The 72089-nt window shown below is 43.6% G+C and overlaps 1 protein-coding gene across 3 annotated transcripts; it reads left to right on the top strand.

The window, feature by feature from the left end:
• Positions 1–19613: 19613 nt before the first annotated feature.
• LYPD6 (LY6/PLAUR domain containing 6) lies at positions 19614–67200 on the top strand. Of its 3 annotated transcripts, none has more exons than XM_040441374.1 (6): positions 19614–19717; positions 47490–47630; positions 50107–50274; positions 54546–54644; positions 65307–65437; positions 66155–67200. In XM_040441374.1, exons 3-6 carry the CDS (start codon positions 50157–50159, stop codon positions 66323–66325), a joined length of 519 nt encoding a protein of 172 aa, XP_040297308.1. In that variant the 5' UTR covers positions 19614–19717; positions 47490–47630; positions 50107–50156; the 3' UTR covers positions 66326–67200. The 3 variants fall into 3 exon arrangements, with proteins under 3 accessions (XP_040297308.1, XP_040297309.1, XP_040297310.1); XM_040441375.1 differs by lacking the exon at positions 19614–19717 and adding an exon at positions 30478–30550; XM_040441376.1 differs by lacking the exon at positions 19614–19717 and adding an exon at positions 30800–30874.
• Positions 67201–72089: the final 4889 nt, after the last annotated feature.

Genomic DNA, 72089 nt, shown 5'->3' with positions numbered 1-72089 from the left:
CCCGATAATCTGCCCGATTGTCTTCCAGTCTAAATCCACCTTAAAGGGGACTACAAAGTGCAGGAATAAGGAGAGGTGATATCTTCAAAGTCTGGTCTGGTGAGGTTTTTTTTCTTAGCAGTCTGGGGTCTGTATTAGCTTAGGGGCTCTGGGGTCTGTATTAGTTTAGGGGCTCTGGGGTCTGTATTAGTTTAGGGGCTCTGGGGTCTGTATTAGTTTAGGGGCTCTGGGGTCTGTATTAGTTTAGGGGCTCTGGGGTCTGTATTTGTTTATTTGTTATTTGTTTATTATTGAATTAAACTAAACTATTTATGTGTGGTCTGTATTTATTTAGGGGTCTGGAATTGTTTATTTGTGCTCTAAATTATTTTAGGCGTCTGGTGGGGGGTCAGTATTAATTTTAGGGTGAATTTTGGGATGTGATGAAGGGGGTCAAATGCAGAACTTGTGATTTAAAGTAGGAGCTTGTCCTAATTAAAGGGCAGAGCACAAGGCTAAACCTTTTTCGCAGCACGCTGATTTGGTACAGTACTGGTTGAACTCTTTAATAAACCAGTGCTGGTTGCACTCTTTAGTAAACCAGTTTTAGTGCAGGTTCCCCCCCTTCCCCCCTTAAAATGGCCAAACCCCCACTCCAATGATAGCAGATAAGAATCCTGAAGTACGGTAAACAAAGTGTTCAATTTTAATCCAAACGCAATGTTTCGGCTGTGATAGCCTTTCTCAAGCATGCCAAAACGTTGCTTTTGGATTAAGGCTAGGTCTACACGACAACATTTGTCACACCAATGTCGCGCGATAATATTTATAATGATAGTCTATGGTGTCGCACTGCGACATGCGACATGCTGCGACTGCAACACGACAGTCGCAAAAAATCCATTCGAAATTGATTTTTCTGCAACTGTCGCATTGCAGTCGCAGCATGTCGCATGTCGCAGTGCGACACCATAGACTATCTTTATAAATATTGTCGCGCGACATTGGTGCGAAATGTTGCGCGACACATGTTGCAGTGTAGTTGTGCCCTATGTCGTCGTGTAGACCTAGCCTAAAACAGAACACATAACAGTTTGCATTCTGTATCGGAGTGTTGCCTTTTTACTTCTGGATACTTATTGGCACACTGAATCCGTCACATTTCAGGATCTTTTTTTAATGTCCTTTCTTGAGTGTTGGCAAACTTGCTAAAGTATAATGTTACAAGGGCCTGACAGCACCTGCTCGACCAGATGTATGTGAAATTCCCACCTGTTTGTCTCAAGGATATGACTTATAAGTGTATTGAACGAGCTTGATCCTTTACAGCCTATGAACATTTTCAGGGATTATAATTTTTTTTTCCTCTGGACCCAAAGAATTTCACCCAAGTCTCTGATTTCTTCCACTGTCCACAGAAACATCCATGGAATATCAGAGATTTCTCACGTTGACAAACCCGTTTTAGGCACTGAGGCCATTCCTAATGGGCGAGAGCATTTTCTCTGCAGGCAAATGATGCGTTAAGTGAAGGACTGCGCAGTCCAGTTTTTTCATGTCCTTAAATCCAGATTTTCCAGATTATGGGGAAAAAAAATCTTTTGTCTTCATTGATGGCTCATTTACCTAATCAACGAGATTAAATTTAGCTCTTTGTTTGGGTCTTTCATGGGAAATCTTCAGTCACAAAAAGTTGATCTCCTTGTGTTAAGTTGTAGTGTAATTGATGGTCATTATTACTGGAACATGAGGAAGACGTCCTTATCAAGGCTGTAAGACTGAGAAGATAAGGTTAGCGCGTTTCTGCAGCCATTAGTGCACACTGTCTCCTCTCACAGCAATGGAGAAGGAAAAAAACATTTACAGGTGAAGAGCAGAGAGGGTCCTAAGGTCTGGGGTCTGTATTTATCAATTGGGCCTGGTCTGGGGTCTATATTAATTTAGGGGATCTGTATTAGGCCACCTGCACATGGGTGAAAGTCTATGCGTTTCTGCACCAAATCCGGACCAAAAAACGCATGTTATTTGCAGTTTTTGGTGCTGATTTCAAGGTTAATTTCCACATAGAAAGAAGAAGCAGATGCAGTATGCCAGAATACGATATTTGCAAACTAGTTTTTTTTGTTATTTAATGTTCTGATGTATTGTATTACCCATCTAGTTGTGCATGGATTAGGCAGGGTTAATAATCCCAACTCTGCCCCTGTAGGAAGCTGGGAGATGGACTTGGGTCTGCCCCTAGTTCTTTCTAGTGATAACTGCATGTGCTCACTCCTCAGAGCGAATAGGCCTGAGACCCAGAGAATCTCAGAGAATATTCTACCTGAGAATATTTGCATCAATAAAGCCATCTCCGCTATACAGTGCTCGAGAAAGAACTTGACGGTCCAAATCTGCCTTGCCGAAAACTGGAGTCAGTCAGTACGATATTCGCTGATTAAAGCTGACAAAGATTTTACTGCAGTGAAAGGGACATTGCTAATATACCCTTCACACTTTGACAGCCGTATCTTCATCTTGTATCCCTCAGCTGGGAATTACAAACAAGCTTTCCGAGAACCTTATTGCCAGCCCTAAATTCTTCAAAAAGAGAGAAAAAGAAAGAGGGAAGGAGTACTCCAACCCCCATCATTGCTTATATCCATACATTGCTATTGGAGAAAATTTGCACTGTGAATTGTTTGGAACTGTGTTTGATACTGTTGACTTATCTATTTGTCTACAACTGACCTGGTTACTGACTCCAGCACCGATCGCCGGCCACAACACCGATATCTCCTGCCTTGCACCCGCACCAAACTCATAACACCCCATCTATCATCAGACAGGAGCCCCAACATCAGGGTGTAGACTAAGGGAAGAAAGAGTGCTTAATCCTCTCAATGCCCAGGCCCTATGGGGCATCATTGTGAGGATTGCCACTGTGATTTATAACTGTTGCAGAAAAAGCCACTATCACTCCCATCCTCCGCTCCAATCCTCCGAGGCCGAGGCAATGCCCAATGTGTACATGAGATTTCTGAAATCTCATACAGTTTTCTGGTAAATTTTCAGCTCTACTTTCGGAAGGTCTGCTGTCTGTATTTGTTTAGGATATTGTATTGTTTAAGGGGGTCTGGTTGGAGGGTATTCTCCTAATTTAGGGGGTGTCTGCATTTATTTTGAGGTCTATATTAGATTAAGGTGCTGGTCTGTGCTTTGTATTTTTTTAGGGGTCTGGACTGCATTTGTTTAGGGGGGAGTCTGCATTTATTTTGAGGTCTGGAGTCTGTATTAGTGGTCTGTATCAGATTAAAGGGTTTTTCAGAGACTTTAAAACAGATGACCCTATCTTCTGGATAGGTCATCAGGCCACGTGACTGATGCATGTGGCATCACATGGCCTAGGGAAAGCTGAGAGAAGGCCGCAGCGATATTGTGTGCACCAGTGCCTTCTAAAACAGCTGATTGGTCGAGGTCCCAGGTGTCGGATCCTCATCATCCAGATATTGATGACCTATCCAGAGGGTAGATCATCAGTATAAAAGTCTTCGAGGGTCCCATCTGTGTTCCGTATTTGTTTAGGGATCTGGCCTGGGTTCTCTACTAGTTTAAGGGTCAGGTCTGGGGTCCATAATAGTTTAGGGGTCTAGTCTATGGTCTGTATAAGATTAAGGGTCTGGTCTGGGGTCTATAATAATTTAAGGGTATAGTCTATGGTCTGTAGATAATTAAGGGTCTGGTGTCTATATTAGTTTAAGGGTCTGGTCTAGGTTTTGTATTTTTTGAGGGGTCTGGTTTAGGGTCTGTATTAGTTTAGTGGGTCTAATCTGGAGTCTTAATTTTGGGATATAATGGAGGGGATCGTACGCCCTATATAAACAGGCAGGGCGTATGTTTAATACCTGGGCATGACGTGCCGCACTCTTCACCTTGAATATGGTTTGAGGTATTCTCCTTTATGTCATTTCTGAAACATAGGCCCGTATGTAAAGGGGCAGCTGCTTGTGCCTCATTAGCCGTGCTATGACACCGCTGTCGCATCTGTCACACTCCGGAGGAGATTCACGGCTAAACCCAAACACATCTGCACATTAGGTCAGGACCTGCTCTCATCTTGTAGGGGCAGCAACAAACTGACACAATGCTGTTCAGATGACAGATTTTCTGTTGTACTTGGCAGATTCCAGCAGTCCTTACGGGGTGTGTCTCCAAATCCCAAGTGCCGGTACAATCCTTACAAGGCTCTCCAGCAATGTGTTATGAATGAAGCTGCAGACAACTAGCAACGACCCAGACATTTCTGGACTATCAAATGCTGCATTAGGCCTCTTTCACACGACCGTATGGCTTTTTCAGTGTTTTGCGGTCCATTTTTTTAACACAGATCCGTTTTTTGTTTCCATTTCTGTTTTTCCGTTCCGTTTTTCCGTATGTATTACAGTATACAGTAATTACATCGAAAAAATTGGACTGGGCATAACATTTTCAATAGATAGTTCTGCAAAAACGGAACGGATAAGGAACGGATTGATGCATTTCCGTATGTGTTCCGTTTTTTTGCGGACCCATTGACTTGAATGGAGCCACGGAACATGATTTGCGGGCAACAATAGGACATGTTCTATCTTTCAACGGAACGGAAAAAATGGAAATAGGGAAACGGAATGCATACGGAGTACATTCTGTTTTTTTTTTGCGGAACCATTGAAATGAGGGTCCATTCACACGTCCGCAATTTCGTTCCACATTTTGCAGAACGGAATTGCGGACCCATTCATTTCTATGGGGCAGCACGATCTGCTGCCCAGATCTGGAATTGCGGACACGCACTTCCGGGTCCGCAATTCCGATCTCGAAAAATATAGAACATGTCCTATTCTTGTCCGCAATTGCGGAAAAGAATAGGCATTTTCTATTAAGTGCCGGCGATGTGCGGTCCGCAAAATGCGGAACGCACATCGCCGATGTCCGTGTTTTGCGGATCCACGGATCCGTGGATCCGCAAAACACACACGGACGTGTGAATGGACCCTAAAAAACGGCCTGCAAACGAGGCCTAAAAGGAAGGTTACTATTTGCATTGATAGAACATAGTTAACATATACAGTATAGCCAAATGTATTTCCCGGACATCTGACTTAAAGGGGAATTCCCATCTCAGACAATGGGGGCATATCGCTAGGATATGACCCCATTATCTGATAGGTGCGGGTCCCAGAAGTGGGACCTGCACCTATCTCGTAACGCAGCCTGGCATAGTGAAGGAAGGCACACCGGGCATGCGCAGCCGCCCTCCATTCATTTCTGGGGCCGACAAAAAAGCTGATCACTTTCTCGGCTATTTCCATAGAAGTGAACAGAAGCGGTGGCCGCGCAAGCGCAGTGCAGGAATTAGTTTCTGTGGAGACTCCGAAAACAGCTGGGTGCGCCGCTCGGTTATTTTTGGTGGGCCAAAAGATGACGATGATGTATAGTCTTGTGTACACGCAGTCTTACCCTTAGGGCCTTGATGCGCTTAGCTGGCTAAGAAGAAGGCATGACACTTTACTATGGGCCACAAAGGCCTAGAGGATAAGGCACCTATTCCAGAGACCAATTTCCTAGCACTTATCAAATGGAGAATCAAGAAAGAGGGAGGGAAGGTCGGGGGATCTCAAGGTTCAATGGGTTCGGACGAGATATAGAGAATGTGAAGAGAACAAAATTAATAAACGTGAGGAAAAGGTATCTTTAAAATAGAAGGGGCATTACCAACCGTGAATTTATAGACTAAGGCCTCATGCACACGACCGTTGTGTGCATCTGCGGCCGTTGTTCCGTTTTCCGTTTTTTTTCGTGGACCCATTGACTTTCAATGGGTCCGTGGAAAAATCGGAAAATGCACCGTTTTGCAGCCGCATCCGTGATCCGTGTTTCCTGTCCGTCCAAAAAATAGGACCTGTCCTATTTTTTGGACGGACAACGGTTCACGGACCCATTCAAGTCAATGGGTCCGTGAAAAAACACAGATCTGATGGTATAAAAGGGACTCCTGACTTTACATTGAAAGTCAATGGGGAACGGATCCGTTTGCAATTGCACCATATTGTGTCAACGTCAAACGGATCCGTCCCCATTGACTTGCATTGTAAGTCAGGACGGATCCGTTTGGCTCCGCACGGCCAGGCGGACACCAAAACGACTTTTTTTTCATATCCGTGGATCCTCCAAAAATCAAGGAAGACCCACGGAAGAAAAAACGGTCACGGAACAACGGAAATCCGTTTTGCGGACCGCAAAAAAAAAAACGGTCGTGTGCATGAGGCCTTAGATTTAGGAAAACCCCCAAAATTATATGAACCAAAGGTAAGTGTTATATAAGAAGATCAAACGCCTGTTTGAAAAGTAAGGTTTTCAGTGCACGCCTGAATAAGAGAAGACTGGGAATCATTTTCAGGGCCAGGGGTAGGTGGTTCCAAAATCTGGCCCCTTGAACCGAAAAGGATCTACCTCCACGTCTGATCTTATTAACTTGCGGGATGTTAAAATTCGCAGAGTTACTAGACCTCAATGTCCTCAATGGGGCGTACCTGGTGAATTTACATCGCAGGTACAAGGGCCCCACACCATGGAATACCCTATGCATGAAGCATCCAATCTTGAACATCACCCGTTGTTGGACGGGGAGCCAGTGCAAGGCATTAGGAGAGGGAGTGATATGCTCTCGGCGGGCAACACCTGTTAATAGCCTTGCTGCGGCATTCTGCACAAGTTGAAGTCTATGCAAGTTCTTCTTAGGGAGTCCCATGTACAAGGCATTACAATAGTCCAACCAACTGCTGATCGCTGATCCGACCAAGGCTTTCCTGAGAGGGGATTCGATGTAGTTTAAGATCCTCCTCAGAAGTTTCAGCTGGTAGTGGCAGGTACTAACCACCCGATTTATCTGAGGAGCCAGGGTTAATCTGGAGTCCAAGACCACTCCCAAGTCCCTAACCTGGATGGCTGTCTCAGGGACAGGTCCAAAAGACAATGGCCATTGGGGTGCTGAGGGTGTAATTTTCTGGTCACTGAATGTAATACATTCAGTTTTGGTGCCATTTAGCTTTACATGATTGGCACTCATCCAGTGATCGATCTCCAAGAGACATCCGGCCAGATCGACTTGATCAACTGTACCTTTGGCAAGCCTAAAGTACAGTTGTGTATCATCCGCATAAACATGAAACTGAAGATTGTGGCTCCTGATGATGTCGGCCAATGCTCTCAGATAGATGTTGAACAAGACTGGAGATAGTGCCGAGCCTTGTGGCACTCCACAGGACAGTGGGAGATCGGCTGAGTAAAATACCCCCAGCTTCACTCGTTGTACCCTGTCCTGGAGAAATGAGACCATCCATGCCAAGGTCTTTCCATCTAGTCCGGCTACCACTTTCAACCGGTTCAGTAACACTTGATGGTCAATAGTGTCAAAAGTGGATAATAGGTCCAGAAGAACTAGGACCATAGAGTCGTTCTGGTCTAATGCCATCAGTAGATCGTCCTGGACATTGACCAGAGCGGTCTCAGTACCCCTTCCTGGTCTGAATCTCGACTGTAAGTCGTCAAGAATGTGATTGGCCTCCGGATATCCCTGTAGTTGTGCAACGACCTCCCTCTTGGCTATCTTTGCAGCGAACGGCAGTCCCGAAATCGGTCTAAGGTTACTCAGATCGGTCACAGGTAGGGCCGGTTTCTTAGGCAGGTGTGTTACCACTGCCTGCTTCAGAATAGCCGGCACCTGACCGCTTGAAAAGGAGCTATTTATAATGTCTCGAATGTATGGTGCCATTGCAACCGCGGCGGACTTCACCACGGCCGCCGGGCATGGGTCTAGAGGCGAGGAGGAGGATCTAAGAGCTCCAATGATTTCAATCGTTCTCTCTTCAGAGATGGGCTGAAATTCTGTGAGGGAATAGGGTAAGGTTGAGAGTGGAGAAGAAAGTGTCTCGTCCGTCCTATAAACCGTTGGGATATTGTCCCTAAGTTTCTGGATTTTTTCAGCAAAGTAGTCAGCCATTTGCTGGCACAGTGCTTGAGAGCGCTCCGTCGTTGCAATCTTACATCTAGGATTGGCTAGTTCTTTAGCCACTTTGAAAAATTCTCTGGAATTGTTAGCCGCATTGCCTATTTTATTTGAGTAGTATGTTCTTTTGATATTTTTAATATTGTCTCTGTACTTTCTCAAACTTATTTTGTATTTAATTTTGGTGTCTTCTATGGGATTTTTTCTCCAGGCCTTTTCAAGGGCTCTGGTAGTCATTATCCTCTCTTAATTCAGCAGTAAACCAAGGCGTTTTTTTTTTAGGGGGACGAGGTTGCTGTTTATGTTTCATAGGTGCTAAGGTGTTTAGTGTGGCCTCTATACAATCATTAAAAGCTGTTAGCTTTGCTTCCGTGGATTCTATGGAGCGGAATGAATCTATATTCAGATTCTCCTTAAAGCTGTTGCCAAATTCCTCCAAATTAAGAATTTTCTAATTTCTTTGTTGGGTGAGAGTCTTATCTCTCACTGGAAAAAGGGGAGCTTTTTTTTAAAGGGGGGATAGTTTGAGTAAAAAGTATATTTTTGTGATCAGTCCACAACAGATCATGTATGGATTGGACATGTATCTCCACCCCGGATGTCAGAATCCAGTCCAGGATGTGGCCGCCCCTATGAGTCGGGGAGGTCACCTCCTGCAAGAAGCCAATGATCTCAAGGGATGTTAATAATTGCTGGGTTTGGATGTTGGACACATCATCGGCCCAGCAATTTATGTCGCCCACAATGATGTTCTTCTGACTATGTAGGAAGGCCGATGTGGCCAATTCCAGCAGTTCATCAAATCCTGTTTTAAAATCTGGGGGGTGGTAGACAATATAGATTGAGAAGGTCTCTTCTGGACTCTTCTGGCCTTTGATAGCTAGATGTTTGAAAGTTTTGAAAATTGGGCCATTTTTAAGGGCTGTCATCATTAGATGCTCACGAAAGACCATTGCAACACCTCCACCTCTAGTGGCCCTGTCTATGTGAAGAATTTTGTACAGGGGGGGGGGGGACCAATTCATCCAACATAGGACCCACCCCCTCCGAAAACCACGTTTCGGTTAGGCACAGATAGTCTAGATTATTAGATAAAATAAAATCGTAAATGTTGGCTGCATTCTTAACCGCAGAACGGCAGTTTAGAAGTGCCCCTTTCAGATACGCTTGATGGTGGCTAGACCCGACACTGCCAGTCACCACTTGCAGGCTTCGTTTTCAGCTCCATTTACGAGATAGGTGCAGGTCCCAGGGGGGGCCGGCAGCTATCTGACAATGGGGGCATATCCTAGTTATATACCCCCATTGTCTGAGATGGGAATACCCCTTTAAATGGAAATACAGTAAAATCTAATAATCCGGCGCTGTATACAGTGACATACGGCTGACACTCATGGTGGATGGTGTGGGCTCAGCTCCTTCCCTGCACTGTATGACAGGGACTATCTGCGGCGGTGACTGGATCCCCAGTATTGTGACTTCTGATATATTGTGCTATTATACATGCAATTAATTCTTGCTACTTATGTTGCCGTTGCTAGGTCAGGGATGGCCAACCTGAGGCTCTCCAGCTGTTGCAAAACTACAACTCCCAGCGTGCCCTGACTGACTATAGCTATCAGCCTACAGCAGGGCATGGTGGGAGTTGTAGTTTTACAACAGCTGGAGGGCCGCAGGTTGAGCATCCCTGCACTAGGTTATGAGGGCCTCATCTTATTTTGCCATGGGGCCCCTATGAATTACAGTTACGCCCCTGCGGGAACGTGAAACAGCTGTAAAGAAATACGAGTGCTACTATCGCAATCGCAAGTTGCGGTAATTACAATGCGTAATATCGCCAATCCAGATAAACAAGCTACAGACGCCAATTATTGTGTTCTCCTTTTTTGGTTGCCTATCTGAAGGCGCTGGACTTTTTATAAGTGACTTTTATATATAGTTTTCTATGACATTCCGATAATCCAGAATATCTGTAAATCCAACACCTCTCAGGTTCCATCAGTGCCGGATTAAAGCTAGTTTTGCAGGTCACATATAAGGTACTGTGGTTCTTTATTCTCATTTGTTTCACATGTTTGCAGCTATAGCTAATAATACCCCAGACATGGAAGGGTGTGACGAGATAACAATGCTATAATGTAAATAAGAGCAATGCTATACAATGCTATAATGTAAATAAGAGCGTTCAAGTGATCCGTGAACGCAGCTCCTGCCTCCCACACGGTGAATGCCGAGAGCCGAGCTACAGGAACGCCTGAATAACCAGTAATTATTATACTAATATAGCAGCTATTTTATCATATACACATTGGCAGCAGTGGATTTTTTTTCAGCCAATGCATCTAAAATAGCAAATGAAGGAATTCTGCTGATTGTCTTGATCAAAAAATCTCCTGCCGTTTTGTGTTAACAGCTCCTAGGCAAACCTCCATGTCTCCATGGTTACAGACTACAAATGAACCCTGTTTGTAGTCGGATCCTACAGTAAAGTGTTACTCCGACCACGGATGATGGTAGGTGTTAAAATACCCAGAGAATGGGGCATTCAAATGTTGGGGGTTCATGAATCTGGTCTCTGAGTGGAGCAAAGATTTTTTATTTTTGGGGGAAGGGGGGGGGGGGGGAATTTATTAAAGAGGACCTGTGCTCTCTCCTGACATGTCTGTTTTAGTACCTACTTGGTTCCTCCTTGTAATAACAATTCTGAAGCATCTTTTCTTATGACTCTGTGTTGTGTCATCCCTCTATTATTCCTATTAGAAGTTTATGAATGGATTGTCAGCATCCTGCAATAAGACACTTACTAATGTACTGTGATTGTCCATATTGCCTCCTTTGCTGGCTTGATTAGTTTTTCGATCGCATTATACACTGCTCGTTTCTAGGGTTTAAGACCACCGCTGCAGCTCAGATATGAAGTGGACGGGACAGGAAATACTGCGCATGCGTGCCAATACACATTCCCACAGTCCCGGCCACCAGAGAGGCCAGAACTTTTTCCTATAGTGTGCAAGCACGACCACCACTGATAGATTTCAGGGTGGTCGTAACCCCTGGAAAAGAGCAGTGTATAAGGTGATGGAAAAATTAATCCAGCCATCAAAAGGAGGCAATATGGACAATCTCAATACATTAGTAAGTGCCTTGTATTAACTTTCTATACATGATGAATGCCATTTGCTGAAACAAGACGACCCCTTTAAGACTGGAGTGACAACTACTCTAAGCATTTTTCGGGGTCAGAAAATAGTCGCTACTTTTGAAAGCCTTTCAGCCTTTGCCATACTAGAACAAACTACGGCCCCTATGGATAAGAATATGGGGTGAACCCGAGAGAAGAGTCTGGACTTGGGCCACATCACTCAGACCCATGCTGAATGTATATTGTATTTCACAACATATAGAAGAAATACTGGATTGTCAGTTCGAAATGTGAGAAATTTCTGTCTGTGGCCACAATTAGTAGGAGATTTATTACCTGGGGTCTGAGCTCAGAAAGTCAACTCCTAACAGAGTCGACTGGGGTGCCTAGGGCCCACCAGTAAAATTCATTCTGGGGGCCCACTGCTCATATGCCTGCAAATATTACCCATTCACACAGTGGCAGACAGCAGCAAGACAGTATAAGGTGGTTGATTATAGGGGTCTCTGCAGTGCCTTCAAGAAGGTAGGTGCCTAGGAAACAAGGATACTGGCTGGCCTGAAGTCACCTCAGCCATCTAATCCATCTATAACAATAAACTGTTAAATAATCTATCCAGTTTTTTATATGGACGTTTAGGCTGGTTGAGATGTTGTTCTCGGCCTATCTATACCTAGTGCAGTCACTCTACTTTGCCATGTGCCAGGTGGGGGACTAGTTGCCCATCTTGCTCAGGATTCACCTGTAACCCTGAGGGCATATTTGTATCTGTGTAGTGGGCCCAGTCTGACATTGGTGAGGACTACAACTCCCAGCATGTTTATTCTGTTATTGTGGGATATCAGAGGACAATTCAGAGAGGGAGTAAAACAGGAGAGCACTACAACTTCCAAGGTTTCTCAGGCTCACCACTTCTCCACTGCTGAGCTCTGGCCCCTCCTGCACTGATCACATGATGGTGACATCATCACAGGTCCTTCCCACTTCTCCCCTCTACTGCTGAGCTCTGGCCCCTCCTGCACTGATCACATGAAGGGGATGTCATCACAGGTCCTTCAGCTTTTACGCTGTAGCAAATTATAGTGCCCGTCCTCCTGTGCGCCCCACTCCCACCCCCTTCCCCCTTGAGAATTCCAGGCATTTTTGCTAATTTATAAATTCCGGCTGTTAAAGAGGCAGTGGATGAAATGTTTTGGGGCATTGACTGGCTCTAATATGGCAGTGTTAAAGGGTTTCTGTCACCTGAAAAATGGGTATTAAGCTGGCTGAAACTATATTAGTGCCATCTCACTGCCTGCTGCCGTTATTGAGAAAATCGAACTTTTATAATATGCTAATTAGCCTCTGGGGGGGGGGGGGCATTGTCCCTGCTCCTAGAGGCTCCGTTCTCCCACCTCTGGCCCTGCTACACTAGATTGACAGGGGTAGGCATGGTTGGTCTCCTAGCTCCGGCCCTGTCTGCAGTGGAATATTCGGCGCAGGCGCAGTGAGTGAAGGGCGCTCGGCGGCTGCCAGCTTCCTCACTGAGCCTGCGCGGAATACTGAACGGCGCGAGATCTCCCCAGCGCACAGGGCCGGCAGGAGGAGGTGAACGCTGCCTGGACCTGTCAATCTAGTGCAGCAGGGCACGGCCAGAGGTGGGAGAACGAAGCCTCTAGGAGCAGGGGCAATGCCCCTTCCCCCCCCCCCCCCCCCCCGCTCCTAGAGGCTAATTAGCATATTATAAAAGTTCGTTTTTCTCAATAACGGCGGCAGGCAGTGAGATGGCACCAATATAGTTATGTTCAGCTGATATTAGTACATCACAAATGTCAGCCAGCCTAATACCCATTTTTCAGGTGACAGAAACCCTTTAATGGCTCTCTCTTACGGTAGCACTGTGATTGCTCTGTTAGATGCTTATAGTGGCTAGCACTTATGGGGGCACTGTGGATGGCATTTGTAGGGGCACCATGGTTGTTCAACGTACCGCCCCCCAGGGCTGATCGTGTCCTAGGGTTATTGGAATGCCGTGTGGTGTGGTGCGGCCTCACTAGTTTTCTGTGTGTGTCACGGTGCTCTACTTGGATACCGTCGCTCTCCAGGGTTAGGTTCCAAAGCAATAAAGGGGAGAGTAATGGTGAAGGTGGAGAAATTGTTGAGTCCAGACTTCTATAAAATTCAACAGCTTTACTTGAATAAACTTGCATCCAGGAAATATTCAGACTTTTTCTTGGTTCCAGCAGGCTTGGGCAAAAACTGGCAGGCAAACTTGAGTATTCTGCTTTATCTCTAATCTCTGCTGTGCTAAACTCGGCTTTAGTCTGGCAGCTGGACTTTAGGACTGTTCTAGTACCTTTGGCTGTTGACCCCCTTTGCAACACTCGGTTAATCTGTAAGGAGTCATGGTGATTCTCCTCTCCTTCAACTTTAGACTAGACTCCAGACTGACTGAAACTTCCTGCAATCCCCTCCCTTGGTCGGAAAAGGGACTAGACCACTTCTGCCCAAAAGGGGGAGAATGGAATGGTAAGTTCCATTCTATCTAAAGATCTGTCTGCCATATCCGCTTCCACCTGCTGGTGAACCAGGCACATTACATGTACAAAACAGCTTCATAGCAATATTATGAATGCACAGTGTATGAGGACCTGGGAAAAATACAAAGATGTCATTATTGGTAGGTTATCAAAGACAGTAGCAGGGTGTAGAAATGGTAATACCACTCTTGGGTATTACTGTTGTCACCTTTGGCATCAGTGTGGATAGCTCCTATGTTAGCAATATTGCTGGGAGTGGTAGGAGCAGTGTGGATTTCACTTATGGAGGTACAGTGGCTGGCAGTTATGGGGGCACATTGGCTAGCAGTTATGGGGGCACTGGGGCTCTCACCCTTGGCATCAATGTGGATAACACCTATGGGGTGTGTATTGCTGGGATTTCTTTGGGAACTATGGCTGCCAGTTACAGAGACAGCAGATGAAACTTATGGGGGCATTGGTTGGCACTTATATGGTGTTGTCGCTCACTATCTCTAATGGGGACACTATGGATAGCACAAGGGGCCCACAATTGTAAGCTCTGTAGGAATAGTGTGGCTGGCACTTACTATGGTTGGCAGTTATGAGGGCAATCCCAGACATTTGACCAAATGTATAAGGGCTCAGTCTGGCACTTATGGTAAAGGGGCACAATGAGGGCACTGGGACTGCGACTTGTGGTGTTATTGCTGCACTGTGATGATACGGACAAAATCTGTTCCAATGTACATGTTAGGCCTCAGTTACCAAGGACTGTCTTTTTTGCTCCTAACGACCAATCAGAGCTCAGCTTTCATTTCTTTAACTGCTCTGGAAAAATGAAAGCTGCTTTTTGATTGGTTGCTATGGGCAATGAAGACAGTCTTTTACTGGTAGGTAGCTTTGATATATGAGAACCCATTCCTCAAGGGGGAGTTGCGCCTATGTTATTATTTATTGTATGTATTCCCTTAATATTACATATATAATACACATTTATATATTTAGGCCAGGCAATGTTCCAATGTAGGTACAAAGTAGGACATGCGGCTAAATTTGCAGCGTTCACCTGAGCAGTCGTTGACCCTCAGGGTCCCCAGCGACTGTTTTCATTCGGTACAATGGTGTTGGGACTCCTAACACTGCTCTGAGTCCTGGCAATGCTCTGCTAACTTGGTTATTTCACAATGAATTTCATTTTAAGGGGTATTTCCATTTGGGGCATTTATGACATATCCATAGGATGTTGCCCCCGTTTCGTGTACAAACAGCAAGTCGCACATGTGCGGCCACCCTTCATTCACTGCTATGGAACTTCAGAAAATAGCTGACCTCTAGTTTGGCTATTTTCAGGAGTCCCATAGTAGTGAATGGAGAGGTGGCCGCGCTTGTGCTGCTTGTTCTCCATTAGGCCGCTATGGAACGTCCGAAAACTGGCGAGCGCATTCACTATTTTCTGAATTCCCATAGCAATAGATGGAGAGGACGCCACACATGTGCAATGTGCTCTCCTTTTACTTCAGACCCCGGTTCTGGACATATGAGCAGGTCCCAAAGGTGGGACTCGCACCTATCGGACATTTATGGCACATCCTATCAATATATACCACATACTGTATGTCCCAGATGGGAGTACCCCTTTAACCTCCTCCCTGAGAAAATCATGCACACACCCCTGGAACCAAAGAACGCAAAAGAAAGACACAGAACACATTAATTGGGGAATTAATGGCCAAATTGTTTATTTAAAATATAAAAAATGGCAAACCCCCGACTCACGGAGAGTCACCCCCCAGCACTCAGGAGAGGAAAACCCCCTGTGGAGGAAACCTCTAGGGAACCATGGCTGGAGGGCTGCCCTTCCCTTGGGCTTAGAGGGTAATACCACTATGTGGCTGCCACATAAATAGTAAGGGGGGGGGGGGGGAGGTGAAACAGCCGGGCTGATCTGGTTGGCTAGGCGGATGTCCCTTTCCTCCCATTGGGCGATGGGCTTCCTGCTAGAACCTACAAATTTTGTCGAGGTGCGGTGGGCAGGAGTAGTCAAGCTCAAGGTCCTCAGGCCATCAAGTATGGCACCAAATATGGCCGCTCGCCTGCTTTTTACAAGGGGTCTTCCCTTATGACACATGTGCTTGTGATGTCACAGGTGTCTATGACTAATGTTGGCGACAGTGTTTTGAAGGGTTAACCCTTTAGTGACTGTCAATGTGCCTTACTGCGGAGGTCCTTAACCCCTTCCTGACAGCACTTTGTCAATATACTCCAGTTTGGATAACCGCCATATATTTATGGTCCCCTCACGATCGCAGGGTTTCCTCCTTCGGGGAAGCATTTTTGTTCTGTTACAGACAGCCACTGGTCCAGGTGCCGACTCTGAGTATCCGGACTATTGGCCCTTATTTAACCCCTTCCAGATTGCACCATGTAAAGGAACAGGCTAACAGCATGGTGTGGTCAGTTTAATATGTGATCCTCGATCCTATCCTGGGACTGCACTTTAGTAATGGCGCAGCCATGAAACAGACGCTTGCATTTTGACTTTACCCAAGCAGGAGGCGCAGTCACCATTGGGCACAAAGCTTGATGGTTGCATTGTTATTATAAGCGTGGCGGTTGCTATGGGCAACTGAACTGTCTATCAGGTAAACAGCTTGATTGTGTCAGTCTTTCACTGAGGTTCACTACACAGATACATGCAAATATTACCCATTCACACAGCGGCAGACACTACAAGGTGATTCATTATATGGCTCCCTGCAGCGACCCCAAGAAGCCAGGTGCCCAAAGGATGCTGCCTCGGTGTCTAGAAGTCATCTCAGCCACCAGATCCATCTATAATAATAAACTGTTAAATAATCTATCAAGTTTTTATATGGACATAGGCTGGTTGAGATGCTGTCTGCTGCCTATCTATATGTAGTGAAGTCACTCTACTGTGCTATGTGCCATATGTGCAGGGGGTGGGGAACTAGGGGCCCAGCTTGCTCGGGGCCCATCGGGGGATTCACCTGTACCCCTGTTGGTCAGTCCGAGCCTGCCTCCTAATATATCACTGTCAGTGACTCCATCATTGTCACCTGGCACTGGAGACACAGGAGGGAACAGGGACTTTTCAGCTGTGATACAGATGTGGTGACTGCAGAAGCCTGAAGACCATAGTGATAGATAGATATGAGAGAGAGAGAGAGAGAGAGAGATAGATAGATAGATAGATAGATAGATAGATAGATAGATAGATAGATATGAGAGAGATATGAGAGAGAGAGAGAGAGAGAGAGATAGATAGATAGATAGATAGATAGATAGATATGAGAGAGAGAGAGAGAGAGAGAGAGAGATAAGAGAGAGAGAGAGAGATAGATAGATAGATAGATAGATATGAGAGAGAGAGAGAGATAGATAGATATGAGAGAGAGAGATATATGAGAGAGAGAGAGAGAGAGATATGAGAGAGAGATAGAGAGATAGATAGATAGAAAGATAGAGAGAGAGATAGATAGATAGATAGATAGATAGATAGATAGATAGATAGATAGATAGAGATAGATAGATATGAGAGAGAGAAAGAAAGAAAGAGAGAGAGAGATAGATAGATAGATAGATAGATATGAGAGAGATAGATAGATAGATAGATAGATAGATAGATAGAGACAGATACTGTAGATCGAAAGATAGATACTGTAGATGGATAGACATTCTGATAGAACATTTAGATTGTGAGCTCCACTGCGCACAGCGAGTCATGATAATGTCTGTAAAGCGCTAAAGAATATGTTAGCGCTAAACAAGTAAGAAAAATAAAATAAGTAAGTATTAAGAATAGATAGACAGATATGAGGTAGATTTATAGATAGTTAGAGAATTGGATAGATAGATACTATTTATCTATTTCATATATATATCTATCTATCTCTAGCTATCTACAGTGGGATGCGAAAGTTTGGGCAACCTTGTTAATCTCCATGATTTTCCTGTATAAATCGTTGGTTGTTACGATAAAAAATGTCAGTTAAATATATCATATAGGAGACACACACAGTGATATTTGAGAAGTGAAATGAAGTTTATTGGATTTACAGAAAGTGTGCTATAATTGTTTAAACAGAATTAGGCAGGTGCATAAATTTGGGCACTGTTGTCATTTTATTGATTCCAAAACCTTTAGAACTAATTATTGGAACTCAAATTGGCTTGGTAAGCTCAGTGACCCCTGACCTACATACACAGGTGAATCGAATTATGAGAAAGAGTATTTAAGGGGGTCAATTGTAAGTTTCCCTCCTCTTTTAATTTTCTCTGAAGAGTAGCTACATGGGGGTCTCAAAACAACTCTCAAATGACCTGAAGACAAAGATTGTTCACCATCATGGTTTAGGGGAAGGATACAGAAAGCTGTCTCAGAGATTTCAGCTGTCTGTTTCCACAGTTAGGAACATATTGAGGAAATGGAAGACCACAGGCTCAGTTCAAGTTAAGGCTCGAAGTGTAAGACCAAGAAAAATCTCGGATAGACAGAAGCGACGAATGGTGAGAACAGTCAGAGTCAACCCACAGACCAACACCAAAGACCTACAACATCATCTTGCTGCAGATGGAGTCACTGTGCATCGTTCAACCATTCGGCGCACTTTACACAAGGAGATGCTGTATGCGAGAGTGATGCAGAGGAAGCCTTTTCTCCGCCCACAGCACAAAAAGTGCCGCTTGAGGTGGGCTAAAGCACATTTGGACAAGCCAGCTTAATTTTGGAATAAGGTGCTGTGGACTGATGAAACTAAAATTGAGTTATTTGGCCATAACAAGGGGCGTTATACATGGAGGAAAAAGAACACAGCATTCCAAGAAAAACACCTGCTACCTACAGTACAATATGGTGGTGGTTCCATCATGCTGTGGGGCTGTGTGGCCAGTGCAGGGACTGGGAATCTTGTCAAAGTTGAGGGACGCATGGATTCCACTCAGTATCAGCAGATTCTGGAGACCAATGTCCAGGAATCAGTGACAAAGCTGAAGCTGCGCCGGGGCTGGATCTTTCAACAAGACAACGACCCTAAACACTGCTCAACATCCACGAAGGCATTTATGCAGAGGAACAAGTACAACGTTCTGGAATGGCCATCTCAGTCCCCAGACCTGAATATAATTGAAAATCTGTGGTGTGACTTAAAGAGAGCTGTCCATGCTCGGAAGCCATCAAACCTGAATGAACTAAAGATGTTTTGTAAAGAGGAATGGTCCAAAGTACCTTCAACCAGAATCAAGACTCTCATTGGAACCTACAGGAAGCGTTTAGAGGCTGTAATTTCTGCAAAAGGAGGATCTACTAAATATTGATTTCATTTCTTTTTTGTGGTGCCCAAATTTATGCACCTGCCTAATTTTGTTTAAACAATTATAGCACACTTTCTGTAAATCCAATAAACTTAATTTCACTTCTCAAATATCACTGTGTGTGTCTCCTATATGATATATTTAACTGACATTTTTTATCGTAACAACCAACGATTTATACAGGAAAATCATGACGATTAACAAGGTTGCCCAAACTTTCGCATCCCACTGTATATACAGTATCTATTTCTCTATCTCATAATGTCTGTAAAGCGCTACAGAAAGTATTAAGAATAGATAGACAGATATGAGGTAGATATAGATATATAGATATAGATATTAGGTAGAGAACATAGATATAAGGAGCGCAGACCAGCCAGGCACACGTGTGTATACAGTATATATATATATATCATACAGATAGTTTTGTGTTTATCTTTGTGTCTTGTAAACTTTCCATGAGCCGTGTCCTGCAGTTGAACATGAAATTGATCGCCCCCTCCTCTCCTCTCTGCCAGATCACACAGGGCAGGGCAGGCTTTGTCACTGAGCCAATGGCGGGTGATCTCATGTGGAGCGCCTCCCAGTGGGCGGTGATGGAGGCTGCTCTGAGCAGGATCCCTTGTTGTGTCTGCTGTAATGTATTCAGTGCTCTCAGATCTGCAGCACCATACACAGTGTGGGGATTCATTCCTGCTGGATACTGTATCAGGACGGAGCAGCCTATGGAGTAATGAGGTGGGTGAGGGATGGCACAGAAGGGGGCTGCTTAGCTGGGTATATCTTCGCCTGCTACTGACGATACATTTGTCTCTCTCTTAAAGTCATTTTTCCTACCTGTCGGTGTCAACACACAACTTTTCCCACCTGTAGCCTGCTATTACCTCTCACTCCCTGTGTGATACCCCATGACTCGGTTGCATACATGCACTGCCTACTGTCTGCACCGTCCAGAGTTGTACCCAACAGGTAGGCCCTAGATGTATTGATGATTCGGGCTGGACTTAGTACTCGTCTTCATTCTCAGGGCGTCAGGGATGACAAAACAATTGCTCGCAACCAATAAAATGTCTTCTTTTGAACTTTTATTGGACACAATGAGACATTTTCCTCCATCAGTGCAGCATTTATTGTAGCATTTAACAAAAGGTGACGTAGTACTTATCATGTAAAAACATTTATAGTATTGATTTGTGCTACAATGTAACGATTTTCCGTCTAGGTTATTGATACATGGGGTAAACAGGTCTATGCCAGCCTTGTGGGTGGAGGGGAGTACGTTGAATTGGGCACCATGGGCCTAAGAGGGTTTATAACCTTGTTTACATGGCTTTCGGAATTTGGCTTCACCTCAATGCCAGTCTGCTGTTTGTAAAGCTATTAGAATCAACATTTTGCCTATAGCAACATTCTGCAAATTGTGTGGCCCTACAGCTGTCAGGACATGCTGGGTGTTACACATTCAAAGGCTAGGGGACCATAAGCTGCAGGTAACTTCTTGCCTATCGAGTAGACAGGGGTGCACCTAGCCTTTCTGCTGCCTGAAAGAGCGCCAAATGCCAATTTCTTAACCTAACCCCTTTGCCACAATGAAAGCGCTCATTGCCCAGGGCCCTTCCTCTGCCCCCCTCCTGCCCCTACCTGGTGCTGCCTGAGGCAATCGCCTCACCTGGCCTCATTGGTGGTGCACCCCTGCCGGTAGGGGTGTTTGATATACAATATGCTTTGTGTTTATTATATTAATTTTCTACTATGTTTATTGTGTTTCGCTATTAATCAGCCTGCATGCTGAGGATTGTAGCCTCTTGTATTCTGTTACGCATGGTTCAATGTATTTTAATATAAGGGCCCTTTGTGATTGATTGTGAAGGGCCCCTAGCACTCTAATGCACAGCTCCCTTTTATTCGTATGTAAGGGCTCCGCGTAGTCTAACAACTAGGGTCCCGATAATCTAATATACGGGTCCTGTTTTATTTTAATGTGTATGTTCTTGTATTCTAATAGACGTGCCACATTGTACAAAATATACAAGCTCCCCCAATTCTTGTGCACAAGGACCCTTAATATTCTATACCAGAGATACTCAACCTGTGGCCCTCCATCTGTTGCAAAACTACAACTCCCAGCATGCTGTAATATGCTGTGTAGGTTGTCCAGGCATACTGGGAGTTGTAGTTTTGCAACAACTGGAGGGCCGCAGGTTGGGCATCTCTGTTCTATACAATACATGAGGCAGCCTCATACTTTAATGTACAAATTCTCTAATATGTTGATTACTGAGCCCATTGCATCCTAGCGTAGAGAGCCCTTTTGGGTTTCGGTTTTCCTGGCCCTGTTATAGTCTCATCTACTGTAAGCTAGCCATGACCATGTTATAATAACACTTAATATAGAAGTACCCCACAGCATGATATATAGGCTCTCCGGCCTGCAGGAACTCTATATAGATGGGTCAGTTGTGACATATTTCATAGTTACATTTTGTTTTTGTATTTAGGTTACTTGTTTATTGTAATTGTTACATTTTTCAGGGAGATTCATTCGAATGAGGCCCCGAATATTATGGTGTAACTCCCGTTAGGATAAATCTGAACAAAATTTAAAAAATGCTACACGTACCTTGACGTATGTGTAATTGATCATATTATATACGATGCTGGAAGTGGATCTCCGTTTTCTGCCGGACACATTTTGACGCAGCACTCCATGTTTGTGAACGTATCAACAAACAGATCGGAGGGGAGAGCAGCAATTTCACGTTGGATGTTTTCCTTCAAATCTTTCACAGTGCTAGGCTTCTTCCGATAGACTTTTCCTTTAAGCATACCCCAAAGGAAGATCCAGCGACTGTGGTAGCCAAAGCCCCTTTGAAATTGCCCTGTTGCCGAAAAAGGATTCCGTTTCTGCCATGGTACTTTCCGAGGTGTGACGCGTTGCTCCATCTTGCTGGAAGTCATGATCATTAAGTTGATTCACGACCAATTCAAAAATGTTCGGGTACACATCGCACCATGAAGATGCTCTGCTCAATAATGTATACCACCTGATGAGAAGTCGAGCGAAGAGTTACTGGCGTATGCACCCGGAAGTTGCAAACGGAGGGTAAATAACGAGACGGCTGTCCGGCGCCTACCTCATTGCTCCAAAGTGCGGGCATCCCAGCTTGTTCAAAGCTTCATATGTCGAGGAGCACATTGCACGTTGCTTCGTTCAGATTGCTTCTTCCTAGCAGGAATTATTACAGAATATGTGGGGCCTCTTTCGAGTGAATCTCCCTGTATAAATATAATACCACAATGTAACAACTTACTTTAATCTAGGTTGCCACACAGTTTAAAGCTGGCCATGCACATTAGATAGAAGTTGGTTGGTGGTGGAACAAACATTCGTTTCTCAGATGCGGCCATGCACACTTTGGTCCATATTGACCTTTACAGTTGTTCAAACTGCCCATACACGTTCAATGAAATCGGGCGACGGATGAAAGATCTTTTGTCCAACTGTTGGACGAAAATATTAAGTTGGCTAAAATGTTTGCTCGTTGTTAAATTTGTTGTTACATTTTAACTGACGAATGTTAGTTTTGGTTGAAATAGTCCATTTTAATCATTGTTAGACTCGACTAATGTTTATGGCCACCTTAACAAATGTTTAGGCATAGACTTTCTACTAGATGGATGTTCATTTGATGTATGTACTACAGGGAGATCGTCCAATCATCTTTCTAGTGGGTTGCCATTTATGTATGTACTCTGATAAGGACTGGTAAAGACTGAGAATTTTTTTGGGGTTGGTCCGATGACCACTGTAAAGGGATGGAACATTTTCCATCTGATTAAGCTGATTGCTTTAGTACTGAGGGTAGGAATATTGATGATGTCTTCCTATCTTCATAATGGTTATTAACTGGTGAACACTCAAATATTCATGTGCTAACCATGAAGGAACCATGAGTTATGTAAAGCACGTCGTCAGATCTTACACTGACACGTCTAATATACTGTACGTCACCAACCTGACAACACGTCTGTCTGGGTACAACCAGCCCCCAGGCTAAGTGACAACGGCAAATTTTAATTTTCTTAAGGCAGATACTGGATTCCTGGCCTTTATGTCATCAAGTATGCAAAATATTGTGTAACTTCAACCCCATTATTGACCAAAGCCACCAAATGTTGCAGCAAATTGTGCCTTACCGGGCTGGAACGTATTGGTTATAGCAGTTTTCAAATTTAGTATGGGTTTCCAATTTATAATTGGTAAAGCATTTTCTTTTAGTAAGAGCCCCTTTACATAGGCCGATGGTCAGGAATGAGCGACGCTCCATGGCCCATGTAAACATGCTGCCGATCACCCAACAAACACTCTGCTGATTTATTGGATCTGCGTTTGTTGGCAGCACATTGCTCCATATAAACAGGGGACAAATAAAAACTATAAGGGGAGGAAAAATCATATTAACGGTTGTGTAACGAGCACAGATCAACATTGTAATCTCATCAACCGGAGCTTGTTAATGGGCAGAAATCTGTCCTTGTTAGATAGACAGACAGATAGATAGATAGATAGATAGATAGATAGATAGATAGATAGATAGATAAATAGATAGATAGATAGATAGACAAAAGTTTTAGGCAGCACAAAAAAATATATAAGGAGGAGTCCCAGCGGCTGTAGAGGCGATCCACCAACCATATAACGAATAGAAGACGTGACAACTGCTTGAGAAAGGTCCCATTGAGAGGACTGAAACGTTGCTGCTATTTGGTGAATAAACGCACACATGTTTTGGAAGTATCTATTCGTTAGATAGATAGATAGATAGATAGATAGATAGATACTAGATAGATGGATAGATCTTTAATAAAAATAAAAATTCCACAGCACTTCCAAAAAATATGATGTGTTTATTACACCAGATGCGAATAAACACATCATTTATTTTTTGGAAGCGCTGTGGAATTTTTTGTTTTATTATTACCTGGATGTTGGATCACTTCTGCAGCTACTGGCACTCCGTCTCTCCACCTTGTTTGCTGTGCTGCCCAGCACATTTATCTTTTTTGTCTATTAGATAAATCTTTAGATAGATAGATAGATAGATAGATAGATAGATAGATAGATAATAGATTATTGTGGGACGTCAGGCTAGGAGGATATGATATCATATAATATATTTATGTTTATTTTGGGAGTAGCTGGACTCCTGCAGATGAGCGTGCAGTGTTTATAGGATGCTATACCAACCCCCCGCTCCATGTAACTGAGTAGATGGCTATCCTGAATGAAGCTTTACAGGACTGTGTGAAGACATTTTGGATGAGATCCAATATTAAACTTACTGGAAACCTTTGGATTTAGAAGTGCAGAATAAATTGGAATTTATCAATAGAATTAAACAGAAAAATGCAACCCATGACAGAAAAATAAGCGCATTTCCGTTAAATGGATTGTGGAAAGGTGATGGATTTGGGATTTTTAAATCTCTTTCTTTATGGTCATATTTTTTATTTTGAAGCAAAAATTTCTAAAGGCTTAGGACACATCCAATATAATAGTGTATACAACAAACATTATAAGAGATGCAAATGTATAATAAGGTATCTAACAATTGAACACACAAAAACGATGCAATAAAATTGGGAATGGATGGTGAAATTATTAAATACACCAATGGTTTTACTACCTTTCCCTTATAAATATATATTTTTCAACCCTCAGGAAAAAATGTTGACTATAGGGCGTGTAAGGAACTAATTCCATTCAATGTAAATTAGATATAGCTTGAGAAGAAATGTGACACTTTTACATTTACATAGATGATAGGGTTGATAAATGGGTTTAGTATACTCCTGTTGGTGATTTTCTTAGTTTTTTTTACATGCAGATTAAGTTGGCTTGGTGTTGTGTCGAGCTTTAACACATGACATTCAGTGCAGTCTTTTATGTCGTTTGTGAAGGTGAGGTCACTTTTTTTTTTTTTAAATCTGCTCTTTGTTTTGACTTCAAAAGCTGCATCAAAAAACTGCTCCAAAACGGCATGTGTGAAGTGTTAATAGCTAATTAGGCCTTAACATTTTACGTGAAATCAACACGCACCACTAACACATTATTCTGGAAATTTACAACTTTATTCTATATATGTCATGACAAAAAAGGTACTAAGTACTAACTCACAGTAATTACCCTACAACGTGGAGTCATTTCTTTTGAGTTTAGCTTGATTTAGGACCTGCTGTGGTTGCATATCACAAACTGCCAGAAAAACAAAAATACTCAACAAAAAAAACTACTTTTTTAAGCAACTGCAAGCAAATGTTGAACTTTGTGTATGATCTATAGGGATTTTATTGTAGCATTTTTTATGTCCATGTGTTTTTTTGTAATAATCAAAAGTTGATTTTATTTGTAAACTATTGAAAAGCAAGTTTTTGTCAAATATTTTAATATTTTGCCAAATAATAAAACTATTTATTTTGATTCCCCCCCATTACTAAATATTTTACCTCCACTTTGTTTTATCTTATTTTTTACAGTGTTTTTGTTTTAATTTTTTGATGGTTTTAGAGTTTTTCACAGCATTTTTGGGGTGTATTTTCAATATGTGTGAAGGAATCTTTATACAACAAGGAAGTTAAGGTCAATCCTACTTATATTAAGCTTATTATATGGTAAAACATCAACAAACCCATCACGTATTTTCATCTCAGTAAATCACAGGGTGGCTTCTGGCAGATTATAGAGCGAGGCCACATTTCATTTGTGAATAAAATCAACTCCTCAGGAGCATAGTAGCTCTATGCAGGTTATAGGCTCCTTGCGTTCTCTTTGGTTTCACATAGTGATGGAATTTCCAGCTACTTACCACAACCAAAAATAACTTTATTACAGTCCCTATGGACTCTCTACAGCCTGTGAGAGTGAGTGTCTATAGATTAGCATAGTGCAAGGATAGTTATTTTATTCTAACTTGTCAAAAATTACATAAAATTCCAGGAGATCGGGTGAGAAGGCACTGAGAATACAAGATAGTATAGGGGCGTGAGGGTGTTGAAGGTAGTGCGAGGAAATGTATTTTCTGGAATGTAGCCCATTGATTTGAGTGTTCAGTCTTTTATAAAGTCAATGGATGGAAAACTTGCTTGTTTTGGTTTTCCACTGGGTCCAAGAGTGAAAATCCTGTGTGGTCTTCACTCCTCCTTGTCTGCAAAACCATGACTTTAAGACATGCATGGGTCAGAATTGTGCGTCTTCATACTTTGATGTAAATGACCCATGTGCCCCCGGGTCTTTCAGTTAATAAAATGTTGTGACATTAGTACATTCTGTACATTCTGGCCATTTATATATTTCCATCATGGTTGGGGAGAAATGCTTTAATTTAATTTAATTTATCAGGCCTTTACTTGTTCACTAGCAACAGTTTTATAAATTCTTGCATTTACCAAAAAGTGCATGTTTGTCCAATCAGATGAATTTTCTCATAGAAAAAAATTGGTATGCAGATGAATAACAAGCAATTAGAATATAGGATTACTTAAATTTCAATATCTGAAGTGTTTTTTTTAATTTCTCATATTGTACAGTATAGTACGTCATTGGTATGTCAGGTAGGTTTATAGGGTACATTATAATTACCTAAAGTGTTAACAATGACATGCTACCTTTATATAAAAACAATTACGATATATAGATGACCTTTTTTCATGCAAATGGTCTAAAATGTAAAAAAAAAAAAAATCTAACATAATTCAATGTCGATCTAAAAATGATAATATTGATAACAATGATAATAATACATACATTTTTTTCAGTGGTGATTTAAAAGTGTCTTAATACTAATAATAGAGAGTGAGAAAATGTAAAAAAAAAAGTTAAAATTAAAAACCCAAGTATTTTCTTGGTAGTTGGTAATGTTACATGAATATACTTAAAAAATACAGTAATCATTATCCTATTGAAAAGAAAAACAATCATACATTTACGGACTTTTGATTCTGTCACAGGCCAATGAGGAGGATTTTTAGATTTTTTTTTTTACACCCTACAAAACATTCTCTCTTTGAATGATACAACAGAACAACTAAGCCAGTGTTGTATGTCACACATAACCTAACCGGAGGATAAAGCCATTTGTGTACAGTTTGGCAGGTGAGGTGCTGAACAATGGGATCCTGGGGGTGATTACAGGAGTTTATCTAATGACAGAGATTAGCACTATCTAGAAGCCGCTTACATATGTGCATGGTAAATAGCAGAGGCAATTCATCACGTAATTGATTTGCATTCTAAAGTTAGTAGAAGTGAGGTGAATATCTTTAATAGGTTTTCACATTGTGAAAAAAAAAAAAGATGATGGGAAATTGTGAAAGTTTTTGATTTATTTTTCTCAATTTTTGTTTTTATCCATAACCTGTAAGGACAACTTTCTGTGCCTTCTAGATGTTCTAGATGTTTAAATGGACCTTCAGCCACTAATCATCACATTGTAAAACACTAAGAATCTGCCCACTAGCATAATAGCCATTAATTACAGTTCGTTAGAGATGAAACTGGGGGAGCGGGCGAGGTTTACTTTTATATGCAAGAACATTCATGGAGATCCCTCAAGTGCAAACAAAACCAAAGTGGTTAATGGTCAATGGAGGCGGACATTTTTAGTCCAAAGTTTAGTGCTCTCGAATTTTTTAATTTTAAAACATTGATTTCACAACATTTTCCTTTGAAAAAAAACTTAAATCAGAAGGGACAATTTTTAAATATTTTATATTGAAATATCAGCTAAAGATTCTTTCATTGACTTTTCATATACATGTGAAAAAAAATTTGAATTCCATCTCATTCATCATTTTTTTATGCCTGTTTTAAGCTTAGAAAATGGTCTAAATGTAAGACAGCAAGGAAGCTGTCCTACATTTAGAAGTGGCGGAGGATCCGTCAACGTTATGGAGATGCCGATGCTTCTTCATAACTTCGAATATCCACCTCCAGCGATGGGACTTTATTAAGACTGGTGTCTAAACTCCAGTCTTAATAAATGACCCCCTTGGTCTTTAAGGGATCAAATTAATAATAATAATAATTATACTCTTGGATGAACAGGGACACTCACTCTTCACCGGATGCAGCAGGACCTGACGTTCCTTGCTTGATGAGGTCACCATGCTGGGAGCAAAGGCCCTTCCCTACTGCATTCAGTAAAGAGCGAGTGCTCTGTGCATGCAAGTGGATGAGTTTTTTTTATACAGTATCTCACAAAAGTGAGTCCACCCCTCACATTTTTGTGAATATTTTATTATATCTTTTCATGGGACAACACTGAAGATCTGACACTTTGATACCATGTAAAGTAGTCAGTGTACAGCTCATATAACAGTGTAAATGTGGCGTGCCCTCAAAATAACGCAACATACAGCCAATAATGTTTAAATCGTTGGCAACAAAAGTGAGTACACCCCTAAGTGAAAATGGCCAAATTGTGCCCAATTAGCCATTTTCCCTCCCCGATGTCATGTGACTCGTTAGTGTTACAAGGTATCAGGTGTGAATGGGGAGCAGGTGTTGTTAAATTTGGTGTTATCGCTCTCACACTCTCTCATACTGGTCACTGGAAGTACAACATGGCTCCTCATGGCAAAGAACTCTCTGAGGATCTGAAAAAAAGAATTGTTGTTCTACATAAAGATGGCCGAGGCTATAAGAAGATCGCCAACACCCTGAGACTGAGCTGCAGCACGGTGGCCAAGACCATACAGCGGTTTAACAAGACAGGTTCCACTCAGAACAGGCCTCGCTATGGTCGACCAAAGAAGTTGGGTGCATGTGCTCAGCGTCATATCCAGAGGTTGTCTTCTGCCAGCATTGCTGCAGAGGTTAAAGAGTGGGGTGGTCAGCCTGTCAGTGCTCAGACCATACGCCGCACACTGCATCAAATTGGTCTACATGGCTGTCATCCCAGAAGGAAACCTCTTCTAAAGATGATGCACAAGAAAGCCCGCAAACAGTTTGCTGAAGACAAGCAGACTGAGGACATGGATTACTGGAACCATGTGCTGTGGTCTGATGAGACCAAGATAAACTTATTTGGTTCAGATGGTGTCAAGCGTGAGCGGCGGCAACCAGGTGAGGAGTACAAAGACAAGTGTGTCTTGCCTACAGTCAAGCATGGTGGTGGGAGTGTCATGGTTTGGGGCTGCATTAGTGCTGCCGGCTGTGGGCAGCTTCAGGTCATTGAGGAACCATGAATGCCAACATGTAATGTGACATAGTGAAGCAGAGCGTGATCCCCTCCATTTGGGAACTGGGCTGCAGGGCAGTATTCCAACGTGATAATGACCCCAAACACCCCTCCAAGACGACCACTGAGGGTAAAGGTGCTGGACTGGCCAAGCATGTCTACAGACCTAAACCCTATTGAGCATCTGTGGAGCATCTTCAAACGGAAGGTGGAGGAGCTCAAGGTCTCTAACATCCACCATCTCTGTGATGTCATCATGGAGGATGGAAGAAGATCCCAGTGGCAACCTGTGAAGCTCTAGTGAACTCCATGAAAGAGAGTTAAGGCAGTGCTGGAAAATACTGGTGGCCGCACAAAATATTGACACTTTGGACACAATTTGGCCATTTTCACTTAGTTGCCAGCTGTTTAAACATTATTGGCTGTATGTTGCGTTATTTTGAGGGCACACCACATTTACACTGTTATAAGAGCTGTACACTGACTACTGTACATTGTATCAAAGTGTCAGATCTTCAGTGTTGTTTTATGAAAAGATATAATAAAATATTTACAAAAATGTGAGGGGTGGACTCACTTTTGTGAGATACTGTATATATATATATATATATATATATTTTTTTTTTTTTACAAGCAGAATTGGGGCTGAATGCGGGAACACTGGGGGCCACTAATGGGGGCATTAATAATACTAGGGGGCACTAATGTGTATGGAGTGTCCCGACTCTCTCCTCATGGCACATGTTGAAGGAAATAAGGATCAGGCATGTTGGATCTCAACATGTCCAACACTCAGCTCTCAAGGGAGAGTGGGGGATGGCTTATTCCCCTTTCCCTAATGAAAACACATGCACACTCTGCTGAGCAGAGCATGCACGAGTATGGGGGTCAGGAGTAATAGCTGTCAGCCAAATGATCGCTCATCTGACCTAATGGGTATGGCCGCCTGTGGTTTTCTTCCAATAAAATCAGTTGCATTGGTCACAAAAATTCTTGGCCAGACAGCAAAAACAAAAATTCTGACGATCAGTTATGATACGAAACATTTAAAAAAATTATGTATGTACGGTATATTCTTGTTCTTCACATCCGTCCTCAGTTTGCGCACATTATGGGCTGATCCTGTCTTGTGAATGCAAAGTCATCATTTGGAGGGCGTGTGCATTTATGCAAACATCAAGTACCCATAAACATTTGTCACGACTATAAATAGTCGTCTTAAAGGCGGTTGCAAAATAAGCAGATCTACACGCGGCTTTAACAACAAGTCAATGCCACGATCAGAGGCGTCTATGAGACAGCAGTTTATGTTTATACTTGCTGTAACTTCAAGGTATGTCACTGTTAGTCTGGTCTTGTAAGTGATGTCGCTCATCCGTTCGCCGTGACCCTTCCCCGCTCAGAGCTGAGTGACAGCTGCAGACCCCCTGACGTTGACACAATAACAGCTTTGATATACTGATAAGGTTTCAGGGAAACACCCATCATTGTTAGGCAGAACCCGTCCGCCTCTCCCAAAAATGTGCTCAATTAGCATCAGAAAGCTGAATTTACCTGTCATGTGGCTGTCGTGGGTGAAGCTCCCTGGGATAGACTCTCAGGTGACTTGAAGGATCCTTAGAAGGTACAAGATACGATGTAGAACACCAGGCTGCTGGTGAGTTATGTGATGGAAACAATGTATCTCAAAGCTATCCTCAGGGGCGGGTTCAGAGGCAGCAGTTGTATGTAGTGGGCCCTGGTTACTCAGGGGGTAGAGAGGTCTATGGGTGGGCCCATTGTAGGCGAGGGCCTGTTATAGATCCTGCATTGGGTCCCCAGGAACACAAGGTCTGCCTCTGCCCATCCTGAAAGGTCCCTTATTGAAGGGTATTTCTGGCAGTCCGATATTGATAACCCATCTTCAGGATTGATCATCAATATGTCATTGGTGGGGGTCCAACACCCTGCACCCCACCAATCAGCGGTTGGAAGAGGTTGAGCCGCTTTGGTTTGTGCTGTGGCCTCCTCACAGTATACCAAGCACAGCGCCGTACACCGTATAGTGGCTGTACCTGGTAATGCAGCCCAGGATCATTCACTTGAATAGAACTGACCTCCAAATGCGCCATGTGACCAATGGACGTCACTTGCCAAGGAAGAGGCCGCAATGTTCATCAAAGAGTTGATCGGCAAGGGTGCCAGGAGTTGGACCCAAACAGACCACATATTAATGAGGATGGGCAACTTGGAGTGAAATATATTTTAATCAAAAACCTTTTGGACTATGCTCAGTCACAAATTTGAATGAAACTGTTCAGCTGATGATAGCTTATTGCACTCTGCTAGGTCTATGTTTAGATGTATGGGAATTCTGCTGCATTTAGAAGCCCAATTTATAGAATGTTCTTAAAACCTATTATGGACAACAGTATGCCCATATTAATGCCAGGCACAGCGCCTAAACAATACTAGCCACAGTAGCCTCATAAAAGAGGCCAACCAAAGTGCCCCCATCACACTGACATAATGGCAGCCATAATGCTCCCGTAGCACAGCCATCCGTAGTGCCACCAAAAAAAGTACAATCCACAGAGCTCCATAACTATAGCAGACAGAGCATGTGTATAATAATGTCACAGTGCTCCATGACAATGATATATAGCCACAGTGCCCCATAATAAAGTCAGCAACAGTATATCTGTAATTTCACCAGGCACAGTGCCCCATATTAGGGCCGCCATAACAATGATGCGTGCTTCCATATCTGAGCCAGCTAGTGCCGCCATAATAATGATGTGTGCTTCCATAGCTAAGCCCGCCATAGTGCTGCCATAACAGTGATGTTTGCTCCCATAGCTGTGCCAGCCACAGTGCCGCCATAACAGTGATGTGTGCTCCCATAGCTGAGCCAGCCACAGTGCCGCCATAACAGTGATGTGTGCTCCCATAGCTGAGCCAGCCACAGTGCCGCCATAACAGTGATGTGTGCCCCCATAGCTCAGCCAGCCACAGTGCCGCCATAACAGTGATGTGTGCTCCCATAGCTGAGCCAGCCACAGTGCCGCCATAACAGTGATGTGTGCCCCCATAGCTCAGCCAGCCACAGTGCCGCCATAACAGTGATGTGTGCTCCCATAGCTGAGCCAGCCACAGTGCCACCATAACAGTGATGTGTGCTCCCATAGCTCAGCCAGCCACAGTGCCGCCATAACAGTGATGTGTGCCCCCATAGCTGAGCCAGCCACAGTGCCCCCATAACAGTGATGTGTGCCCCCATAGCTCAGCCAGCCACAGTGCCGCCATAACAGTGATGTGTGCCCCCATAGCTCAGCCAGCCACAGTGCCGCCATAACAGTGATGTGTGCTCCCATAGCTGAGCCAGCCACAGTGCCACCATAACAGTGATGTGTGCTCCCATAGCTCAGCCAGCCATAGTGCTGCCATAACAGTGATGTGTGCTCCCATAGCTGTGCCAGCCATAGTGCCGCCATAACAGTGATGTGTGCTCCCATAGCTGTGCCAGCCATAGTGCCGCCATAACAGTGATGTGTGCTCCCATAGCTCAGCCAACCGCATTTCCCCCATAGCAGTGATGTGTGCTCCCATAGCTCAGCCAACCGCATTTCCCCCATAACAGTGATGTGTGCTCCCATAGCTCAGCCAACCGCATTTCCCCCATAACAGTGATGTGTGCTCCCATAGCTCAGCCAGCCACAGTGCCCCCATAACATAACCAGCCACTTTTCCCACATAGCAGAGCCAGACACACAATTTAACAATGTATCATACAGTCGCCTAGAATGAATGTGTGAGTTTACAGACACAATCATGCACCTTTACACGTGTATTACGGGTTATAACTTGTGTTATTATAGGGACCAGCCTGCGACATTGCCAATAAAGTCAAGAAGCCACCAATTACTCTGCACATTACTGCTCTTCTGTGCTGCGCGTTGCGGGTGGCTTGTGATTTCAGACTTATAAAATCCTCCATTAGTGCCGTGCTGCTTTCATTTGTGGTAGTTATGCATCTGCCGGTCCGTCGTTGGGTTTTTACAGTGTCTGCCCTGAACTTGAGCTCATAGGGAAAATGCTAAATGACGTTGCACGGAGGGGCAAGCAGCTACAGGTCTCCTGCACGGAGCTATCATTACGAAACCGCAAAAAAGACTTTTATCCGTCGGGATTCCTTGCTGAACCTGCTGACTTAAGACGATTGTCTTCTCCACCTGTTCTGTGATGGCCCGAGTGTGACACAACGTTATCATTACCGTCTGTTTTAACACAACCCGTAATAACACGAGCGCAGCGGGAACGCCCAAACATTAAGGCAGCTCCCGGTTTAACTCATGTAATGCTTTGATATCAGGGAGATTGGCGGCTAATACCACCGGATTGGGGTCACCGGTTTGTGCCGCTCACACCCGGCGCTATTGAGGTGAACATAGGGCAAAGATAAGTCCTATAAATCTTCAGCAAATATTCAGTAAATCGACTTGAGAAGAGAAAATTAATGACTGTTTGTATGTTTGCTACTAAGGACTGTTTCCACCGTAGACCATTGAAGGACTGTGTGTACCGCTAGTATAGATCATTATCTCTTATTATAGCCCATTAGAGGCTTGTATCCATCTTATGGATCACGGGAATCCTGATATGACCTTTCATATGGATTGCAGGAGGACTTTATTTTTTTTAAGAGGTCTGCATCTACCACTGCTGTAGAGAATGGGACTCTATCCACCATTATTGTAGATATGCCCCAAGGACAGTGGTAGGTAGAGACTTTGGGGTGAAACATCTGTTAAAAGGTAATACATGCTCAGACAGGACGGAAAACTCAGTGGAGCAGAAGGGCAATATCTCGCTTGATTTTGACTTTCATAAAGCAGCGCATCACAACCTTTGACCGCTATTAGAATGGGGGGTGGTATCCATTACTGCAGAGATTGGGATGGCTGCATCAACCATTATGGTAGAGAATGGAGTCCTCTATATTCACCTTGATCAGGGGAGCATATATTCACCATAACTCTAGAGCAGGCATGCTCAACCTGCGGCCCTCCAGCTGTTGTAAAACTACAACTCCCACAATGCCCTGCTGTAGACTGATAGCTGTAGGCTGTTCAGGCATGCTGGGAGTTGAAGTTTTGCAACAGCTGGAGGGCCGCAGGTTGAGCATGCATGCTCTAGAGAATTAAACATATCTGAAAAAAGTACTGCTGTAATATGGCATCCAATTATCTTCATGTTGGATTCCAGCATATAGAGCAGGGCTGGCCAACCTGCGGCTCTCCAGCTGTTGCAAAACTACAACTCCCAGCATGTCTAGACTGCTTACAGCTATCAGCCTACAGCAGGGCATGTTGGGAATTGTAGTTTTACAACAGCTGGAGAGCCGCAGGTTGGCCAGCCCTGATATAGAGGTACAATGGGAGTCATTTATTAAACTGCCTACATTAGGCGTATTTCTGGGGCAGATTGCGGCACAGAGGTCCTTTGCGTCACAATCTGCGATTTTTCCCCGATCACGCCAGGTCCAAAAAAGTAGCCGTGGTGTGGGCAGGGAAGGGGACGGGCCGGCAGACCTGTCTCATTTACATTTAGAAGCAGGGATGGATCCTCTGAAGTTATGTAGAGGCCGACCCCCTTCTACCTACACAACTTCGGCGGATCCACCACCAGCGGCCTTATTAAGACCGGGCGTATAAAGCTCCAGTTTTAAAAAACGTGCCCCAAAATGTCCTCATACAATTCTCTGGGTGCTGTATTAAAGTTTTTGTTTTTTAGGGGGCCCAGCGGGTCCCTCTAACACACCTTAATTACACATAACACACCTGTTGGAGAACGTTGGTAATATACTTATCATTCCAAAGTTGCGTGGATCGGCCTCTCGGGAACCCGGCTAGGTTTCGTTCACATCACCGTTCAGCCTTTCCGTTCTTCTGCCCCGTATAGGGGCAGGAAAACGGAAAGGACGGATTTGGCACATAAGTGAGCCGAACGGAGTATAATGAGGTCTGTTAGGTTTCCGCTCAGAAGAAGATTTTTGAAGCGAAGACAAAAGTCCTGAATGCACAATTTTTATCTCTGCTTCAAAATCTTCTTCTGAGCGGAAACCTAACGGACCCCATTATAGTCTATAAAGCCCGTGGGCTCCGTTCGGCTCAGTTATGTGCCCAATCCGTCCTTTCCGTTTTCCTGCCACTAAACGGGGCAGGAGAACGGAAAGGCTGAACGGTGATGTGAACAAAGCCTTACATGATGCTCCTTTGCTAGAAATCCAGCTCCCACAGACGTCACGTCCTTTCCGACCTGGGCTATAAATGGAGGTCACTTCTGCTGTGGACGGGGCCAGAACTATTCTTCTCCCTGGCACCTGCACAGATGAGGTGGATTCAGAGCTATGCACTTGTACCAGAGAGAAGAATAGTTCTGGCCCTATCCACAGAAGAAGTGACATCCCCAACTGGGCCAGAAACCTGGTACAGGACATGATGTCGGTGGAAGCTCAATTTTTAGAAGAGGAGCCTCATGTGATCTGGTTCCCAAGACGCCAATCAACTAAATACATTGCAAACTTTCTTTTACAGGCATGTAATATATCATTAAGGTTTGTTTGTGGGACCTGCCTGGTCCTGGAAAACCCCTTTAAGAATGCACTCACACGCCTCAGATTTCTTGCAGAAAGCCTATAAGGCCCCTTTCACACGAGCGAGTATTCCGCGCGGCTGCAATGCGTGATGCGGGCGGAATCCGGACCCAGTCATTTCAATGGGGCTGTGTACATGTGCGTTGGTTTTCACGCATCACTTGTGCTTTGCGTGAAAATCGCAGCATGTTCTATATTCTGCGATTTTCACGCAACGCTGGCCCCATAGAAGTGAATGGAGCTGTGTGAAAATCGCAAACATCTGCAAGCAAGTGCGGATGCGATGCGTTTTTCACTGATGATTGCTAAGAGATGTTGTTTGTATACATTCAGTTTTTTATCACGCGCATGCAAAACGCATCAAAACGCTTTGCACCCGCGCGATATAAACTGAATGACTTTGCCTGCGAAATCGCGCATTTTTCGCTGAACGCATCTGGACCTAATCCGGAAACGCTCGTCTGCAAGGGGCCTAAATCATTTCCATTCACCTGAATGTGTCTTGCAGAAATCCATGTGCTTTTCATCCTATTTAAATTAATGGAAATGATATTCAGTTGTGGAAATTTCTGCAACAAATTCCGCAGTGTGAGTGCACCCTAATGCTCCATATATGCTGGCTTAGCTATTTCCCGCAGTTCCCTAAAAGTAAATGGAGTAGTGGCTGCGCCTGCGCATTGAGTTCTCTATTCATTTCATTGGGACTTCAGAAAACTTCAGCGCAGACTCCCATAGAAATGAATAGATGGCGGCTGTTCATGTGCGGTGTGCTCTCTGAAACTTTGGCCGCTCCATTCTAAAGATAGGTGCGCGTCTCAGAAGTGGAACCGTTCTAACAGTGGGGGCATATCCTAGCGATATGCCACCAGTGTTCGAGGTGAGACAACCCCTTTAAGTCTGAAGTTGGAAACAGATTTTTGCTACTGTTGTGTTCGATTCTCCAGGGATTGGCTACGTAATACACTGTCACAAAATGTATGGGACACATATGACAGTAAGTTTGTAAATACCACCAAAAAGAGACCAAATTGTAGCGTCCATATGAAAGTATAAAAATATGTGCAGGAATGATGTCATAGTATCATGATGTCACTTAAAGGGGTTGTCCCACGAAAAATATTCTACAGTTTTCAAACCTTGATATAAATACTTTTGTAATTGCATGTAATTTAAAATGTAGCATAGCCACTGAGTTATTCTATAAAATGTATCTGTACAGCGCCACATGCTGTTTGTTATTTTCTTATTTCTTTGTCCTGCTCACTGAGAAGGCCGCACATGCTCAGTTTCATCCTTCAACTGCCTCCTGAGCTGTGATAGGGAGAGCTGAGACACGCCCCCTGAGCTTCAGCAGAAAAGACACTCCCTTGAGCTGCCAGCTTGATCTAAATGTAGCAGAGCAATGAATGTGGAGATCTCTGGATCCATGTGAGGTACAGGGCTGGTTCTAGCTTTGTTACTAAGAGGTTATCATGTACTATATGATGTCTGATTTCCATTTTTTACTTTAGTTAATATATCACAATAACCATACAACAATTTACTTGCAATGCTCCACAGGCAAGCAGATATCTTGAGGGAATTTGAAACAAAGTATATTAGAAAGTTGTCTTATACTTCATTATCAGACATGATTCATAAAATTTGACAATGCCTCAGATTGTAGCCTGGTGACGAGCTGAAATCACTGTTCTCTTATCTCCCATTGTCCTCTTCTATAACTACAGATGTTTTCATCACCCTGTTTTGATCCATAGAGACCACTTTACATCAGCACCTTACTGTCTGAACTCGTTCAGTGACTCAGACTCGTCTTTGTGATCATTGACCTCGTGTCATTGTGGCTTTCTTCATATCAGTCAAATGTCAAATTTGTAAAGTGCAGTCATTCAGCCATGGATCCTGAACAAAGAACTCTGCGCCATACGTGTTATTATCGAGAAGATTTCTCAATCCGAAAATTAACTTCACATTAACATTAACCTGTTGTATGGAAAAGGGAAGTTGACTGACTCTCCCCTGACAGTTGATGTTAACGGGGTTTTCTAAGACTTTCATACCAATGACCTCTCCTCTGGATAGGTCATCAGTATCTGATCGGTGGGGGTCCGACACCAGGGACCACTGCAGATCATCTATTTAAGAAGCCACCGGTGCTCGCTGTAGCACTGCGGCTTTCTCTCTGCTCAGCAAACACAGCGCCATACATTATCTAGTGGCTGTGTTTGGTATCACAGCTCATCCCCATTCACTTCTATAGGTCTAAGCTGTGCCTAGGCTATGTGACAGAAAAACGTGACGTCACCGGCCTAGGCAAAGCTGGAGAAAGCCGCGGCACTACTGCAAGCGCCAGTGCCTTCTCAACCAACCGATTGGCGGGGGTCCCAAGTCTATCAACCTGCACAATCAGATACTGATGACCTATTTTGGAAAACCCCTTTAAGGGAGAAAAGGATCAGGTGAAGTAAAAATTTTGGCCAGCTGAAATTACTGTACCATCAGCAGTATAATTTGTTCAGTTCTAGGTAAATTTCTGGAAGTGCTGAAATGATAAACCCCATGGCGGTACCACATGTTTTATTCACTAATACCCTTAGGATCAGAATTTTTATAATATTTTTTTTACTGCACTGAGACCAACATAGGAGAAAAAAGTCTTAAACACATTACAAAAAAAATTCAAATCTGCATGCTGTAAAAGCTGCATTGTTCTTTACCTGTGTAGTGAATGGGACTGCTAAAAAACCACATTCACTACTATGTAAGAATGTTATTTCTGAATCCATAGCAAATGTAAGTCTTCAAATCACAATCTTCTCCCATATTAAACATGTGTTCAACTTTAACCCTATTATTTCTATTTTTGAAAAAGCTGGGTGATAACCAACATGTTCAGAATTACAGATCCCACACGGGGGATGTCACATTCCTGAAAGTTATATATTGCAATGGTATTGGATCGGTCACATCTAGGGACTGAACATTTAGAATTGTAACCATGGCCAAGTTGTGTAGAACCAGTATTACAGTGCATGACTCCAAATATTTGAAGCTGATTATAATTGTTTTTAAAAATCATAAATTAGATATTTACTAAAATTAAAGGCAGGAAAAGCTAAGCATTATAAGGCAAGTAAAATAACCACGCATGCGAAATTGGCCTTATTAAAAGTCCACACATGAAAAGTGGTGGTTCCGTACTACCGCAGGATGTCTATGTAGCTGTAGAATGCAGCCAAATTACACCTGAAACTGGCCTTAGTTTGGGTCCATCCAAGTTTGGGTCCACATTTAATTGCGCCACTCTGGTTTTCATTGGGAGGTTTTGGTGGTTGGTCCTCAACCCTGGGTAACACAAAGATCAAACATCAGCGCACTTCAAGTCATGTTGTTTTTTTATTAGACTAAACACATAGGCAACTCAGACTGGTGGTAGATGTTTTCAGTCAGTAGACCTTCTTCAGACCATCAGTTTGCCCAGGTTTCTACATCTTACAAGTCAGCACCTACCCTTCTTCTTTTTTGGCCTCATGCACACGACAGTATTTTTTCACGGTCCGCAAAACGGGGTTCCGTTTTTTCGTCCGTGGGTCTTCCTTGATTTTTGGAGGATCCACGGACATGAAAAAAAAGTTTTGGTGTCCGCCTGGCCGTGCGGAGCCAAACGGATCCGCCCTGACTTACAATGCAAGTCAATGTGGACGGATCAGTTTGACGTTGACACAACATGGTGCAATTGCAAACGGATCCGTCACCCATTGACTTTCAATGTAAAGTCAGGAGTTAATATACCATAGGATCGGAGTTTTCTCCAATCTGATGGTATATTTAAACTTGAAGCGTCCCCATCACCATGGGAACGCCTCTATGTTAGAATATACCATCGGATTTGAGTTACATGTGAAAACTCATATCCGACAGTATATTCTAACACAGAGGCGTTCCCAGGGTGATGGGGACGCTTCAAGTTAGAATATACTGCGAACTGTGTACATGACTGCCCCATGCTGCCTGGCAGCACCCGATCTCTTACAGGGGGCTGTGATCCGCACAATTAACCCCTTTAGGTGCCACACCTGAAGGGGTTAATTGTGCGTATCATAGTTCCCTGTAAGAGATCAGGGGCTGCCAGGCAGCAGGGGGCAGACCCCCCTCCCTCCCCAGTTTGAATATCATTGGTGGCCAGTGTGCGGCCCCCCCTCTCTCCCTCTATTGTATTATCATTGGTGGCCAGTGTGCGCCCCCCCCCGGCCCCCCCTCTATTGTATTAATATCATTGGTGGCCAGGGTGCGGCCTCCCCTCTCCCCCCCCCCCCCCGATCATTGGTGGCAGCGGAGAGTTCCGATCGGAGTCCCAGTTTAATCGCTGGGGCTCCGATCGGTAACCATGGCAACCAGGACGCTACTGCAGTCCTGGTTGCCATGGTTACTTAGCAATATTAGACGCATCATACTTACCCCCTGCTGCCCCCTGCTGCCTGGCAGCCCCTGATCTCTTACAGGGGGCTATGATACGCACAATTAACCACTTCAGGTGCGGCACCTGAGGGGTTAATTGTGCGGATCACAGCCCCCTGTAAGAGATCGGGTGCTGCCAGGCAGCAGGGGGCAGTCATGTACACAGTTCGTAGTATATTCTAACTAGAAGCGTCCCCATCACTATGGGAACGCCTCTGTGTTAGAATATACTGTTGGATTTGAGTTTTCACGAAGTGAAAACTCAGCTCTGAAGAAGCTTTTATGCAGACGGATCTTCGGATCCGTCTGTATGAAAGTAGCCTACGGACACGGATCACGGACACGGATGCCAATCTTGTGTGCATCCGTGTTTTTTCACGGACCCATTGACTTGAATGGGTCCGTGAACCGTTGTCCGTCAAAAAAATAGGACAGGTCATATTTTTTTGACGGACAGGATACACGGATCACGGAGGCGGATGACAAACGGTGCATTTTCCGAGTTTATTAACGGACCCATTGAAAGTCAATGGGTCCGCAGAAAATCACGGAAAACGGAACAACGGCCACGGGTGCACACAACGGTCGTGTGCATGAGGCCTTTGTTAGACGTAGGACTTTGGGCAATCAGATGATCAGAAGAATGTCTACCAGTTGATTTGCCTTTATGAGTTTATCCTAATAGAAGAACCCTTATTCTTACTTGGCGCATGATGATGCTTACTCTACAAGCAAGTATGGGTCCACAGAGTAGTAATCATAGCACCTAACATTTAGGTAAGTATGCTTGAAAGCTCCACTGTCTTTTGATGTCTAAGTTCTCATTGCAAGACCCTATACACTTTAACCGTGCCCATGTAAAAATATAACTGGCTCCAACAGTCTACAGTCATTTGTCTGTCCCATGGACAACTCAAGATATTTTTTTTCCTCTGGGCTAAGAATTGATGGATTTCCTCTAGAACAGAAGGGAAAATACACCTGATGTGTACTTTTCCTGGCAAAACACTGTCATCAGCTAAATAAACAGAAGTTTAGTATTTTCAAAAACGGTAGAATAATATTTTTCAGTGTAAGGTCACTGTGAGTTTATTTGGTTTCTTGGTTACTGGATGTATATGGTGTGTAGGGAAATAACTTCAATCTGTGAGGAAATCTTCACATATGCTGAGAACATTTCAGTACTGAGAGTTATAATACATTTTTATCCTGTTGATGTTTTAGATAATTATGTTTTTTTTTGTTTAGGTTGCAGAAAAAAAAGAATTACAACATTAGATTTTTGTTTTGGTTTCTAGGACCTGGAAAATGCTTAGGTGAGGGGGCCATAAGGAGAGGCAAAGGTCCAATTATATTGTTTCTGCCAACGATAAGCCACCCCAGAATTGTGATTTCAACGTCACATGCTTAAAGGGCATCTGTCATCACTTAGCAGTAGGTTAAACGATTGGACTCTGTAGATAGGTTCTTGTCTGCAGAGTCTAATGATATCTCTGCTATCACCATATGTGCCTGTAATCTGTAGAATAAAGGCTTTTTATACAATGCAAATTACCCCCTAGGTGCAATGAGGGCGGTGACGTTTCTTGTTGCACCCAGATTCTCAACTTCCTGTTTCCTATGCCACGCCCCCACAACTGTAATAGACTGGCAGGCAGTGAAAACTCCCTGAAATCTCGTGGGAGTGTGTTTGGCACATGCGCAGTAAAGGGATGGAGACCGCTGGGCAGATGTTAACGTTGGTTTGAAACTGATGAATGGGCCTGTCCAGCCCAAAAATGCGTTATTACTGCCAATTAAGAATCTGTCTTACACAACGATCCTTCGTTTTTCTGACACACCGAGATGAGCAGCTCCACAATTTTCTTATCATTCTTCTTTACAGCGCATGGGCCAAACGCGCTTCTGTGACACTTCAAGGCCCGGAGTGAATATGTTTTCACTGCCTGGCCTGTCTGTCACAGTGGTGGGGGTGGAGCCTTTGGGTGCAACAGCACCGCCCTCATTGCATCTAGGCGGTAATTTGCCTATTATAAAGATTGCAGGCAAATATTGAGAGACAAAAGATATCATCAGACTCTGCAGACAAGATCTACAGCGGCCGACCCTTTTACCTACTGGTAAGTGATTAGAGATTCCCTTTAAGTAACACAAGAAGGACAAGCATATTTTGGGGTGAAATAGGACCAATACCTGTTCACCAGAGGATCGGTGGTCCTGCAAGGGGCTTGCACACATTCCCTTTCCATCAGCAGCATAACAGGGCTGCCACAGAGATCCTTCAGACTTTTAGGCTACACTCACAGGGGTGCAGGTTTTAAAAATTTCTCAACGTTTTCACATCAAATCCGCACCTAAATTTGCATGCGTTACTTGTGGATTTTCCCCAAATCTCACTCTTTGCATTGCAAAGGTTAAAACCTGCATTAAAAATCCGCAGAAACAAATGCCATGCTGAAGATTTCAAGATGTGCGCGGCAGGTCGATTTCCGCAAGGAGGGAAAAATTTTATAATCTCATTCACCTTGCTTGTACTTTATTACGCTGTGTTTTTTTTCCCCGCACCAAAATCCAAAACGTGGGCAGGTAGTTACCTCTATTTGCCTCCGTTCCCTGGGATTAGCTGGCCATCTGATGTGTTTGGGAGCAGAAGACTGTCAAGCCTCTCATCAACCAATAAATAAAACCAGTAAATGAAACCAGAGCAAAAAAAAAAAAAAGCAAAAAATCTAAACAAAAGAAAAATACAGTAAATGATTAGTTGATGTGACGTAATGTAGTAAAAAAGAAATAAACAAATAAAATAAAAACATTTAAAAAAAATCATCAATAGTACATTAAAAAGTCAGTTAATGAAGTAACTTGAGGTTTCACCTTTCCATATCATATTACACTTATGGATGTGAGCTGGGTAGTATCTATAGAAATTCATTAAAACCGTCTCCTAAAGTTTTCTCCTCCTCTGCGTGGTAAATGCCCAAAATATTTTTTACTTCGACCTTTCACCTCCCCTGGGGTGTCATGTGGTCTCATTATCTTGCAGAAATCTTCGGTCCCCTGTCCTTGCAGCTGCTGTTCTTAAATTATTTAAATATCCTTTGATGAGATTTGAAACTTGAGAAGACTGTCCGTAACCCCCCGGCTGTTCTCCACGAGACCACTTTTTGGTTCAGGAGGTGGACACGTTTACAGAGCAGTTGTGAAGTTACTAAAGTTATAGCATCGGGGGTGACAGGACAGACATGATGAGGAGGAGGTCACGCCGTGGCGGTGCTGAAATATTTGCCGGGAGGGGGGATTAGCTGCAGTAAACCTCCACAAATTATCTTACCCCTTAATGATAATCTACCATTTTTTTTCTTCTAGGTATTTATTTTAATGTCTTCTTCAAAAATACGTTATATTGGTTCATGCAGAAGGGCGGCACCACGACTAAAGTGATTATGGTGTATCCGTAATGTGTTAAAGGGGTTGTCTCACTTCAGCAAATAGCATTTATTATGTAGAGAAAGTTAATACAAGGCACTTACTAATGTACTGGGATTGTCCATATTGCCTCCTTTGCTGGCTGGATTCATTTTTCCATCAAATTATACACTGCTCGTTTCCAGGAGTTACGACCATCCTGCAATCCAGCAGCAGTTGCCGTGCTTGCGTTGGCCTATACCAGGCATGCTCAACCTGCGGCCCTCCAGCTGTTGCAAAACTACAACTCCCAGCATGCCCAAAAAGCCTACAGAAGGGCATTGTGGGAGTTGTAGTTTTACAACAGCTGGAGGGCCGCAGGTTAAAGCATGCCTGGCCTATACGAACTCCCATGGTCCCGGCCACCAGTCACAACATCTAACAGTAGATACGACTGGTGGCAGCTAAATGATGGAACTGAGCATGTGTGACCACCTCAGTAGGTGGACGTTCACAGTACTATACAGGTTAAGCACCAAGGGGTGCCGTTATATTGAAATAAAGAGAATATCTCACAACTAGAGTATTTTTGTAACAGAAAGTAACTTGTTTTTCATGCTGAATTATATTAAAATAACATATAATGATGGCACTACCCCTTTAACGTGAAAATTGTGTTAGTAAAGTGCAAGCTAACAAAATAAGTTATATACATGTCTATATCTGTCCCAATAAACCTACCGCATCTCACTAATGCTAGATGAAATCCATTTTTAAATCCTGTTAATCCAGGAATGAACAAAAAAATTATAATCCTATGATAAATTAGCAGGAATATACTTGATATAGACATGACCAGGAGCTGAACTATGGGTTAATGTCTCTAGGGCAGGTCAGGTGAATGTTTGTATCGGGGCAGGGTTATGGTCATCCGCAGTATGTGCATGCCCCCCTTTATTTAGTAATTAAAGGGTCAGTGGCTCAGTGGTTAACACTGGTGCCATGCAGTGGTCGGGTCCTAGGTTCAAACCTGGCCAAGGACAATAAATGCATGGAGTTTGTATGTTCTCCTCGTGTTTCTGTTGGTTTCCTCCCACACTCCACAGACATACTGATAAGGAGCTAAGAGTGTGAGCCCCACTGGGGACAGCGTGATGATGATGTCTGTAAAGCGCTGCCGAATATGTCAGTGAGTGAAATAAGTAAGTAGATTTAAAGGAACACATTATGTGCCTAATAATTCATTCCAGAGTCACTTCTTCAAAGAAGTGGTGACTAGTCACAAGGTATACATTTTTATGTATTTTTTAGGGCTCATGCACACGACCGTATGTATTTTACGGTCCACAAAAAAAAAAACGGATGACACCCATGTGACATCCGTATGGCATCCGTTTTTTTTGCAGATCCATTGTAACAATGCCTATGCCTGTCCTCAAAAAAAGGACAAGAATATTACATGTTCAATATTGCGGACATATGGAAACGGAATGCACACGTCATTTCCGTTTTTTTTGTGGACCCATTGAAGTGAATGGTTCCGCATACGGACCTGTAAAAAAACAGAAAGAAAATGAGTTCCGTGTGCATGAGCCCTTAAATTGTGACTCTTTTTGTATTGGGGGTGACAAATAAACAACATCCTAATTTAAAGGGGCTTCCACCAACAAGTGTGGAAATATTGAATTTTTTTTGTAGAAATCAAAGAATAGAAAAAAAACACCTTATCAGATCTTGTCCTTGGTTTTACCTGCAGAAAAGCTCTTGGAGACACGGATCTGTCTGCAGAGAAGTATTTGGGCGACAGGTCGTCATTTAAAAAACCTAATCCCATAATGAGGTCTTTGCTTGTGAGTAAAACTTGCAGATTTATTAGGTGAAAATTAACAGGGAGTTTGATCTCAGGGATGTTTTATGCAATAAAAACTTTGTAATCTGCAGTGCAGGGGTGCAAAAACATTGTTGGTGCAGGGGCTGCATTGCAAGATTGCATGACTTTAAGGCGCCGGAATCAAATTTTGAGGTTGCAATTTACAAGTGGAGATCTACTGCATACAACTACTGCGCAATTCAACTAGGAACAAATATGGACAGACACATTGATGACCACGATCGGCCCAAACGCTGCCGTAAACTGTATGACATGTTCTGCATATATGTACAGTACAGACCAAAAGTTTGGACACACCTTCCCATTCAAAGAGTTTTCTTTATTTTCATGACTATTAAGGCATCAGAACTATGAATTAACACATGTGGAATTATATACATAACAAACAAGTGTGAAACAACTGAATATATGTCATATTCTAGGTTCTTCAAAGTAGCCACCTTTTGCTTTGATTACTGCTTTGCACACTCTTGGCATTCTCTTGATGAGCTTCAAGAGGTAGTCCCCTGAAATGGTCTTCCAACAGTCTTGAAGGAGTTCCCAGAGATGCTTAGCACTTGTTGGCCCTTTTGCCTTCACTCTGCGGTCCAACTCACCCCAAACCATCTCGATTGGGTTCAGGTCTGGTGACTGTGGAGGCCAGGTCATCTGGCGCAGCACCCCATCACTCTCCTTCATGGTCAAATAGCCCTTACTTTCAAAGTTTTCCCAATTTTTCGGCTGACTGACTGACCTTAATTTCTTAAAGTAATGATGGCCACTCGTTTTTCTTTACTTAGCTGCTTTTTTCTTGCCATAATACCAATTCTAACAGTCTATTCAGTAGGACTATCAGCTATGTATCCACCTGACTTCTCCTCAACGCCACTGATGGTCCCAACCCCATTTATAAGGCAAGAAATCCCACTTATTAAACCTGACAGGGCACACCTGTGAAGTGAAAACCATTTCAGGGGACTACCTCTTAAAGCTCATCAAGAGAATGCCAAGAGTGTGCAAAGCAGTAATCAAAGCAAAAGGTGGCTACTTTGAAGAACCTAGAATATGACATATTTTCAGTTGTTTCACACTTGTTTGTTATGTATATAATTCCACATGTGTTAATTCATAGTTTTGATGCCTTCAGTGTCAATCTACAATTTTCATAGTCATGAAAATAAAGAAAACTCTTTGAATGAGAAGGTGTGTCCAAACTTTTGGTCTGTACTTGTATGTTCGCCCTGTATTTACGTGGGTTTCCTCCGGGCTCTCCGGTTTCCTCCCACACTCCAAAGACATACTGGTAGGGACCTTAGATTGTGAGCCCGACTGGGGACAGAGTGAGGCTAATGTATGTAAAGCGCTGCGGAATATAGTAGCGCTATATAAGTGCATAAATAAATAAAATAAATAAATATATGATTTGCTCTTAAAGGCACAGTTCTAGGTAAAGTTCTGGAAGTGCGCCTGTGGTAAACCCCATTGCGGTACCTTTTTTTTTCCACTAATACCCTTAGTATCAGAGTTTTTATATTTTTTGTGTAGTGTGAATGGGACTGTTAAAAATCATATTCACTACTATGTAAAATACATTGTCTCTGAATCCATGACAAATGTAAGTCTTCAAAATTAAGTCTTCAAATCACAATCTTCTCTCATTAAAAATGTGTTCAGCATTAACCCTATTATGACTGTTTTGGGGAAATTACAGATGGCATACAGATTCTTGAACATAATATATTGCAATGGTGATGGCCCGGTCATATTTCATATTTAGGAACTGGAAAGTCAGGGCGATACTCCATCTAGAATTGTGACCACGGCCAAGTTGTGTATGACTCCGAATACTTGAAGCTGATGATATCTGCTCAGTTATACCTGACATAATTCACATTTGTGTTCCAGGATATGGATGGACATTCAGAATTGGGCCGGAAAGTGAAAAATGTACCATCCAGGGGACTGAAGACGTGAAGCATCTGCACTAATAACGGCAGTTTTACTAGATCATTCTGCATGGTTCTTGGGATTTTCTTCATTGGATTGGTAAGTTACATGTGGTCAGTCAACCAATATGGCTGCTATTAAGACCTCCACTGTGGTCATTTAGTCAGTACTGGAGGGCACATGGCCATAAAGGGTCTATAGTCATCTTGGTGAGGGGGGGGGGGTCAAATAATTGTCTATTAAAGGGGTTGTACACTTTTCGGCAGCTCCCACTCTCCCCCCCGGACCTGCGGATGGAAGCATACTTACCTGCTATCCACCACTTGGTATCTGCTCCTTCATTGCTCCTCTCTCCGGCACCCTGCTGGTCATCTTCCAGAGTGGATGGGGGTCATGAGTGCTGCTGCAGCCAATGACTGGCTGCAGCAGTGATATGTCCTTCAAGTGGCACATCAATTGGTCACATGGCACTTGGGGGACACGTCACCGTTGCAGCCAGTCATTGGTTGCCCTGTCCACTCCAGAAGCCGGCAAGCAGGGAAGAGAGAGTGGTGAACCAAGGGTGCTGGAACCTAGTGGCGTGGAGCAGGTATGGATGCTTTTCTGCACACGTTTGAGGGAGTGGGCTGCTGAAAAATTTTTCAAAGCTGAAAACCCTTTAAGAAGCCTCTAGATCCTCTATACATTGTCCCTTTAAGAGATACCACATTGATGTCATGGAGGTGACAAAGGGACTTCGGTCAGCAGAACATCGGCCTCTATACAAATAAACAGCAGGAAGGCATTTTTGTGTTTTGTCAGGACTTTTTTCTGTGGATTAAATTTGGAAAAACATCCCGTGAACCCGAGCCAAATAAAATAGCCCGGGTGGCTGCGGCTCCGAGATTACATGTTATTTTTATTACACATGTTCATGTGCTTATCCTGGCAAACAGCGTGAATGAATTTAATGGATTTCACAGATGATTAGGGAACTGATAAGCGGCGCTATTTCAAGCCTTGGTCGATGGCTGCTGGCTGAATTGATGGGCTGAACGTACACAGATAATTATCACTCGTTACATATATGGCGCCAACATATTGTGACTCTCATCGGTCCCCATTCTCGATCAAAGTAAAATAGACCCGGCAGATTTGCATCCTGAACACTAAAATTAGGTCAGTGCTGTTCATGTTGCCACATAAAACCCATCAGCAAGCAGGTTAATTGGCCGTGTGTAATTCTTATTTGTGTCACTCTATTTAGTAAAGTCGGTGCCTCCCCTAATTTTTTACTTATTAATACATGACTACACAATTCAAGAATCATAGATTCCTATCACGTGTTAATGAGCATCCACTATTCATGTGCTATATTGTCCTAAGTCAGAAGGAAGCCTGCTTGTTGGCAGTGTCCATGTAGCAGCAGGATTTTCCTCTACAGAGAGTAAAACAAAAATGAAAAATTAGTGATCACAGTAGTAGTAGTAATGACCATAAGTTACATTGTACAGTACAGACCAAAAGTTTGGACACACCTTCTCATTCAAAGAGTTTTCTTTATTTTCATGACTATGAAAATTGTAGATTCACACTGAAGGCATCAAAACTATGAATTAACACATGTGGAATTATATACATAACAAACAAGTGTGAAACAACTGCAAATATGTCATATTCTAGGTTCTTCAAAGTAGCCACCTTTTGCTTTGATTACTGCTTTGCACACTCTTGGCATTCTCTTGATGAGCTTCAAGAGGTAGTCCCCTGAAATGGTTTTCACTTCACAGGTGTGCCCTGTCAGGTTTAATAAGTGGGATTTCTTGCCTTATAAATGGGGTTGGGACCATCAGTGGCATTGAGGAGAAGTCAGGTGGATACACAGCTGATAGTCCTACTGAATAGACTGTTAGAATTTGTATTATGGCAAGAAAAAAGCAGCTAAGTAAAGAAAAACTAGTGGCCATCATTACTTAAAGAAATGAAGGTCAGTCAGTCAGCTAAAAAAATTGGGAAAACTTTGAAAGTAAGTGCTATTTGACCATGAAGGAGAGTGATGGGGTGCTGCGCCAGATGACCTGGCATCCACAGTCACCGGACCTGAACCCAATCGAGATGGTTTGGGGTGAGCTGGACCGCAGAGTGAAGGCAAAAGGGCCAACAAGTGCTAAGCATCTCTGGGAACTCCTTCAAGACTGTTGGAAGACCATTTCAGGGGACTACCTCTTGAAGCTCATCAAGAGAATGCCAAGAGTGTGCAAAGCAGTAATCAAAGCAAAAGGTGGCTACTTTGAAGAACCTAGAATATGACATATTTTCAGTTGTTTCACACTTGTTTGTTATGTATATAATTCCACATGTGTTAATTCATAGTTTTGATGCCTTCATAGTCATGAAAATAAAGAAAACTCTTTGAATGAGAAGGTGTGTCCAAACTTTTGGTCTGTACTGTACATTTGCTGACTATGGAGCCAATGCTAATCATTTTAAATATCATGGAAACCACCAACAGGTAGGTCAGCTGCTTATACAGTATTGTAACAGTGCAGAACTTGATTCTGTACAGTTAATGTATTGATAATGCTTATCTCCTCAGGTATTAGGAAGACTGCACTAATGGCTGCATGAATTGGTCCTTGTTCTGCGATGGAAACGTGGCCGGCGGTGGCCTGGTTCCTGCTCTTTAGTCACATAGCTGACTGGCTGCAAACGGTTCACTCCCGAGACTTCACAGTGCAAGATATCATCTTCCTCTATCCATCAAGTAAGGCCTGAGACTGATGACACATATACGTAATAACACTTAGCAGGGAATTGTCTGTGGAGGTTTCCTTTAAGGGGTGCAATTCCCCAAGGGGAATGATACCCTGAGTCGTCCTCATTTGTGTTAACATTTCCACCTGGCAACCATTAAAGCAAAGATTACAGGTCCCACCGCATTGTCAAGCAGCTTTCCCATGCAAAGTTATGCAGTAATCCATACCTCCTGCTGCATGTGCAGACTTAGGGCTCATGCACACGAACATGTCCGGCTGTGCCCGTATTGTGGGTCTGCAATATACAGGCGCCGGCCCCGTGCGCGCTGTATAACGGATACGGACCCATTTACTTGAATGGGTCAGCAAGATACGGAGCAGAAGCATGTTCTATTTTTTTGCGGTGCGAACTGAATCTTGCGCATCGCATCGGTTCCCATGCATGTTTGTGTGCATGAGCTCTTAAAGGGATCCTGCCTCTAGGTTAAGGGCCACTAAACCACCAGCATGTCCTTAAGCAGCTTGAGTTTAGCTTTCTAAAGACACCTCTGTCTCCCCAGCATTTACTACCCAGAGATGAGTCCAGGGCACGAGTCTGGCGGCTTGGGGGCGCATGCGCATTGCACAGAGGAAGCTGGAGACAGAATACCGCGCTTCACTGGGCATGCACACAGGTAAACGATGGCTTCTTTTAGGCTACTTTCATGGGCAGGTCCGTTCAAATAATACAACCGTCTGCATTCGTTCAGAACGGATCCGTTTGTATTATCTTTAACATAGCCAAGACGGATCCGTCTTGAACACCATTGAAAGTCAATGGAGGACGGATCCGTTTTCTATTGTGCCAGATTGTGTCATAAAAAACGGATCCGTCCCCATTGACTTACATTCTGTGCCGGGACAGATCCGTTTGGCTCAGTTTCATCAGACGGACACCAAAACGCTCCAAGCAGCGTTATGGTGTCCGTCTCCAGAGCGGAATGGAGACTGAACTGATGCATTCTGAGCGGATGCTTTTCCATTCAGAATGCAAACTGATCCGTTTTGGACCGCTTGTGAGAGCCCTGAACGGATCTCACAAACGGAAAGCCAAAACGCGAGTGTGAAAGTAGACTTACTACATAATGCCTAATTGACCAGTTGTGACAGGCACATCTTTAGGAAACTAAACCCCAGCTGCATAGACTTGCTAGGTTCCCTTTAAGGTGGCCCCACACCTAATGACAGGTTCACATCAAGGTGGTCATACACATTAAATAAACGTTGGCTGTGTCCGCTGATTTTGGTGGGACCAGCCGACCATCTAATATGTACGTGGGTGTTCCTACTTTCTCCAGACAGCAGATGATGGGGGAAGACGGATGAGGCACATTGGATTTATAAGGGGGATAAGCTGCTGCTAGAAATAAAAGTCAAGCATGTATGTGTATAGGGGAGGTTGAGAGGAATAGCAGACAGCCAGCAGCTATCTAATGTGTATGGTTACCTCTATTGGTAGTAGCCAGGAAAAGCTGGGTGACAACTCCTGGGGATTTCAGATGGTTTTAGTCTAGTGCTGTCAAATTAAATTGCTGCTAGTTAAACAGTCTGCGGAGATCTGAAATAAAGCAGTCTATAAAAAAGCTGTAATAATAATAATAATAATAATAATAATTATATATTGTTTCCAAATACACTTTATTTACACAACATTGGAATGTCTGGTAACAATGTATCTGAGATTTCCATTAAAGCTCTGAACCCGGACATCCCTCCATTTTCACCCAGGCAGCCCCCCTGACTTGAGCATGGGAGCAAAGGCATTTTCAGGAGTTCTGGTGACGAACCGGGCTCTGCATGGGGCTGCCAGGAAGCCCGGTGACTAGTGTTGAGCGAACCTGTGTTTTAAGTTCGGCGTCTAAAGTTCGAGTTATTAAAGAATCGTGTTATGGATTCCGCTACCACGGACCATAACGGAATTTAGAATCCATATCGCGATTCTTCAATAACCCGAACTTTAGATGCCGAACTTAAAACACAAGTTCGCTCAACACTACCGGTGACGTCACCGACACTGATGGGCGGGCTTTAGCACTGCCCAAGCCAGTAAAACGGCTAGGGCAGCGCTAAAGAACGCCCATCAGAGCCGGTGACGTCACCGAACACACTGCCAGGCAGAAGCCTCCGCCCGGCAGTGTGTTATTGTAAACAAAAGAGCCCGTGCCCTGCGCGATCTAGCGCAGGACAAGGTAACGCATCGGAGCATGAGATGCTTCGATGCTAACATCAGGGGGGCTGCCTGGGTGAAAATATGGGTATGTCCGGGTTCAGCTCTGAACCCGGACAACCCCTTTAATATTCTGTATGTTGCTCCTCACTTGCTCCTTAGCAACAGACAGCAAACAGTGAAAGCTGAGAGTTTTCTACAGTTGTATCCAGTCTAGACAATGGGAACTAAACACCTCTGCAGCACAAATCTCTCCTTCTCCTGATATTTTGCTACAGTGTATCAGAATGGGGGAAGGCCCCTTTCACACGAGCGAGTTTTTTCGCGCGGGTGCAAAGCGTGACGTGAACGCATAGCACCCGCACTGAATCCTGACCCATTCATTTCAATCAGTTCTGCGTTGCGTGAAAAACGCAGCATGTTCTATATTCTGCGTTTTTCACGCAGCCCTGGCCCCATAGCCAGTGCGGATGCAATGCGTTTTTCACTGATGGTTGCTAAGAGATGTTGTTTGTAAACCTTCAGTTTTTTATCACGCGCGTGAAAAATGCATCAAAACGCATTTTACCCTCACGGAAAAAAACTCAACAACTGAACGCAATTGCAGCTAAAACTGACTGAACTTGCTTGCAAAATGGTGCGAGTTTCATTGAACGCACCCTGAACGCATCCGGACCTAATCCATCACGCTCGTGTGAAAGAGGCCGAAATGTTTCAGCTTTGAGTCCAGACTGCTTTCAGCTCATTGGACTGGATACAAGTGTAAGGTGTGTGACCCGTGCCCGTGCTGCGGCCCGCAAATTGTCGGCCGCAATGCACAATCGCCGGCCGTAGGTCAGCCGCATCGGATCGCGGACCCATTTACTTTAATGGGTCCGCGATCCGCCCGTTCCGCAAAAAGATAGGACATGTTCTATCTTTTTGCGGAACGGAAGTACGGGACGCAACCCCACGGAAGCACTCTGTAGTGCTTCCGAGGGGTCCCGTTCCGGATTTGCGGACCCATTGAAGTCAATGGGTTGGCATCCGTGATGCGGAATGCACACGGAACTGTGGCCGTGTATTGCGGCCCGCAATTTGCGGGCTGCAATACGGCCACGGATCACACACGTTCGTGTGAACTAGACCTAATGCACAGCGAGGGCATGGAGTGCAGAGCTCTGTACCCACCCCCCCCCCCCCCACACTATTAATTTGAAGGATTCTGAAGTAAGTTTTATACGTATAGCCTCTTGCACACTGTATCCTGGTATTTGAGTAGTGCACACACTGGACGGCTCAGTTGATCTGATACATTACACAAAATGTGAAAAAAAAATGTAAATTTAATATTATGCAATCATTTTATTAACATCTATGGCCTCTTGAAAGGGTTTTCTAATGCTGCCAAAGCTGATAAACATGGCCTGTTAGAGCATATGAGGTGAATCCGCCTCTCAGCAACCCCCTTCTATTAGCCAGAGTGTAGAGACACTAAGAAAAAGCAACCCCTGGAGGACTCACACAGTCATGTCTTATTAGTTACACATTTATTTCATAGGGCAATATGTAATACTACATTTCTCCAGCAGTGGCCGCTGTTACAGAAATGTATAGCTGCAGAGAACTTACCCTGATCGCTAGGGATTTTAGATGATGGAACTGTGGCAATCAGCCCCATCTCTCACATAATGAACAGTATGGAGTGTTCAACAATATATACTTGCAATGAGTAGATTTGCGGCTGTGTAGCTTAGACCATAGAGTACAATATAAAACTACAGCATGCAACAGGTTAGACGAAAGGATCAGCAATAGAAGGGACTTGACACTGCCCTGGTCTTTTATCCTGTTCCTTAATAGGGACTTACGGAATTGCTATCTAAGCAAGTATAGGTTCACTATTGCTACAAGTTTGTGTCTTGAATCTAAAATGCAAAAAAATGGTTGTCTGGACGGATTGTTAAATATGGTGGACAAGCGGCAAAATTAGGTTACATTCCTGTAATAAGAACGTAGGGAAGATGCTGCTTTAATGAGCACCTTTTGTGACACAGACGTGTTTCCTAACAGTTGGGTGTACTGTTTTTATAGCAACGCCATACCCCGGGGGATTTAAATGTTTCACCTGCGAAAAGGCAAGAGATAATTACGAGTGCAATCGCTGGGCCCCAGATGTCTACTGCCCAAGAGGTGAGTGCTATCATGCATGAAATCATATTCTCTAATCCTGTAATGACTGTCACACAATGAATTTTTGCCCCTGTGATGAAAGCACATTGGTTACACTTGTGCAGCGTTACGCTTTAGAACTTGGCCTGCGTGTCACTTTAAATCTGCCCCCCCTCCTCCCGCCCCGACTTTGTGAACCCAGTTAATTGTAAGAATTTTCTTTCAAGAATGTTAATCTGTTATTTAGAACATTTTGAAGTTTGTGTCAGTTTTAATTTTCGGATGAATAGAAAGTTGGGGAATTTCTTAACTTGATCCTATTAATACATAATTAACTGAGGGTTAAAGGAAAAAGCACCCAGCAATACTGCGCCGTACAGTCGGTGATCTCCTAGGTCCAGGACGCACAATACCAGTAATGCAACTTCCCTAATGGTATATAATGGAATATTCTTATGGTGTATGAATAAAGCTGTGTCCCTGGAGCCGATATGGCAGCACATGAAAGTCCTCAAACTCTGTGTACCGCTACCTGGTGTTTCATATAGTGCTGCTTTGATACTTCCAGTGCAGAATACCTCCATAATATATAGCATCCATATGAAATCGGAGACATATGCAGGTACAATAGGGCCCTATAGAAGTCTTAGGGGATGTTCACACAGTGGCTTTTTAAGCGGAATTTCGGCACGGACAGTCGCGTAAAAATTTTGCCAAAAAACAGCCAGAGGCCGCATCCTCTCTGCCTCCCATACATCTCAATGGGAGGCAGCATTGAGGATCACAGAGCAGCGGCTTAAAACCGCGTCAAAAAAATGTCCCTTCTTGGCTCAGCGGCGACTTTAAGCCACCGCTCCGCTATCCTTTAGAGCTGGGAGGCAGAAAGGACGCGGACGCCGGCTGGTTTTTGGCACGGCTGTCCGCTCCTAAATTCCGTTTAAAACCCGCTGTCTGCATAACCCCTAAGGGCCAGTTCACGCAGCGTTTTTAGCGCTGTAATTGTTGGGGGATCTGAGCGTGGCGCTAAACTGCGAGTGGAAACCCATCGAAGCTTCAAACAATGTCTCTTGGTGTGGTCTTGGCTTTAAAGGGAACCTGTCACCGGGATTTTGTGTATAGAGCTGAGGACATGGGTTGCTAGATGGCCGCTAGCACATCCGCAATACCCAGTCCCCATAGCTCTGTGTGCTTTTATTGTGTATAAAAAAATTATTTTATACATATGCAAATGAACCTGAGATGAGTCCTGTATGTGAGATGAGTCAGGGACAGGACTCATCTCAGGTTAATTTGCATATGTATCAAATCGGGTTTTTTTACACAATAAAAGCACACAGAGCTATGGGGACTGGGTATTGCGGATGTGCTAGCGGCCATCTAGCAACCCATGTCCTCAGCTCTATACACAAAATCACGGTGACAGGTTCCCTTTAAACTGCCGGAGTCCGTGCCGAAAATCTGGCGGCATAAACCTTCGTGTGATCAGGCCCTAAGAGCAGACATGTAACTATAATTCATAGGGCCCATTAGCAAAATAAGTATGGGGCCCCCACTATTCAGTGTACGAAAATTAAAACAACAGTATAAGAAGCAATAATTAAATCTATCTATACTAGCTCCTTATATCAGAAAACACACATTATAGCACAAAGCCGCCATATTGTTATTACCCCAAAAAGAGTACAATGTTCTCGCGCCTGATTGGGCCTCATGGCAAGTGTTATGGGTGTAGTTGGCCTATGCCTAAGAGGCATGTATTTGGGGGGTACTATCTCTCCTTAGTCGGTCTCAGTGGTCTGAGCTCTTGTCCGTGGCTACACAGAGACACAGTTGAGCGCACAGGCAGGCAATCTGCTGTGTTTCTGTCCAGAATGGAGGGCCTCAACTACTGGTAGCAGGTTCTTGTGCACCCCAGTTTTATACTTAGAACTGATCCCAATGTTTGCATATGTCGCATCATTGACGTACATAACCAAAAAAAATCATATATTCCTCATATACGTTTTTTTCAGACTAATTAAAGTAGCTTCATAGCTATGGCGATAGTCAATCTATGGGAGTCTGAGTCTAATCAGACGATCATCTGTGCAACCTAATATTCTGATATGCACTTAGTGTCTCCGATCAGATAATACATTTCTTGGATTACATGGGATTTACCCGAGGGGGTAGAGCGGATGAACTGAGACTGGCACTTTTTATACAGTTACAGCCTCATTCAAGACGTCTCACCCCGCGGTGGTCCACCATGCAGACTGCGCACAAACACTCGACTGAATGATTTATTCCCTCGGACAGAAGCCAAGAAAACTCCATTAATAGCGTAGAGTCTGCCGCCTGCCTCCAGCTTTCTTTACACAGCACTCTTCACCGAGGAAATAGCCTGGAATCCTTAATGAGGATTCTTCTTGGGATCCACGTTTTTACAGAAAACAGCTCCTGTCAATGGGAATTACAGTTATTAGCAGGATGGGAGTCTCTTGACCCTCTTTCAGCAGATTGGGGTGGAGACGAAATGAAGAGATGGCTGTATATGTACTCGGCTGCCTCCATTGGTCACATGTGTTCAGGGCAGTTTTGTGACTTCTCCCCTCAAATATGAAAAGTGATGGCTTAAAGGGGTTATCCCTCAACAACAATAATCACATAACCACAGGAAACAGCGCCGCTCCATTACCTTCTACGCGATTGCCACAGATAGTTGATTGCTGTACTAAGCAGTCCCATAGCAGTGAATGGAGAGGTAGTCGAGAAAGTGCACCACTGCCCCCCTCACACTGGAGGCTCGGGGACCCCTGTTCTCATGATCGATGGAGATCCCTGCAGTTGGACTATGATAGTCCTCCATAAGTCTCTTTCTATAAATATATGCAATCTTCCCAACTGAACAAAGGCATGCAATTTCTCTTAATATTTTTTCTGCGCTGCCCAATTGTGGGGTGCAGTCCTAGAACAGATGGCCGGTCCATCTCAGTACTGTGGAACGGCATCTGAAGCAATATAACCCAAACCTCGTGCAGTGAAGCCTACAGCCGTATGTGTGCATTACCTTTCACTGACTAGTCCACGCACTGTCTCTTTTTAATGGTCCTCAACCGTCTGTAAAAAGTCGGTGCTTCTGTCGCTCACAGGTTGGTTCTTGGTGCAGTTGGTTTTCTGACAGTTTCACACTTACAGGCATGGGAGCCTTGAAATCCATTAAGAGGGCGGCAGAAAGAAAGAAAATGTTGGAGTTTTACATTAAAGGAGTTGTGATGTGCCATCCTTGCATTTGACCGCTGACGCGACATGCAATTTCTCTTAATATTTTTCTGCAATGACTAACTGCAGGGTGCAGTCTTAGAATGTATGGAGAGTCCGTCTCAGTAGTGTGGAAGAGTGCCAGAAACAATACAACCCAAACCTCGTGCAGTGAAGTCTACAGCCATATGTGTGCATTAACTTTCACTGACTAGTCCACGCACTGTTCCTTTTTAATGGTCCTCAACCTTCCATAAAAAGTCTGTTCTTCTGTGCCTCAGAGATTGATTCTTAGCACAGTTGCTTTTTCGGGACCTTCACATTCACAGGGAAGGGAGGCTTGAAATCCATTAAGGAGGCATGGAAAGGATACGTTAGAGTTTTACTTTAAAAAAGTTGTGATGTGCCGTCCTTGCACGTGACCACTGAGGCCATCGATTGGCTGCAGCGTTCTTGTGACAGTGAAAGGGTCCCCATGACTTCCAAACTGACTGGGACCATCAGGAGCTGTGGCACTTGAATAGAGGGCGCTTTGAAAGGAGTTTTTTTTATTTATTTTTATTTTGAACACAGTCTTGTCTAGCTTTAGTTTATTAATTAGGCCTGTGTTGTCAACCCCTTTTACTTCCTGCCCCATAGTAAAAATGCACGTCGTGGGTCACTGTCACTTGCCGCATCAAGACATACATTTTCATCATCATTTTACTGGTTAACCCTTTCAGTGCTGCGATAAAAAAACAACACGGCTGCAGGACTGTACAAGGGAGGGAGCCCCTCATATGGATGTCGGCTAGGGCATACTTTTACTAGACGCCATTCAGCAGTGCCGATCCAAAAGTAAAAGATCCATGAAGACTAAACAAAACGGAAAAAAAAAAGTAAAAATTTGTCAGGATTGGAAATCCCGGCAAATTCAGGACCGCTGGCAGCTATGCACTAGCATTATGGATGTCACATAGTAGGTGGTGAGTAAGATTTTGTATTGGGGCCCTCTGTGGCCCCTGTATGTATTACGACATACGTCTCACAAGGCATTCAGTATTTGTTACCATCCTTACAGGACATCTGTCAGCTTTGCGTGCACATATTTACAGCTGGGCGTGTCAGGACACTGGATATTAATGGAGTTTTACTGGCTTGGGGCAAAATGTAAGGTCTAAGAGCCTGTACGCTGCAAAAAATAAACCCAAATAACAGTCAGCATTTCTGGTATTTCGGAGAAAGTTCAAGATCAGATATTACTGCTCGCCCCGGGGTGACCTTCGCTCTCTGATTTATCCAACTTCTACTGTGCTCTGTGGGATGGTGGGAAGGTTCTTCAGTGGGGAGATGTGTGGCCTGTCACAGCATGGAAACAATAACTTTTCCTTTCGATGCTCTGCTGCTTATATATGGCCGGCAGGTAATTGTAAGGATTTAGATTCCTGGCGATCTTATCATGGAAATTCTTGATTTACGGAAGCCATTAGTAGATGGAAATCTCCTGCCTTGACCTAAACGTAATGAACTTGTCTACATTGATGACATAAGTCTTTACAGCTTCCGACTTGTGCTTTATAATTTTCCTTTAAGAACATTTTCATAATTGCAAGGGGGTTTTTCCATAAAAGACTTTTATGAAGACCGACTAGAGATAGGTAAATCAATGCATAGACATTAAATTCGTTCATCAATCAGCCTGATTGAGCAGCGAGGGGATCACAGGACTTCCCCCTCCCTGCTGATTGTACCAGCGCATGCACAGGTAGCGGCAGATGCAGAGCCTCTGCACTTGTGCCGCTACTTGGGGTGGTGGTGCAGGCGAGAGGTTGACATGGCCAGGCGAGATGTCCGGCCTTGTTAATCAACAGGAAGGGGAAAGTCTATTGAGTAACAGGGCTCTGCCCCTCACTGCTCAAGCAGGCAGATGGATGAACAAAATTTGATTTACAGTGGCGGAAATAATTATTTGACCCCTCACTGATTTTGTAAGTTTGTCCAATGACAAAGAAATGAAAAGTCTCAGAACAGTATCATTTCAATGGTAGGTTTATTGTAACAGTGGCAGATAGCACATCAAAAGGAAAATCGAAAAAATAACTTTAAATAAAAGATAGCAACTGATTTGCATTTCATTGAGTGAAATAAGTATTTGAACCCTCTAACAAAAAAAGACTTAATACTTGGTGGAAAAACCCTTGTTTGCAAGCACAGAGGTCAAACGTTTCTTGTAATTGATGACCAAGTTTGCGCACATTTTAGGAGGAATGTTGGTCCACTCCTCTTTGCAGATCATCTCTAAATCCCTAAGGTTTCGAGGCTGTCTCTGTGCAACTCTGAGCTTGAGCTCCCTCCATAGGTTTTCGATTGGATTAAGGTCCGGAGACTGACTAGGCCACTCCATGACCTTAATGTGCTTCTTCTTGAGCCACTCCTTTGTTGCCTTTGCTGTATGTTTTGGGTCATTGTCGTGCTGGAACACCCATCCACGACCCATTTTCAGTTTCCTGGCAGAGGGAAGGAGGTTGTCGCTCAGGATTTCACGATACATGGCTCCGTCCATTTTCCCGTTTATGCGAATAAGTTGTCCTGTGCCCTTAGCAGAAAAACACCCCCAAAGCAAAATGTTTCCACCCCCATGCTTGACGGTGGGGACGGTGTTTTGGGGGTCATAGGCAGCATTTTTCTTCCTCCAAACACAGCGAGTTGAGTTAATGCCAAAGAGCTCTATTTTGGTCTCATCAGACCACAGCACCTTCTCCCAGTCACTCTCTGAATCATTCAGGTGTTCATTGGCAAACTTCAGACGGGCCTGCACATGTGCCTTCCTGAGCAGGGGGACCTTGCGAGCCCTGCAGGATTTTAATCCATTGCGGTGTAATGTGTTTCCAATGGTTTTCTTGGTGACTGTGGTCCCTGCTAATTTGAGGTCATTAACTAACTCCTCCCGTGTAGTTCTAGGATGCTTTTTCACCTTTCTCAGAACCATTGACACCCCACGAGGTGAGATCTTGCGTGGAGCCCCAGAGCGAGGTCGATTGATGGTCATTTTGTGCTCCTTCCATTTTCGAACAATCGCACCAACAGTTGTCACCTTCTCTCCCAGCTTCTTGCTAATGGTTTTGTAGCCCATTCCAGCCTTGTGCAGGTCTACAATTTTGTCTCTGACATCCTTGGACAGCTCTTTGGTCTTTCCCATGTTGGAGAGTTTGGAGTCTGCTTGATTGATTGATTCTGTGGACAGGTGTCTTTTATACAGGTGACTAGTTAAGACAGGTGTCCTTAATGAGGGTGACTAATTGAGTAGAAGTGTCTAACCACTCTGTGGGAGCCAGAACTCTTAATGGTTGGTAGGGGTTCAAATACTTATTTCACTCAATGAAATGCAAATCAGTTGCTATCTTTTATTTAAAGTTATTTTTTCGATTTTCCTTTTGATGTGCTATCTGCCACTGTTACAATAAACCTACCATTGAAATGATAATGTTCTGAGACTTTTCATTTCTTTGTCATTGGACAAACTTACAAAATCAGTGAGGGGTCAAATAATTATTTCCGCCACTGTATACGCTCATCTCTAAATTTTTTGGGGTCAGAAGACTAGAAAATTCACAAACCCACAAACTCGGTTACCATCAGAGAACTGACTGTATCCAGCGGCATACCTACCATAGAAGTAGACCATGAAACTTCTATATTCAAATTTTTCGGGTTTCACCTGTATTTTGGTGACCTAAAAGTGACCCATTGGGGTATTTTATAGATGCTCCTATTTGAATAGGTTTGCACTGGTCAATCTGAAAGTTCTTGATAAAAAGAAAAAAAAAGACATAAATGTTATAAAATAAAAAAATCTCCACTTTTTACCTCTTTGGGGCCAGCAGATGTTTCATTGATCCCCCGCCACTCTTTGCTTCCAGTGATCCCCACTTCAATGTTCCTTTTTTTTTTTCACAATTCTTTATTGGTTTTTATATTGAGTCATCCATGTATATACCATCATTGACATACCAACAATCATGTCAATTTTACATCAATATTTGACAATCTCAACAAGTCATTCAATGAGCATAAATCAAACATATTTACGTTCTGGATACAATTGTTATTTCAACAATATTAAAGATATACCCTCTCCCACCCTCCAACACCCACCTTCTAACCCTCCCTACCAAGTATCACCCCCCTCCCATCTTCCCCAGTTTCAGCCCTAACCGAATATTTCAAAAGAAAATAAAAGAACAAGCCTAACCACTCTTATACTCAGCCTAGATTAGTCTACCTTTAGATGCCCTAAACCCCCCTTTAAATCTTCCGTCAGATACCAGGTGGTTAATTTGAATGGAGACATGATACGAGGATATTCTGAAACAGGAATAAAGACAACTTCAATGTTCTTGTGCTGCACCTGTGCCATCATTGGCCAGTGATGACAAAGTCACTGACTGGTCACGAGCCGGTACATCATCTCATTTTGGGGAGCTTATAATCCAAAACCGGTGGGGGACCACGGAAGCATCTGAGCTGCATCGGTGGAGGACTAAAGAAGTCACTTTTTTTTTAAATTTGTAACACGTGCAGCTCTTTTGCAGACAACCCCTTTATCTTTTTCCCCTGAGAGAGTCATTGTGTGCTGAAACCATGTTTGCGTCCCGGGATTCCTGACAGCTCTCATGATTTATAAGTTACCTGCTGCGTATCACTCGGCACCTCACCTGGCATTTGCGACTAGCGAGGGTACAGCGTTTCAGCATGCCCACAAAGTTTTCTTTATTTCTAGGAGGAAAGTGTCTTTTTTCTATTTACCAAACATCAACATCCGCAAAGAATGTGTTTTCTCCACAGGATAAAATGCATCTGAAAACCGCACACAGTAATTAATCAGCGCACAATAGTGTTCCGGGGGCGGATTAAACTTGTAGCTTATCATAATGCTCACTTGCTTCATTTTAAGTGAATTTGACAGGAGATTAGAATCAGACAGACAGGAGCAGAGGGTGAACGAGCCCCAAACATGGACGCTTTTAAGTATAAATACTATTTAATGAAATATGCAAATTGTAACAAAAATATAAATCTAGAAGATATTTAATCAGGGATTGCATGCTCATATTTGGAATGTCACTGATGGATCATAGACTGCATGGTGGCTGCGTTACTGGGGCCCTAAGCTTAAATCTAACCCGTTTGCCCTCTTAAAGGGCATCTGTCAGCAGTTTTGTACCTATGACACTGGCTGACCTGTTGCATGTGCTCTTGGCAGCTGAAGGCATCTGTGTTGGTCCCATGTTCATATGTGTCCCCATTGCTGATAAAAATTTAGTTTTGAAATATGCAAATGAGACTTTAGGAGCAACTAGGGCGTTGGCGTTACACCTAGAGGTTCTGCTCTCTCTACAACTCTGCACTTTGATTGACAGGGTCAGGCAGTGAAAATGTGATCATGCCTGACTGGCCCTGTCAATCAAAGTGCAGGGGGCACAGCAGAACCTCTAGGTGTAACGCCGACGCCCTAGTTGCTCCTAAAGTCTCATTTGCATATTTTCAAACTTCACAGTGAATTGTAAAATCTGCATCTAAAGCTTTAGGGCATGTTCACACCTGCGTTGGAGTCTCCATCACAGATTCCATGCATCCAGATACATGCAGGACTTTTTTGACCGGTACAAAAATGGATCCTGAATGGAGATTGTTCAGCTCCGTTTGACTCAGTTATGTGCCGTATCCAGCACTTCTGTTATTTCCGCTTCTCTAACAAAGTGGAATAACCGAAATATACATCGATGATGTGAACTCACCCTTACGATAGCCAATATTCCTAGATTAACAGGATGAATTCATATAATCATTGTATAATGAAACATTCTGCAACTTTCTAATCTCCTTTGTCTGGATTATACAACAGTGAAGCTTATTCTACATAAAACCTTGTTAGGGTTCATGCACACAAGCTTATTTTATTTCCGTATCCGTTTTTTTTTTTTGCCGCCCGTATGCGGAACCATTCATTTCAATGGGGCCGCATAAAAAACGGAAATGGCTCTGTGTGCATTCCATGTCCGTATGCCAGCCTGGCCATTCCGCATTACGGACAAGGATAGGACTATTCTATTAGAAGCTGGCCGTTCTTTAAAATGCAGAATGCACACAGCCGGTATCCGTGTTTTGTGGCTCTGCAATTTGTGGACCCCAAAACATCCAACGATCGTGTGCATGGGACCTTAAAACGATTGTATGAGATGAGAAAAACATGGTGGCTTACTTAGGCTGGTTTCACACGGGCGTTGCGGGAAAATGTGCGGGTGCGTTGCGGGAACACCCGCGATTTTTCCGCACGAGTGCAAAACATTGTAAGGCGTTTTGCACGCGCGTGAGAAAAATCGCGCATGTTTGGTACCCGAACTTCTTCACAGAAGTTCGGGCTTGGGATCGGTGTTCTGTAGATTGTATTATTTTCCCTTATAACATGGTTATAAGGGAAAATAATAGCATTCTGAATACAGAATGCAAAGTAAAACAGCGCTGGAGGGGTTAAAAAAAATAAATAAAAATTTAACTCACCTTAGTCCATTTGATCGCGGCCCGGCATCTCCTTTGTTGAACAGGACCTGTGGTGAGCATTAATTACAGGAACAGGACCTTTGATGACGTCACTCCGGTCATCACATGATCTTTTACCATGGTAAAAGATCATGTGACGTACCATGTGATGACCGGAGTGACGTCATCAAAGGTCCTGTAACTGTACTTAATGCTCACCACAGGTCCTATTCAACAAAGGAGACAGAAGGAGATGCCGGGCTGCGCGATCAAGTGGACTAAGGTGAGTTAAATTTTTATTTTATTTTTTTTTAACCCCTCCAGCCCTATTTTACTTTGCATTCTGTATTCAGAATGCTATTATTTTCCCTTATAACCATGTTATAAGGGAAAATAATAATGATCGGGTCTCCATCCCGATCGTCTCCTAGCAACCATGCGTGAAAATCGCACCGCATCCGCACTTGCTTGCGGATGCTTGCAATTTTCACGCAAGCCCATTCACTTCTATGGGGCCTGCAATGCGTGAAAAACGCAGAATATAGAGCATGCTGCGATTTTCACGCAACGCATAAGTGATGCGTGAAATTCACCGCTCATCTGAACAGCCCCATAGAAATGTATGGGTAGGTATTCAGTGCGGGTGCAATGCGTTCACCTCACGCATCGCATCCGCGCAGAATACTCGCCCGTGTGAAAGGGGCCTTAGAGAAACAGCACCACACCTGTCTAAGCTCTGTGCCTGAACAAGGCTGAGCTGCAATACCTCACACAGCCAACAGTGGCGCTGTTTCTCAAAGAAAGCCGCCATGTTATTCCAACCTGCGTGGATCGGTGGATTTTTCTGACAATGTTGAGGATATAGCGTGGCTGGTATATAATTGTGCAGATGTATCATGCTAACACGATGTCTATGTTTACCAGATACCAGATATTGTTACTCTCAGCACATAATGGACGCATCAGAGGAAAGTGTGTCAGTGACTAAGAGCTGTGCATCACTGGAGCAGTGCCTGAACACGGGGTGCAGAGAGTCCGGTCCTCATGGGCGCAAGGTATGATATTACACCCACATACAGCTGGAATACCAATAGTTTTCTTAGGTTAGAAGACCTGAAGACTAGTCAACCTTGACCAGGAACATTGCCAGAAACCACTGCCACCTGCATCACTCAATACACTTTAGCAGGACTGTGCAGCCGCAGCCAGCCCGGTAAAAAAAATTGTCACCTTCTTATACTTAACGTGAATCTCCACTTTTTTTTATTATCATGACATTTATAGGCCCAACATTCTCTTCTGATTATTTTTCTTAATATATCTTTATAGTGGACACACTGTATAGACATAGATTACAAACATAACATTTGTGCTGCCTGCAGCCACCACTAGAGGGAGCTTACTGCATAGCATTATTACTGAGTATAATGTATGTAGTGAGAGCCCTCTAGTGGTGGCTGCAGGCAGGTAGGTTTCAGTTGAATGTCTAGGCAGAGGATTGGGAGCTATTTATTAAAAAAACAAACACAATGCTCTGACAGCTATACAGATACAATAAAAATGATTTAGTGCAGATTTTGTAACTTATTTAGATGAAGGCGGCAAAATTGTGTTGGACCTTTTGGACCCCTTCAGGCACCAGAGCCTGGATTGCCTGCTCCCTCTGCACTCCCTATAGCTACACCCCTGGCAGTCATATATGAGGCAATGGTTATTTGTGCTATTCCCTAATAGTGAGTCGTTAACTTGCCTTTATTCTCTTGTTCCTCCAGGTCTGCACTTCATGTTGTGAAGGGAATATCTGCAACATGGCTGTACCCAGGAACGATACAGATGCCGTTTTTGCAACTACGTCCCCGCTGAGTCACTCTCAGAGACATTCTGGCCACAGCGCCACCTACCTGCTGGGCTTATTGTCAGCCATATGGCTGTTACCAACATGAGCCCCATCCATACCTTGGACGTGTACATAGGATTTATTTATGGGACTTCCGCAGCTCTGTACGTTTGTATAGATTTTTTTTTGTATAGAATTATTTTAGACGCCAGAACAAACGTATTACTATTTAGCAATTATGCAAATGTACATATATTATATAGATATTGTATATATCAGGGTCTTCCTGGAGATCAGGCTGGTTGTGGCTCATGTGTAGGACTGATACAGGCAAAGGTGGAGCTTTTGTCGGCAGCAAGATAATCACTGGTTGGATTTGGATTGGATTTTTACTTGTCAGAAAAAATTATCTGAACATGGAAGCTTGCAGTCAGTGAATGGAAATATACCTGTTTAAATTCAGTAACCAAAAACGTATCCTGATCATCTGCTGTGGACACAGAGGTTGTTGGTAGCCCTAGCTCTGACGACACGGTGCCATACCTCCCAACCGTACCTTTTTTTTTTCAGGATTATCATTAAAAAGAGCAACAAAAAGACAGGGCTATCTGCAAAAAAAGGGCTTTTCTATGTAACTTTAGGGTGTTCTAGATATCATGGGACTGGCCTCAAATGTCCCACGATTTGAGATATCACTTTTGGGAGGTACTGAATGCACTTAACGTATACATTCAGTGACTGCTAGCAGAGATCTCGAAAATTGTAAGGAATTAATTAATGCAAACTATATTATTATAGACTAATGGTCTTCAACTAGTGGCTCTTCAGCTGCTGCCAAACTACATCACCCATCATGCACTGAAGGCTGTTAGGGCATGATGAGAGTTGCAGTTTTCCAAGAACTGGAGAACTACAGCCTTAGGCCGCATGCACACGACCGTGGTGTGTTTTTTTGCGGTCCGCAAATCGCGGATCCGCAAAACACGGATGCCGTCTGTGCGCAATCCGAAATTTGCGGAACGGCACGGACAGCCTTCAATATAAATGCCTATTCTTGTCCGGAAAGTGCGGCCAAGAATAGGACATGTTATATTTTTTTAGTGGGGCCACGGAACGGAGCAACGGATGCGGACAACACACGGAGTGCTGTCCGCATCTTTTGCGGCCCCATTGAAGTGAATGGGTCCGCATCTGAGCCGCCGTAACGGCTGTGTGCATGAGGCCTTATAATGATGAATGTATACCAGGGTTCTCTTTACAGTGAATGTCTAACACGTTTATTATCTACATATGCTTAATAATTGCACATTATATCTTTATAGCAGTCACAGCTGTTACAATGCTCCAAATCAGCAGAATAGGCCTAGAGCTGCCTGCAGCTACCACTAGGGGGGGCCTTAGGTTCTTACCGCACACGATTTGATTATTGAGCTCAATGTATATTCAGTATGCTGTAAGCTCCCTCTAGTGGTGGCTGCAGACAGCCAGGACAATACTTTTTATCTCTAACTCTGTGCAGGAGATTTGGAGCTTTGTTTCAGAAAAACTGAGCTCAAACTGCAATACAGATTAAGGCTCCATTCACACATCCGCAAATGGCTCCGCATCCGCTCCGCAATTTTGCGGAACGGGTGCGGACCCATTCATTTTTTTTTATGGGGACGGAATGGATGCGGACAGCTCACAGTGTGCTGTCCGCATCCGCATTTGCGGAGCGCGGACCCGATCTTCGGCTCCGCAGCTCCGCAAAAGATAGAACATGTCCTATTCTTGTCCGCAGTTTGAGGACAAGAATGGGCATTAGTATAGGGGTGCCGGGCGGGTGTGTTGCGGATCCACAATTTGCAGGTCCGCAACACACCACGGACGTGTGAATGGAGCCTAAGCAGTAAATCACTCAGCACATAGTGATCTTAGAAGGTGAATAATCACATTTGATATTACGCATTGGGAGTCTTGGCAAATGAATTGATAAACTTAGCAGTATGACGTGCCAATTACAGTTACCGCATGTCTTAACAAGTGTTTTCTTATATCCTAAAACCAAATTGTTCAACCAACCCATGCACTTAAGAAATGAGCCCCCCCCCCCCACTGAGAGCTCCACCCAATGTACTACACCTATATTCAAGCAAATATCCATTTCCCTGATTGACCTCTATTTGGTTTTCTGACTTGATAGATGATTAGTAGATAATTCTTGCAGTCTGCATCCACCACTAGGGGGAGCTCATCACACATGGATTTATACAGCTAGTGTTGTCAGTGGGGGCTGTATAAATCTGTATGCTGTGAGCTCCCCCTAGAGGTGCATGCTGGTAGCCACAATGACAGTGGCAATCAAGGGATGCAGTGCGCTGGAGTCCTGGGTTTAGCCTGCTTGTCTGGTTTAGAAAACCCATTTTTACATAACTTGTTAGGGAATTCTGAGTTAATAAATACATTCTAACATTTTAAGAGCCTCATGACTTACCTAAAACAGACCCTGGCTACAAAGAGTGTCTCTTGCTCTGGTGGAACCAGCCCAATGATTTCAATGCTTCATTCCCCCTTTGGTGGCGCTGCAGAGGAATTGAACTCTTGCTGATCCATTAGACTGCAGCTGATCACTGGGGTCCCTGCGAGACATCCTGTGATAAGCTAATTATTGGAAGACCCTTTGCATAAAATGGATAAAGTCTGAACCAAACAATCCCCCATCCATCAAGACCGTACTCTTCTATAGCCGTGGAACGAGCAATGCTGTAGTCAGAGGAAACATGAGGGTGTAGACTGTCGCCATATGGCCAGAACACAGCGATGTACATATGTAAACTGTATTATTACTGTCATGTACAGATATTTATTGATGTAAAGCTGTATATATTGTATAGCTTTGTACTTTTGTTACATCCTCTGTGTGTAGTCTAGTGGCTACAATGTAATATATATCATAAAATAACATCTATGTTTAAGGTAGATGCTTTATTGCAAACTGAGCACTGGAAATGAGACATATGCTTCTGTGTGGGCAAATAAACCATTGTGCTGAACGTCTGCCGTATCCTGGACATTTATTACACTATACTGCCACTAATGGATGCGTAGCAAACAAGGCAGACATAGCAGAGCTGGAGAGGGTCCAGAGGAGGGCAACTAAAGTAATAACTGGAATGGGGCAACTACAGTACCCTGAAAGATTATCAAAATTAGGGTTATTCACGTTAGAAAAAAGACGACTGAGGGGAGATCTAATTACTATGTATAAATATATCAGGGGTCAGTACAGAGATCTCTCCCATCATCTATTTATCCCCAGGACTGTGACGAGGGGACATCCTCTGCGTCTGGAGGAAAGAAGGTTTGTACACAAACATAGAAGAGAATTCTTTACGGTAAGAGCAGTGAGACTATGGAGCTCTCTCCCTGAGGAGGTGGTGATGGTGAGTACAATAAAGGAATTCAAGAGGGGCCTGGATGTATTTCTGGAGTGTAATAATATTACAGGCTATAGCTACTAGAGAGGGGTCGGTGATCCAGGGAGATATTCTGATGCCTGATTGGATATTTATATCTACTCAATTTTCATTTGACTAAAGGACATACAAAGCTGATAAATGTCTCTTCTGTATATCAATAACCGCTGAGATTGATGATTATATTACTTTAAACATTTTCTTATGAAATCCAGTGAACTTTCTGTTTGTCGACGAAGGAGGAATTTAGAAATGTCCATTGTTAGTGAAAACCAGTAATGCTGCTCCGGCTTTAGAAGTTTAACAGTAAATGACAACTAAAAGGCTGTGCTGTGGAAGTCATCAATTACTGGATTAATGGCGGCGCGGGGTTATTTCAAGGATAATAATGCTGCTATTTACTGAAGTGTTTGATCCAAAGCCTTGAGATGTGAAATAACACAAGTTTGTAACTGCGTTTGCTATTTTATGTGTTTGATGGTTACCAAACCAGAGTCCTAGTGCACACAGGTCCATTTACAGTCAGGTCCATAAACATCGGCACAATTCTAAATTTTTTGGCTCTATACTCCACCACAATGGATTTGAAATGAAACAAACAAGATGTGCTTTAGGCCTCATGCACACGACCGTTTTTTTTTTAAGGTCCGCAAAAACGGGGTCCGTAGGTCCGTGATCCGTGACCGTTTTTTCGTCCGTGGGTCTTCCTTGATTTTTGGAGGATCCACGGGCATGAAAAATGAAAAAAAAATCTAAGTCAAGTTTGCCATTGAAATGATAGGAAAAAACGGACACGGATCACGGACACGGATCACGGACGCGGATGACAATCTTGTGTGCATCCGTGATTTTTCACGGACCCATTGACTTGAATGGGTCCGCGAACCGTTGACCGTGAAAAAAATAGGACAGATCATATTTTTTTCACGGCCAGGAAACACGGATCACGGATGCGGCTGCCAAACGGTGCATTTTCCGATTTTTCCACGGACCCATTGAAAGTCAATGGAGCCGCGAAAAAAACGGAAAACTGACCCACAGACGCGGATGCACACAACGGTCGTGTGCATGAGGCCTTACCTGCAGACTGTCAGATTTAATTTGAGGGTATTTACATCCAAATAAGATGAACGGTATAGGAATTACAACAGTTTGCATATGTGCCTCCTACTTGTTAAGGGACCAAAAGTAATGGGACAATTGGCTTAATGGGACAATTGGCTTCTCAGCTGTTCCATGGCCAGGTGTGTGTTATTCGTTCATTATCCCAATTACAATGAGCAGATAAAAGGTCCAGAGTTCATTTCCAGTCTGCTATTTGCATTTGGAATCTGTTTCTGTCAACTCTCAAGATGAGATCCAAAGAGCTGTCACTATCAGTGAAGCAAGCCATCATTAGGCTGAAAAAACACAACAAACCCATTAGAGAGATAGCAAAAACATTAGGCCTGGCCAAAACAACTGTTTGGAACATTCTTAAAAAGAAGGAACGCACCGGTGAACTCAGCAACACCAAAAGACCCGGAAGACCACGGAAAACAACTGTGGTGGATGACCGAAGAATTCTTTCCCTGGTGAAGAAAACACCCTTCACAACAGTTGGCCAGATCAAGAACACTCTCCAGGAGGTAGGTGTATGTGTGTCAAAGTCAACCATCAAGAGAAGACTTCACCAGAGTGAATACAGATGGTTCACCACTAGATGTAAACCATTGGTGAGCCTCAAAAACAGGAAGGCTAGATTAGAGTTTGCCAAACAACATCTAAAAAAGCCTTCACAGTTCTGGTACAACATCCTATGGACAGATGAGACCAAGATCAACTTGTACCAGAGCGATGGGAAGAGAAGAGTATGGAGAAGGAAAGGAACTGCTCATGATCCTAAGCATACCACCTCATCAGTGAAGCGTGGTGGTTGTAGTGTCATGGCGTAGGCATGTATGGCTGCCAATGGAACTGGTTCTCTTGTATTTATTGATGATGTGACTGCTGACAAAAGCAGCAGGATGAATTCTGAAGTGTTTCGGGCAATACTATCTGCTCATATTCAGCCAAATGCTTCAGAACTCATTGGACGGCGCTTCACAGTGCAGATGGACAATGACCCGAAGCGTACTGCAAAAGCAACCAAAGAGTTTTTTAAGGGAAAGAAGTGTAATGTTATGCAATGGCCAAGTCAATCCCCGGACCTGAATCCTATTGAGCATGCATTTCACTTGCTGGAGACAAAATTGAAGGGAAAATGCCCCAAGAACAAGCAGGAACTGAAGGCAGTTGCAGTAGATGCCTGGCAGACCATCACCAGGGATGAAACCCAGCGTCTGGTGATGTCTATGCGTTCCAGACTTCAGGCTGTAATTGACTGCAAAGGATTTGTAACCAAGTATTAAAAAGCGAAAGTTTGATTTATGATTA

The sequence above is a fragment of the Bufo bufo genome, chromosome 7 (genome assembly GCF_905171765.1).
Source record: "Bufo bufo chromosome 7, aBufBuf1.1, whole genome shotgun sequence".
In the NCBI taxonomy this organism is placed as follows: domain Eukaryota; kingdom Metazoa; phylum Chordata; class Amphibia; order Anura; family Bufonidae; genus Bufo; species Bufo bufo.
Note: the sequence above shows the minus strand (reverse complement) of the source record. Positions and strands in the feature narration are given on the sequence as shown.

Excerpts from the sequence above, each read along its gene's own strand:
- LYPD6 (XM_040441374.1), top strand. The coding sequence starts at position 50,157 with ATGGAAACGTGGCCGGCGGTGGCCTGGTTCCTGCTCTTTAGTCACATA. Across the intron at positions 54,645-65,306 it reads AGATGTCTACTGCCCAAGAG|ATACCAGATATTGTTACTCT; the intron begins GTGAGTGCTATC and ends TATGTTTACCAG. Across the intron at positions 65,438-66,154 it reads CCGGTCCTCATGGGCGCAAG|GTCTGCACTTCATGTTGTGA; the intron begins GTATGATATTAC and ends TTGTTCCTCCAG.